The sequence below is a fragment of the Triticum aestivum genome, chromosome 6B (genome assembly GCF_018294505.1).
Source record: "Triticum aestivum cultivar Chinese Spring chromosome 6B, IWGSC CS RefSeq v2.1, whole genome shotgun sequence".
NCBI lineage: Eukaryota > Viridiplantae > Streptophyta > Magnoliopsida > Poales > Poaceae > Triticum > Triticum aestivum.
The window spans coordinates 270,486,882-270,558,970 of NC_057810.1; positions in this window are offsets into that span (position 1 = coordinate 270,486,882).

Consider the following 72,089-nt stretch of genomic DNA (forward strand, 5'->3'; position numbering starts at 1 on the left):
AAGGAATCGAGTAAAAGGGGATAACATAGCAAATACTGCCCAAGATAAAGTTATATTACAAAGGTAACTTGTCGCAGCACTGACTGAATTGTTCTCGTAACATAAATGGCAGCGGCAAGGAAATGAGAAAACGCGCGACCTAATCTACGCGACCGCCATCTACCCTCTTGACTTCATTCACCTTGTCCACAGTCGGTGCGACAAGGGCCCTGAGCTCTTCAAGATCAGCATCCGCTGGCAGCTTCTTGAGGACGTTGGTGAGGTTGAGGCCTGGGTTGCGGAAGACCACCTTCACCAACACCTTCTCCAGAACTCTGACGCAGATCGTGCGCGACTCGTCAGCCAGCTACTTTGGGATCCTTTCCCGGAGTTGCTGGAGGGCCGTCGCCACGCCCTTGAAGAACAGAGTGAGCTTGGCGCTGGGCTGGAGGTTCTCGTCAGAGGAGTACCCGAAGCCCTCCAATTCCAGCTGCGCCAGCTCCTTGTCGATGACTGCGGCAATGTTGACGAGGCCCTCCGGCTAGAGCTCCACAGTATCCCTGAAGGTGTTCTGGGTTTCGGCGGCCCTTGTCAGTAGCGCCTCGTTGGCCTTGATCTCCTCCTTCAAGTCCTCCTCCCGTTTCTTGGCGCCGTCCAGCGTCTCAGTCAGCGTGGCCAGCTTCAGCTCCAGATCAGCATTTGAATCTTTGGCGGCGCTCAGCTCTTTGCCCCTCTCAAGGAGACGACCCTGCAGCTCACCATGGGCAAGGGCGTCCTTCTCACGCTCGCGCTGGAGCACGGCAAGCTCTTCGTTCTTCGCCTTGAGAGTGGCTTCTAGCTCCGTCACCTTCACCTCCAGCCCCTTCTTGGCGGCCTCAGCAGCTGCAGTAGCATCCTTCGCTTCCTTGAGGGCCGCGCCAAGTGTCTCCTCGCGCGCGGCAAGCTCCTCCTCATAGCTGTCCAAGTTGACCTTCCGCTGTGTCAGCTCGCCTTCTCGCACGGACATCTCCTCGGCGGCAAGCCGTTGCTGCTCTTCGGCTTCAGCCTTCTCGAGGAGGAAGGCCTTCCGCGCCTCGGCAAGCTGCGCCCTCTCCTCTGCAATGGACCGGAGGGCCTCTTGGTTGCGGCTCTGGAGCTCCTCCGCATGCTTCTCAATGCCCACTCCCGCCTGCGCGACAAGCGCTTCCCGGGACTCCAGTTTGGCTTGTCGGGCGCGGTAGAGCAACACCAGCTTCCGGAGCAGCTGCTCCTCCTCAGACTCGCCGCCGCTGCTGCTTGGCGCGTCAACCACTGTCAGCCCAGCGGAGGCGAGCACTTCTCTGTCAAAAGCTTCTCCCTCGACCGGCGCCCTGGAGCTTGACGCCCAGGGGAGCTTAATGAAGACACCGTCGCCGGCCTTCAAGTAGACGCCGGGCTGGGGCTCTTCGGAGCCTGGCGCTGCGTCAGCGGTGGAGGGATCGGTGGTCGGCGTAGCGCCTTGCGCTCCTGCGGCCCCCGGGTCGTCAGTGCGATCGCCACACCCCTCCCCAGCTCCTGGGCCAACAGCCTTGGCGGCCTCTTCGTCAGCAGGATCATCAGCGCCGGCCTCTTCTTCGGTGGCAACGGCTTCGTCAGTATTGCCGTGCATGTTCTCCTCGCCGGTGGCCTCGTTTTCCATCGGCTCCGCGGAGGGAGGATCTGAAGACAGGAAGAGGGAGAAAAAGTCAAGCAAATATCCAAAAAAGAAGATCAGAAGAAGAAGAACCCAAGGGAAGTTTTCTGACAAGAGGATTACCTGTGCTGGGCTCTGTAATCATGGGCTCCACCACCGGGGGATCACTGGTCCCGTCCCTTGCCGGAGAACTGCCCCTTGCCGGGGACCTCTCCCTTGCCGGAGAGTGCTCCCTTGCCGGGGAGTCATCCCTTGGCGGCGTAGTGGAAGCAGATAGCACCTCAAGGGCGGCTTCTGGTTGTTCCTGGTGGGCCTGTTCTGCTCCTACACAAGCAAACCAACAATCAAGATATCAGCAAGGAAAGAACACCCATGCGCGCCTGACAGTGGGAAGTAAAATTATGTACTTACGCTGGGGGCTGCGTTGGGGGTTGCTTCGGGGAGAGGTTGCCGGGTCCGACAAGGTGGTCTCGGACGTGCCCTCTGTCATCATAGCAGGATCGTCCTCGATGACAACCACGGGGACCTTGGACCTCTTCGCCGCTCTCTGGGCCAGAGTCCTGGAAAGGAACAAGGTTCAGAAGAAAGCAGATCAGATACAAGACAAGAAACAACAAGAATTGAAGAAAAATAAGTACAACAGAGAAACTTACTCCTCTTCTTCCTCCTCGTCGGAGCTGAGCGCGGAGAGAGCGAAGTCGGGTACCCTTTCGGCGCGACGAGGCGGAGGAGTAGGCTCCCTTGGCCGCTTGGCGGGAGCTGCGGCAGGATCAGAAGCGGCGGCCCGAGAGGACCCCGCTCCAGTTGCCGGCGCGGCGTGAGATGCTCCCGCGGCAATGGTGCTTGTCGCGGTGGAGCGTGTCCCGCGGCGCGGCGACTGTTGGCCCGTCTGCCGCCCTGCTATGTCTCCGGTTCTGCGGAGGCGCCTTCTTGGTGGAGCTGGGGGCTGCACTGGGGGCTCCGCTTGCGGCAAGTTGCTTGAAGAAGGCTGGCCGCTTGCACCCTCGGTGGGCTCCCTCGATTCGGCTTCGGGCTCTCCCTCGCCGACTACCTCCCCTACAAGCTCCTCCCGCTCGGCAAGGCTTGCCGCCTCGGCTGCCTCTGCCTCCTCCACAGTAAACCTGAACTCGCCCGCGGCAGCGGCCGCTGCCGCCTCTTCCGCCCTGGTGGCAATGCGCCGCATCTCATCGTCGGTGGTGTCGCGGGTGAGGCTCCTCTGCTCATTGGCGCGGACCGCCACCTCCACCAAGTCGTCGAAGAATTGCTGCACGACATCATCGGCGGGCTCCTGCCAAGTTGAGATAATCCCATGCGAGTCGCACTCCGGCATCATTGCGCGGATGCGATCGAGCGAGGAGTTGTTGCACAATGGGACGACGCCCTGCGGCAGCCTGAACCACTCGGGATGATTGGGGTCGTGCTTGAACAGCTCCTTGAGCGTCCCATCCAACTCCAAGACAGTAAAATTGAAGTTGAGGCCCGGCCGCAGCCTCTTGATATCCGCCGGACCCCCAAAGATCCAGGCGGGTCTCCCCCTCTCCTGCAGAGGGGCGATGCGGCAGCGAAGAAAGTCCGCGCCAACAGAACCTACAGTGAGCCCGGCATGCCTCAGCCGCAAGATCTGGGTGGTGGCGATCTTCAGTCTAGCATCGTCCGCCGCCAGGGCACTCCAATCGCCGCCGCGCACTACTCGGGCTTGGCGCAAGTTGGTGAATGGATGCGGGTTCTCATCAACAATCCAACACCATTCTGCTCTCCACTCCTCCCATTTGCTACGGAGCTCCCCCTCCAGATAGACCTCCTTCATGCCGGCTCTCGAGATCCAGGCGATCCTGCCAGCTAAGGGCTCTCCTTTCTGGACCCGGGGCATGAAGTAGTGGCGGAAAAGGGCTACGTTTGGGTGGATTCCGACGAAGTTCTCGCAGAGATATGCGAAAACCGCGATGGTCAGGACAGCATTGGGGGTGAAATCAAGGAGATGAAACCCATAGGTGTTGATGATGTCACAGAAGAAATCGGAAAAGGGCGGGCAGAGCCCACAATAGAAGAACAGTGCGAAGAAGGGGTATCCTTTTGGACACCGTTTCGAAGTGGAAGCGGCGGTGGAAAGTACCTGCGTGCACGGATGCGCCCGCGTCTCCGTTGACCAGAAGAGATAGAACCATTCCCTCAGCTCCTTTGCGGAGAGCTCAGGGGGGAAGAGTGCCTGCTCCTTCCGCAGCGCCTCAAGCCGCAGCGCCTCGGTCGACTTCGCACCCTTCCCGGTCTTCGGAGCCATGGCGGAGGCGGTGGGGGGAGCGAGGGCGTTGGCGGCGACGGCAGCGACGGTGGGCGGAGCACTGCTTTCTTTCGGCTTTGGGAAGCGGAGGGGAGCGGCGGAGATTTCTGAGGTTGGAACCGCAAGTGGCGAAGGTGGGGGAACTGCCCCTGTTTCCCCTGCCTATAAAGAGGAGGTGGCGAATGTTACGCTTTATCCGAATAAAGAATCACCCACGATCTCACCCACGACGCCGCGTTCGACGCGTGCCGTTACGGGAGGGCGTGGTGGATACGGAGTTAGATACGGTGTGGACCCAGGCCGCGCGTGCCCGTGCCCTGTTTTGGACCTGGCCCAACAGCGCTCGGCACCGTGTATGGCCCAGGCCCGGCGGCTCCTTTCGGTGTACTAAAGTAGGGGTACCTTAGTATCCCGAACTTGTGCACGGGCAGTCGCAGCGCCCCGCGGCAAGGCTTGCCGGGTGCCCGCCAAGATCCTCCATAGCTCCTATTGGAGCCATTCAAGAACAAAGTGTTTTAACTGAGAAGACAAGACCCCGGCAAGAGGAGCTTGCCGGGAAGGACAAGGCCCGGCAAGAGGAGCTTGCCGGGAAGGCCAACCAAGGCATTTCAAGAAACTTGCCGCGACGCGCCGCGCGTCCCGGCAATACCCGACGAGCGACAAGCTTCCGGGCGCGACAAGACAATGACCGCGGCAAGGCGCTTGCCGCGGCGAAGCCACCGCTCTGTGCCCACGCTCCAGCGCATCCGTCGACGTGTCGCCACAGGACCGTTCCAGGCGCACGTGGCGGGAAGCTGTGCAGCCAAGCGGTGCGAGGTGGCGAGTGGAGATGACGAGGTGGCCATCGTGGCGAACGGTGGAGCCCCTAACGGTTGCTTTTCTGCACTGTTTAGGCGACGCGGACGGGCATTAAAAGCTCTTCTCCCCTGCCATCAGAGTTAGGTAGGGTGCACTGTAGAGGCAGTTGTACCAACCACTCTTTTTACATTTGTACCCTTGTCTACGTTGCCACCTGTCGATGACCCCTTTAGCCTATAAAAGGAGGCCCATGCGCAACGTAGAAGGGGTTCGACTCATTCGAAACCAGAACACTCCCACGCTCTCGAGTAAGAACATAATACAACTACAAAGCAGCAGTAGGAGTATTATCTCTCCGGAGAGCTCTCAAGCTGGGTAAAATCGTTCGCGTGCTCCGCCTCGATCCGCTCTTCGTGCGACCCCCGCTCCCTGCCGGACCAAAAGGGGCCCTGCCCCATAGGTGTTTGTTTCCCACGACAATGTGTGGTGTTTTTACCATGTTGTGTGCTTCTTCTCGATAGTTCCCATTTCGTTGCGATCGTGAGGATTCGTTCGTCTACGCTTGGTTCAGCTTCATCCGTTCGTCTTCTTCATGGACTCGTTCTTCTTCCTAGCGGGATTTCAGGCAAGATGACCGCTACCCTGGATCTCACTACTATCATTGTTATGCTAGTTGCTTCGTTCTATCGCTTTGCTGCGCTACCTATCTTTTGCTCTTCAAGCGTCCCCAATTTGCCATGTCAGCCTCTAACCTTTTGCACCCTTCCTAGCAAACCATTGCTTGGCTATGTTACCGCTTTGCTCAGCCCCTCTTATAGCGTTATTAGTTGTCACTCTGTGCATTTTAAAACCGAACCGAAAAGCCATACCGAAAATAAACCAAACCGAACCGATTTTTTTGTTTTTACGGTTTCTGGTTTCGGTATGGTATGAACTTTTCATACCGATTTGAACTTTGGTTTTTACGGTATATACCGGAAAACCGAATGGTTAACCGAATAAACCAAAGTAAAAGATAAATTTATATTTCTTGAGATGAACAACCGTACAAGTTGTCATTTTTCTTGTACATGAGTCAAATTCACTACTAAGCACCTACATTTTTCTTGTAACATTGTCATTTTTCTCTTTTTAAAATGCTAAGCACGTCCATAACCATCAACAGATGAATCAATGCATGCATATATACTTATATATATAGTCATATACTATTTGTGTAAAATAGAATGTGTTTTGAGTCATAAATTTGCAAATTATTATTACGTCATTTTCAAATTCGCGTCAACTTTGGTTTTTATGGTATATATCGAAACCATACCGAAATAATTTGGTATATACCGAAACCGAACCATATTTAATTTCATACCATATTTACCGAAGTATTAATACCGTACATACCCAAAAACCGTATAAACCGAACCATGTAAACCGAATAAACCGAACGCACAGGGCTAGTTAGTTGCAGGTGAAGTTGAAGATTGATCCATGGTGGACAGGATTTTGTTGGGATATCACAATATCTCTTATTTAATTAATGCATCTATATATTTGGTAAAGGGTGGAAGGCTCGGCCTTATGCCTGGTGTTTTGTTCCACTCTTGACGCCCTAGTTTCCGTCATACCGGTGTTATGTTCCCGGATTTTGCGTTGCTAACGCGGTCGGGTGATTTATGGGACCCCCTTGACAGTTCGCTTTGAATAAAACTCCTCCAGCAAGGCCCAACCTTGGTTTTGCCATTTGCCTCACCACCACCTACTTTTCCCTTGGGAGTAATTAACCCAAGGGTCATCTTTATTATAGCCCCCTTGGGCCAATGCTTGTCTAAGTGTTGGTCCAAACTAGAGCACCGTGCGGGACCATCCGTTGGCAACTTGGGTTACGTCGGTACCTGTATGCTTCGCTTATTCGGTGTTGCCCTGAGAATGAGATATGTGCATCTCCTATCGGGATTGTCTGCGCATCTGCGGCTTTGCTGGTTTTGTTTTACCATAGTCAAAATGTCTTGTAAACCGGGATTCCGAGACTGATCGGGTCTTCCTGGGAGAAGGAATATCCTTCGTTGATCGCGAGAGCTTATCATGGGCTAAGTTGGGACACCCCTGCAGGGTATAAACTTTCGAGAGCCGTGCCCGTGGTTATGTGGCAGATGGGAATTTGTTAATGTCCGATTGTAGATAACTTACACCAGATCTGAATTAAAACGCATCAACCGCGTGTGTAGCCGTGATGGTGTCTTCTCGGCGGAGTCCAGGAAGTGAACACGGTTTCTGGGTTATGTTTAACGTAAGTAGGAGTTCAGGATCACCTCTTGATCATTGCTAGATTCACAACCGTTCCTTTGCTTCTCTTCTCGCCACTCATTTTCGTATGTTAGCCACCATATCATGCTTAGTCGCTGCTGCAACCTCACCACTTTACCCCTTCCTTTCCCATTTAAGCTTTGCTAGTCTTGATACCCATGGTAATGGGATAGCTGAGTCCTCGTGGCTCACAGATTACTACAACAACAGTTGCAGGTACAGGTTATGCGATGATCATGGCGCGAGAGCAATGTTTGCTTGTTTGGAGTTCTTCTTCTGCTTCTGCTTCGATCCGGGGATAGGTTCCAGGTCGACAGCCTGGGCTAGCAGGGTGGATGTCGTTCGAGTTTCTGTTTGTGTTTCATCCGTAGTCGGATGGTGCTCTTATGTAAGATGATGTTGTATTCGTGTGGCATTGTATGCCTTATCTATGTATCCCTACCTATTATGTAATGTTGATGTAATGATTTCCACCTTGCAAAAGCATTTCAATATGCGGGTCTATCCTTGGTGGGACCTTTGAGTTCCTTTTAGATAGGGTCGCATATTGGGCATGACAGGCATCCACCATGGAGGGCTTCTACATCAACACCATAGCCCCTCCGATGAAGTGTGAGTAGTTTACTTCAGGCCTTCGGGTCCATAGCTAGTAGCTAGATGGCTTCTTCTCTCTTTTTGGATCTCAATACAATGTTCTCCCCCTCTCTCGTGGAGATCTATTCGATGTAATCTTCTTTTTGCTGTGTGTTTGTTGAGACTGATGAATTGTGGGTTTATGATCCAACTTATCTATGGAAAATATTTGAATCTTCTCTGAATTCTTTTATGTATGATTGAGTTATCTTTGCAAGTCTCTTCGAATTATCATTTTTGGTTTGCCAACTAAATTGGTAGTTCTTGCAATGGGAGAAGTGCTTAGCTTTGGGTTCAATCTTGCAGTGTCCTTTCCCAGTGATAGCAGGGGCAGCAAGGCACATATTGTATTGTTGCCATCGAGGATAACAAGATGTTTTTTTTTCATGTTGCATGAATTTATCCCTCTACATCATGTCATCTTGCTTAAGGCGTTACTCTATTTTTAACTTAATACTGTAGATGCATGCTAGATAGCGGTCGATGAGTGGAGTAATAGTAGTAGATGCAGAATCGTTTCGATCTACTTGTGTTGGACGTGATGCCTATATACATGATCATTACCTAGATATGCTCATAACTATGCTCAATTCTGTCAATTGCTCAACAGTAATTTGTTCACCCACCATAGAATATCTATGCTCTTGAGAGAAGCCAGTAGTGAAACCTATGGCCCCCGGGTCTATTCTCATCATATCAATCTCCATTACTTTATTACTTGCTTTGCTTTTACTTTGCCTTTTACTTTTCACTTTGCATCTATCTATCAAAAATACCAAAAATATTATTTATCATCTCTATCTGATCTCACTCTCGTAAGTGACCGTGAAGGGGTTGACAACCCCTAATCGCGTTGGTTGCGAGTAGCTATCGTTTTGTGTAGGTACGAGGGACTTGTGCGTGGTCTCCTACTGGATTGATACCTTGGTTCTCAAAAATTGAGGGAAATACTTATGCTACTTTGCTGCATCATCCTCTCCTCTTCGGGGAAATCCAACGCAGTGCTCAAGAGGTAGCAAGAAGAATTTCTGGCGCCGTTGCCGGGGAGGCTCACGCAAGCAAGTCAACTATACTAAGTACCCATCGCAATCCCTATCTCTCGCATTACATTATTTGCCATTTTCCTCTCGTTTTCCTCTCCCCCACTTCACCCTTGCCGTTTTATTTGCCCTCTCTTTCCCAATCTCCTCATCTCTTTCCCGTTTGCCATTTTCCCGTTGCCTTTCTGTTTGCTCGTGTGTTGGATTACTTGTTGCCATGGCGCAAGATAATACAAAATTGGGTGACTTCTCGAATACCAATAATAATGATTTCCTTAGTACTCCGATTGCTCCTCTTAATAATGATGAGTCTTGTGAAATCAATACCGCTTTGTTGAATCTTGTTATGAAAGATCAATTCGCCGGCCTTCCTAGTGAAGATGCCGCTACTCATCTAAACAATTTTGTTGATTTGTGTGAAATGCAAAAGAAGAAAGATACTGATAACAATATTGTCAAAATGAAGTTATTTCCATTTTCACTTAGAGATTGTGCTAAAGTTTGGTTTTCGTCTTTGCCTAAAAATAGTATTGATTCTTGGAACAAGTGCAAAGATGCTTTTATCTCTAAGTATTTTCCTCCCGCTAAGGTCATCACTCTTAGGAACGATATTATGAATTTTAAACAACTTGATCATGAGCATGTTGCCCAATCTTGGGAAAGAATGAAATTGATGCTTCGCAATTGCCCTACTCATGGTTTGAATTTATGGATGATCATACAAAAATTTTATGCCGGATTGAATTTTGCTTCTAGAAATCTTTTAGAGTCGGTCGCGGGAGGCACGTTTATGGAAATTACTTTAGGAGATACTACAAAATTACTTGATAATATTATGGCTAATTATTCTCAATGGCACACCGAAAGATCTTCTAGTAAAAAAGTGCATGCTATAGAAGAAATCAATGTTTTGAGTGAAAAGATGGATGAACTTATGAAGATGTTTGCTCCTAAAAATACTCCTCTTGATCCCAAAGATATGCCTTTATCTACTTTGCTTGAGAATAATAATGAATCTATGGATGTGAATTTTGTTGGTAGGAATAGTTTTGGAAACAACGCGTATAGAGGGAATTTTAATCCTAGGCCCTATCCTAGTAATCCTTCTAATAATTATGGAAATTCCTACAACAACTCTTATGGAAATTTTAATAAGATGCCCTCTGAATTTGAGAGTAGTGTTAAAGAGTTTATGAATTCACAAAAGAATTTTAATGCTTTGCTTGAAGAGAAATTGCTTAAAGTTGATGATTTGGCTAGGAACGTCGATAGAATTTCTCTTGAATATGATTCTTAAAAGCTTAGATCTATTCCTCCTAAGCATGATATCAATGAGTCTCTCAAAGCCATGAGAATTTCCATTGATGAGTGCAAGGAAAGAACCGCTAGGATGCGTGCTTCCAAAGATGCCTTTATTAAAGCGTGTTCTTCCAATTCCTATGAAAATCAAGATGAAGATCTAAAAGTTATTGATGTGTCCCCCATTAAATCTTTGTTTTGCAATGTGAATCTTGATGAAACTGAATATGATCTTCCTTTACCTAGAAGGCGTTCTAAGAATTCAGAGTTTCTAGATCTTGATGAATTGATGGAAGTGGGATTGAAAGAAATAAAAACCTAGATGTTGCTAAACCCACTATTTTGGATCTCAAGGAATTTAATTATGAAAATTGCTCTTTGGTTAGTTGTATTTCCTTGTTACAATCCGTGCTAGATTCTCCTCATGCTTATAGTCAAAATAAGGCCTTTACCGAACACATTGTTGATGCCTTGATGCAATCTTATGAAGAAAAACTTGAGTTGAAAGTTTCTATCCCTAGAAAACTCTCTGATGAGTGGGAACCTACTATTAAAATTAAAATTAAAGATTATTAGTTTCATGCTTTGTGTGATTTGGGTGCTAGTGTCTCTTCTATTCCCAAAACTTTATGTGATTTGCTAGATTTCCGTGATTTTGATGATTGCTCTCTAAACTTGCATCTGGCGGATTCCACTATTAAAAAGACTATGGGAAGAATTAATGATGTTCTTATTGTTGCAAATAGGAATTATGTGCCCGTAGATTTTATCGTTCTTGATATAGATTGCAATCCTTCATGTCCTATTATTCTTGGTAGACCTTTCCTTAGAACGATTGGTGCAATTATTGATATGAAGGAAGGGAATATTAGGTTCCAATTTCCCTTAAAGAAGGGAATGGAACACTTCCATAGAAAGAAAAGAAAATTACCATATGAATCTATCATGAGAGCCACTTATGGATTGCCTACCAAAGATGGCAATACCTAGATCTATCCTTGCTTTTATGCCTAGCTAGGGGCGTTAAACAATAGCGCTTGTTGGGAGGCAACCCAATTTTATTTTATGTTTTTTGTTTTTGCTTCTGTTTAGGAATAAATAATCCATCTAGCCTCTGTTTGGATGTGGTTTTATCTTTTAATTAGTGTTTGTGCCAAGTAGAACCTATAGGATAACCTACGATGATAGTTGATTTGATTCTGCTGAAAAACAGAAACTTTGCGCGCACGAATATAATTTTGTTAAATCACAGGAACGTGTTTTTGCGTTGATTCCTTTTGCTGATGTTAAATAAACAAATTGTACAGGACTTCCTACTTTGGTAGAATTTGTAGAGTTCCAGAAGTTTGCGTTAGTTACAGATTGCTACAGACTGTTCTGTTTTTGACAGATTCTGTTTTGCGTGTGTTGTTTGCTTATTTTGATGAATCTATGGCTAGTAAAATAGTTTATAATCCATAGAGAAGTTGGAATACAGTAGGTTTAACACCAATATAAATAAAGAATGAGTTCATTACAGTACCTTGAAGTAGTCCTTTGTTTTCTTTCTCTAACGGAGCTCACGAGATTTCTGTTGAGTTTTGTGTTGTGAAGTTTTCAATTTTTGGGTGAATTCTTTTGATGGATTATGGAACAAGGAGTGGCAAGAGACTAAGCTTGGGGATGCCCATGGAACCCCCATGATAATCCAAGGACACCAAAAAGTCAAAGATTGGGGATGCCCCGGAAGGCATCCCCCTTTCGTCCACTTCCATCGGTAATTTACTTGGAGCTATATTTTTATTCACCACATGATATGTGTTTTGCTTGGAGTGTCTTGTATTATTTGCGTCTTTGCTTGTTAGTTTACCACAATCATCCTTTCTGTACACACCTTTTGAGAAAGCCATACATGAATTGAAATTTGTTAGAATACTCTATGTGCTTCACTTGTATCTTTTGAGCTTGATAGTTTTGCTCATATTGCTTCACTTATATCTTTTGAGCATGATAATTTTTCTCTAGTGCTTCACTTAGATCTTTTAGAGCACGGTGGTGGATTTGTTTTAAAGAAACTATTGATCTCTCATGCTTCGCTTAGATTATTTTGAGAGTTATTAATAGCATGGTAATTTGTTTAATGTTAATATACTTGGTATTCAAGATATGTGAAACTTTCTTTTGAGTGAATTGAATACTAAGATAAGTTTGATGCTTGATAATTATTTTGAGATTTGGAGGTGATAATATCAAAGTCGTGATAGTTGGGTGATTATGAATTTGAGAAATCCTTGTGTTGAAGTTTGCAAGTCTCGTAGCATGCACATATGGTTAAAGTTGTGTAATAAATTTGAAACATGAAGTGTACCTGGCTTGTGCATCCTTATGAGTGGCGGTCGGGGACGAGCGATGGTCTTTTCCTACCAATCTATCCCCCTTAGGAGCATGTGCGTAGTACTTGATTTTTGATGGCTTCTAAATTTTTGAAATAAGTATATGAGTTCTTTTGACTAATGTTGAGTCCATGGATTATACGCACTCTCACCTTTCCGCCTTTGCTAGCCTCTTCGATACCGTGCATTGCCCATTCTCACCTTGAGAGTTAGTGCAAACTTCGCTGGTGCATCCAAAACCCGTGATACAATACGCTCTATCACACATAAACCTCCTTATATCTTCCTCAAAACAGCCACCATACCTGCCTATTATGGCATTTCCATAGCCATTCCGAGATATATTGCCATGCAACTTCCATCATCTTCATCATGACATACATTACTTTTGTCATATTTCCATTGCATGATCATGTAGTTGACATCGTATTTGTGGCACGGCAACCATGCATTATTTTTCATACATGTCACTCTTGATTCATTGCACCATCCCGGTACACCGCCGGAGGCATTCATGTAGAGTCATATCTTGTTCTAAGTTTTGAGTTGTAATCCTTATGTTGTAATCAATAGAAGTGTGATGATCATCATTGTTAGAGCATTGCCCCAAAAAAAGAAAGGCCAAAAGAAAAAAAAAGAAAGGCCAAAAAAAAGAAAGGCCAAAAGAAAAAAAATAAAGGCCCAAAAAAAGGGAAAAGAAAAAAGGGCAATGCTATTATCTCTTTTTCCACACTTGTGCTTCAAAGTAGCACCTTGTCCTTCATATAGTGAGTCTCATATATTGTGCTTCAAAGTAGCACCTTGTCCTTCATGTAGTGAGTCTCATAAGTTGTCTTTTTATACTAGTGGGAATTTTTCATTATAAAACTTGGCATGTATATTCCTATGATGAGCTTCCTCAAATGCCCTAGGTCTTCATGAGTAAGCGAGTTGGATGCACACCCACTAGTTTTCTTTTGTTGAGCATTCATATCTCTAATGCATCCATTGCATGGCAATCCCTACTCCTCATGTTGACATCAATTGATGGGCATCTCCATAGCCCGTTGATTATCCACGTCAATGTGAGACTTTTTCCTTTTTTGTCTTCTCCACACAATCCCCATCATCATATTCTATTCCACCCATAGTGCTATATCCATGGCTCATGCTCATGTATTGCGTGAGGGTTGAAAAAGTTTGAGATTATTTAAGTATGAAACAATTGCTTGGCTTGTCATCGGGGGTATAGAAGTTGGGAACATCTTTGTGTGACGAAAATGAAGCATAGCCTAACTATAAGATTTTGTAGGGATGAACTTTCTTTTGGCATGCTATTTTGAGAAGACATGATTGCTTTGATTAGTATGCTAGAAGTATTATTATTTATGTGTCAATATGAACTTTTGTCTTGAACTTTCGGATCTGAATATTCATATCACAATTAAGAAGATTTACATTGAAATTATGCCAAAGTATCACTCTGCATCAAAAATTCTTTTTTATCATTTACCTACTCGAGGGCGAGCAGGAATTAAGCTTGGGGATGCCTGATACGTCTCCAACGTATCTATAATTTTTGATTGCTCCATGCTACCTTATCTACTGTTTTGGACTATACTGGGATTTACTTTCCACTTTTATATTATTTTTGGGACTAACCTATTAACCGGAGGCCCAGCCCAGAATTGTTGTTTTTTTGCCAATTTCAGTGTTTCGAAGAAACGAAATATCAAACGGAGTCCAAACGGAATGAAACCTTCGGGAACGTGATTTTGTCACCGAACGTGATCCAGGAGACTTGGACACTGCTCCAAGGAACAAAAGAGGCGGTCACGAGGGTGGAGGGCGCCCCCTGGGTGTGCCCCCTACCTCGTGGGCTCCATGTTGCTCCACTGACGTACTCCTTCCTCCTATATATACCTATGTATCCCCAAACGATCAGAACAGGAGCCAAAAACCTAATTCAACCACCGCAACCTTCTGTATCCACGAGATCCCATCTTGGGGCCTGTTCCGGAGCTCCGCCGGAGGGGGTATCCACCATGGAGGGCTTCTACATCAACACCATAGCCCCTCCGATGAAGTGTGAGTATTTTACTTCAGACCTTCAGGTCCATAGCTAGTAGCTAGATGGCTTCTTCTCTCTTTTTGGATCTCAATACAATGTTCTCCCCCTCTCTCGTGGAGATCTATTCTATGTAATCTTCTTTTTGCGGTGTGTTTTTTGAGACCGATGAATTGTGGGTTTATGATCCAACTTATCCATGGAAAATATTTGAATCTTCTCTGAATTCTTTTATGTATGATTGAATTATCTTTGCAAGTCTCTTTGAATTATCCTTTTTGGTTTGGCCAACTATATTGGTAGTTCTTGCAATGGGAGAAGTGCTTAGCTTTGGGTTCAATCTTGCGGTGTCCTTTCCCAGTGACAGCAGGGGCAGCAAGGCACGTATTGTATTGTTGCCAGCAAGGCACTTAATACTCTAGATGCATGCTGGATAGCGGTCGATGAGTGGAGTAATAGTAGTAGATGCAGAATCGTTTCGATCTACTTGTCTTGGACGTGATGCCTATATACACGATCATTACCTAGATATGCTCATAACTATGCTCAATTCTGTCAATTGCTCAACAGTAATTTGTTCACACACCGTAGAATATCTATGCTCTTGAGAGAAGCCACTAGTGAAACCTATGGCCCCCGGGTCTATTCTCATAATATCAATCTCCATTACTTTATTACTTGCTTTGCTTTTACTTTGCCTTTTACTTTTCACTTTGCATCTATCTATCAAAAATACCAAAAATAATATTTATCATCTCTATCAGATCTCACTCTCGTAAGTGACCGTGAAGGGGTTGACAACCCCTAATCGCGTTGGTTGCGAGTAGCTATCATTTTGTGTAGGTACGAGGGACTTGTGCGTGGTCTCCTACTAGATTGATACCTTGGTTCTCAAAAACTGAGGGAAATACTTATGCTACTTTGCTGCATCACCCTCTCCTCTTCGGGGAAATCCAACGCAGTGCTCAAGAGGTAGCAGGCCACTTTCGGCCTGTTGTCATTTTCGGCCTGTTAACGGCGGACATATACCATGGGCCATATGTGGCCCAACGTCATATCGGGCCCATTAAAGGCCCATATAAAAATGACGATAATCTAGCCCGACCGAAGTTCCGGCCTATGAAAGGCCCCGTGTATTAGGTCGGCGCATTTACGGCCCGTCCGAATTTCGGCCTGTCAAATATCCACATCGTAAATGGGCCACCATTTCTGCCTGCTAAGTCCAGTGGGTTATTTGGCACAAGCAGGGCCCAATCTCACATTCGGTCTATTAAAGGCCCATGTTTTTTATGAGCTCGAGATTTTTATTGAGGGCCCAAATTATGTTTAGGCCTGTTAAAGGCCCACTATGGGCATATGCCTACCAAAAAAATTGGAAAGCTTATGCTAATTTAAGCCCAGATATTTTTAGTGGGCTACATGCCAATTTTGGCCCGTAATCGTTTTTAGCCCAATTGGAATGGGCCCGACGAATGTTGGCATGTTGGGCTCCTATGAAGCTTTCGGCCGAATACATTACTAAGATAAACCTACACTATACAAAAACAGCGTTGTAATTACTGCAGCATGTGGCAGCATCATAAATGTTGTATCACAACAAAATAAATTCCAATCATACAACAAAAGGCTTGTTGGCATAAAGTTTACAGTCCTTCCAGAGAAAAGCACCATAAAATAGCACAGATCATTTGACCTGAGTGCTAATGTTTCAGGCTGTAGAATCTGATGGAGCAGCACGATCTCCACCTTTTTTCTGCCATTGCTCTTCAACAACGAGGCGAATGTCTGATAGTCTGGTTTCAAAACCATTCATATCTTGACGACATTTCTCAACCACTATTCTTGTTTCCGAAACAACGTCCATTAGGGATTGGACTTGTGTCTGGAGCACAGATATATCACTCTGTCTAGCAGGAAGATTTTGTTCAGTAGGCGATTTGGACGAGGTTACCTTGACAACCAATCCAGAATTATGCAGGAAGGTGCTCTTTGCACTGTTAGTGGAGAGATACTGACACACTGCAACAAGAGGTGACATTGTTCCTGTAGTAGCCTCATCACCTTCAGGTGGTTGTGGCTATTCAATCATTTGTTCCATAGCTTCTTGAAAGTTTGAACTTGTAGATCAGTGTACCAGATAAGTTACTAATGAGACAAAAACAAACAAAGTAGGTTAAACGTTTATACATAACTTATTTTGGTGAACTACTGTAATACATTAGCATGTATTGTAGTGCCAACTACATAATAAATCACTTTCAGAACATATGTCCATGTAGCATGCCTAATGTATTGTCTATTTCCTCACATGCGTTAACATGTAAGGATAAAGAGACATGGTTTAAAGTAGGATGAACATAGTATGGCATCATTCATATCATGGGCAAACAGATATAAAACAAACAGGCTATTTTATCATTGTGTGCGCATGTGAACATAACAACTAGATTATAGATCAAGACCAAAAGAATATCCTTCATCTCTTTTAAACCATGTAAGGTGAAATGATACGTTAAGAAAACTATGTACAAAAGTGAACAGAGTAACTGACATTGGCTGCAAACCAAGTAGTTAAATGAACACATCACAGTACCAATTAGTGCAAGGCAGGAGGAGTAAGGACTTACAACAGCGGCTTCAACTGGTGTGCTCATGCCCTTCATCTTTCTGGTGTGACAATCCTTGAAGATTTGCACTACATTCGGTTCAGGTTCTTTTTGGTCCGCACGGGCTTTCCTCTGTATTTGGAACAAGTATATATACGATAATATGGCACAAAAAGAAGAAGAAAGTAGCAGCTATTTACAAGAGCCTCGCAGTGTGCAATATAGCTACGAGATCCTGTTGTCTGTTGGAATTTCACTTTAGAACGGTTGGTTTTGTTCTTCAAACAGTTAGCCTAGAAGAAGATACACTTGTAAGGCACATACATAAATACAAGTTCAATATGTGGTCTGATCAAATACATATAGCCTACCTGATACTTTGGATCAAACCAGTATTTAACGAGGGTTGTCCAGTCTTCATCTGTAATATATTCCACTGGACATGTTTGGGCGATTTCATTGTTAGCCTTGCCTTCAAAGTGAGATTTTCTAAGGTGGTATCGATATTGTCGTAGAGTAGACTGAAAAACATGAGTGCATGCTTGTTTAGTTGCATCATCTTTCGGATCCAACTTGAACCTCATCTGTTGAAAAAAAATGTGAGACTTATTAGGAGGAAGCTAGAAAGTATGGGACAGAGCAAGACAATATTACTAATTGCGATGAATAACATTACTTACGGATAAATGGTCAAGGAAGGTGTTAAACTGGGTATTGTCTTTCTCATTCCTGTACTGGATCCACGTTCGGAGGATACGCACATGACACCTAAAGATAACGGATGCCTCTGATACTAACTTGGCTGACTCTGTAGCATCACGTGGCCTTTTTAAACCTGCCTCAAAATGTATATCCATTCTTCCTCCTTTAGATTTTGTTAATCTGTCAAGCATTATCCCTGATGTCTGTTTCCGCTTGCGCCATGGTGCTAGTTCAACAATGAATATGGAAAGTGTTAGTGTACACCGATGCGCACCGGCTTGGAGACGGCATCATCCTCACCTCTCACAAAGGTGAAAAGCTAAGATACACATTGCAGATCCATTTCGCCGCCTCCAACAATGTGGCCGAGTACGAGGCACTCATACACGGGCTTCGGCTAGCCAAAGAACTCGGCATCCGCCGGATCCTATGCTATGGTGACTCGGACTTGGTAGTTCAGCAATCGTCCGGCGACTGGGACGCCAAGGACGCAAACATGGCGAGCTACCGCTTCCTCGTTCAGCAAATCAGCGGATATTTTGAAGGATGCGAGTTCCTCCACGTGCCACGGGCCGACAACGAGCAAGCAGATGCCCTGGCACGAATAGGCTCCACCCAACTAGCTATACCAACCGGCGTCTCTCTCCAACGCCTCCTCAAGCCGTCTGTCAAGCCATCTCCAGAATCAGATTCCATCTTCATGCCGCCTGACCCCGAGGCAGTCGGATCTGGTTTGGGGAACCAAGAAGGCGGCTCGGGGACTTTGACAGGCGGATCGGCGACTGCTTTGGACGATGCCAAGGAATTAGTCAAACATTGCAAAGGGTGCTGAGGGAGTCCTGGATTAGGGGGTGTCCCGATGGCCGGACTATAGCCTTTGGCCGGACTCCTGGACTATGAAGATACAAGATTGAAGACTTTGTCCCGTGTCTGGATGGGACTTTCCTTGGCGTGGAAGGCAAGCTTGGCGATACGGATATGTAGATCTCCTACCATTGTAACCGACACTGTGTAACCCTAACCCTCTTTGGTGCCTATATAGACCAGAGGGTTTTAGTCCATAGGACGAACAACAATCATACCTTAGGCTAGCTTCTAGGGTTTAGCCTCTCTGATCTCGTGGTAGATCTACTCTTGTACCACCCATATCATCAATATCAATCAAGCAGGAGTAGGGTTTTACCTCCATCGAGAGGGCCCGAACCTAGGTAAAAACATCGTGTAACTTGTCTCCTGTTACCATCCGCCTAGACGCACAGTTTGGGACCCCCTACCCAAGATCCGCCGGTTTTGACACTGACATTGGTGCTTTCATTGAGAGTTCCTCTGTGTCGTCATCTTTAGGCCCGATGGCTCCTCCGATGATCAACAACGATGCGGTCTAGGGTGAGACTTTTCTCCCTGGACAGATCTTCGTATTCGGCGGCTTTGCACTACGGGCCAATTTGCTTGGCCATCTGGAGCAGATTGAAAGCTACGCCCCTGGCCATCAGGTTAGGTTAGGAAGTTTGAACTACACGGCTGACGTCCGCGGAGACATGATCTTCGACGGGTTCGAGCCATCGCCAAGCGCGCCGCACTATCACGATGGGCATGATCTAGCTCTGCAGCCGAATAGTGCCCTGGAGGCCGCACCAGTGTCCGCTCTGACCCTTAGCTCGGAGCCGACTGCGACAATCGAGGACGGGTGGCTGGACACCGCCTCGGGGGCTGCGATCTCTACGGCGATTGAGCCGAACACCATCCCTGTCCTTTGCAAGGCTCGTAAATCCAAGGTGCCGGACTCCTCTCCGGACTCTGAACCTTCCGCGCCCCTGCCAATCAAATCCGATTGGGCGCTGGTCATGGAATTCACCGCCGAGGACATCTTTCAACACTCGCCCTTTGGTGACATCTTGAATTCAGTAAAGTCTCTCTCTTTATCAGGAGAGCCCTGGCCGGTCTATGGTCAGGAAGGTTGGGATGCGGACGACGAAGAAATTCAAAGCCCACCCACCACCCACCTCTTAGCTACTGTCGATGATTCAACCGACATGCTCGACTTCGACTCCGAAGAGATCGACGATATGGACGACGATGTAGGAGACGACCAAGAACCAGCGCCTACAGGGCACTGGAAGGCCACCTCGTCATACGAGATTTACATGGTGGACATCCCAAAAGATGGGAATGGCGATGGAACAACGGAGGATGACCCCTCCAAGAAGCAGCCTAAGCGCCGGCGTTAGCGGCGCCGCACTAAATCCCGCCATAGCTAAAACGGTGATTCTGGCACGGGAGACAATAACACCCCGGACAGTGCCGAAGACAATCCCCTCCAGCAAGATTCAGTGCAGGAGGATGGAGAAGCCAGCCCTCATGAGAGAGCGGTAGGCCGAGAGGTAGAGGACGATAATTACATGCCTCCCTCCGAAGACGAGGCAAGCCTCGACGACGACGAATTTGTCGTACCTGAGGATCCCGTCAAACAAGAGCGTTTCAAACGCAGGCTTATGGCCACGGAAAGCAGCCTCAAGAAAAAGAAACAACAGCTTAGAGCTGACCAAGACTTGCTAGCCGACAGATGGACTGAAGTCCTTGCGGCCGAAGAGTATGAACTCGAACGCCCCTCCAAGAGCTACCCAAAACGCAGGCTGCTACCCCGATTAGAGGAGGAAGAACCTAAACCTACATCACCAGCGCATGATACGGCCGACCGTCCACCTCGTGGCCGCGACAGAGAGGCCTCTCGGCCCTCCACTCATGCCGCACCCCGACGCCGCTCAAAAAATACCAAGGCACGGGAAAATGCGCCAGACCTGCAGGACAAACTAGAGGACAAGGCAAGGCAAACAAGATCGATTTATGGATCGCGTGGGCGCCCCACGATACGTGATGATAACCGTCACGTCGGATATAGCAACTCTGGCCGGGCCGAACACAGTAGACAAAGCTCATTTGAGCTGCGTCGTGATATAGCCCAATACAGAGGCGCCGCACACCCACTATGCTTCACAAACGAAGTGATGGATCATCAAATCCCTGAGGGTTTCAAACCCGTAAACATTGAATCATACGATGGCACAATAGATCCTGCAGTCTGGATCGAGGACTATCTCCTTCATATCCACATGGCCCGCGGTGATGATCTACACGCCATCAAATACCTCCCACTCAAGCTTAAAGGACTAGCTCGGCATTGGCTTAACAGCTTGCCAGCGGAGTCAATCGGTTGTTGGGAAGACTTGGAAGCCGCATTCCTCGACAACTTCCAGGGCACCTATGTGCGACCACCAGACGCCGATGACCTAAGCCACATAATTCAACAGCCTGAGGAATAAGCCAGACAATTCTGGACACGGTTCCTAACCAAGAAAAATCAAATCATTGACTATCCGGATGCAGAGGCCCTTGCAGCCTTCAAACATAACATCCGCGACGAGTGGCTTGCCCGGCACCTAGGACAGGAAAAGCCGGAATCCATGGCAGCCTTCACAACACTCATGACCCGCTTCTGCGTAGGATAGGATAGCTGGCTAGCTCATAGTAACAACATGACCAAGAGCCCTAGTAATTCAGATACCAAGGACAGCAACGGCAGGTCGCATCGCAACAAGCACAAGCGCCGCATTAACGGCGATAATGTTGAGGATACGGCAGTCAATGCCGGATTCAGAGGCTCTAAACCCGGTCAGCGGAAAAAGGCATTCAAAAGAAATACCCCGGCCTGTCCAATTTGGACCAAATACTCGATCGCTCGTGCCAGATACACGGCACCCCCGAAAAACCAGCCAACCACACCAACAGGGATTGTTGGGTGTTCAAGCAGGCAGGCAAATTAAATGCCGAAAACAATGACAATGGGCTGCATAGCGACGACAAGGAGGAGCCCCGGCCGCCGAACAATAGATGACAGAAGGGCTTCCCCCTACAAGTGCGGACGGTGAACATGATATACGCAACCCACATACCCAAAAGGGAGCGGAAGCGTGCACTAAGGGACGTATATGTGATGGAGCCAGTCGCCCCAAAGTTCAATCCGTGGTCCTCCTGCCCGATCACTTTTGATCGAAGGGACCACCCTACTAGCATCCGCCATGGCAGATTCGCTGCATTGGTTCTAGACCCAATCATTGACGGATTTCACCTCACTAGAGTCCTAATGGACGGCGGCAGCAGCCAGAACCTGCTTTATCAGGATACAATGCGCAAAATGGGCATAGACCCCTCAAGGATTAAACCCAAAAAGACGACCTTTAAAGGCATCATACCAGGTGTAGAGGCCAACTGTACAGGCTCAGTTACACTTGAAGTGGTCTTCGGATCCCCGGATAACTTCCGAAGCGAGGAGTTAATCTTCGACATAGTCTCGTTCCGCAGCGGCTATCACGCCCTGCTCGGACGACCCGCATTTGCAAAGTTCAATTCGGTGCCGCACTACGCTTACCTCAAGCTCAAGATGCCAGGCCCTCGAGGAGTCATTACAGTCAACGGAAAAATCGAACGCTCTCTCCGAACGGAGGAGTATACGGCGGCTCTCGCGGCGGAAGTACAAAGCAGCCTCTCAAGGAAATTCTCGAGTCCGACTATTAAACGTCCGAACACCGTCAAGCGCGCCCGGAGTAACCTACAACAAGACCGCCTGGCACGTCCCGAGCACGCATAGCAATGCGGCCCCAACCACAGCCCTCGCAAAATTGTGAAACCAGTACTACGCGTACATAATTACGCTCTGGAAATACCATGGGCATAGGGGGAGGGGCACGACCACGGCACGCCCAGAATGCGGCTCAACTGCACCAGGGGCTCCCAATTGTGTAATTCTTTTTTCTTACTTTCAGGACTCCTTTATCAAGAAGCCCTATCCGGTAGTAGAATCGTCGAACACACGATGCAACGGCCAGGGAAGCAGAAAGCTACGTCGAGTGTCTAGGTGGTCTCTATAACGAGCAGTATACTTGTTTTACATATTATCCCGTAGCTCGCTCCTAGAGGGGGACATGCCAAATAGTCCCGTCCCTTGCTTATCGCACTATTTGTATCGTTCTGCTTTTACCGCAGCTTTTTTAATAAACAATGCACAGCTTTTGCATATTATTGCATTCCTTTTTCTTATCTATATATGTTCACTTATGACATGTTGCATCCGTATGCTCTGGTACGGCCAAATACACCAGGGGCTTAAGTACCCCAAAATATGGTGTGATAAGTCCGAACACTTTCACAAGTGCGGCACCCCGAACTTATAGCATCGGCTCCGAATCATGTCTTGGGTCAATAGTTGGGTTTGCCCGGCTGCCATGTTTTGGTACCTTACATTCTGTTATATCGGCTAAGGTAGCGCTGGGGGAACCACTGCGATTGTGCCCCGGTTGAGCTGGGTTAAGCACCTCAGTGGAGAAAGCTAAAACTGACCGTCATGATAGGGCGAGAGCTGGTCGCTGTTTGAGAGGTTTTCGAGTCCCTAAAGACTTATGCCGCTTAGAGCGAGGAGTCGGCTTTGTCCGGCCCAGGCGTCGATAGCGCCACGAACTCGGTCTTGCGAATACTAGGGGCTTCGTCGAAATTTAAAATTATAGAATTCTATGGCTAAGTGAGAGTGTTCAAGCATTGTAGTCCGGTTGCCTCGTTCGTTGCGTTGAGCGCCTCCCTCGAAGGACCCAAGAATGGGAAAAAGAGCGCTCAAGTTTATCCCGAACACCCCAGCACTCGCGGCATGGGGGCAGAAGCCGACGACTCGCCATCTCTCAAATTTAATAAACGGCCGCACAGAAGGTAATATTTTAAATTCACAAGCGTTGCTTAGCGCATATAAACAAGTTTTCAGCGCACAGGATAACAAATGCGAGTTTACTCAAAAATTACATCTTTGGAGCATTCACCCGCTATAAGACGGGCACCCTTCAGGACGCTCTCATAATACATCTCGGGCTTGCGATACTCCCTGCCCAGCGGTGGTCTGTCCGTCACAAGCTTCTCAGCGTCCATCTTGCCCCAGTGCACTTTAGCACGGGCAAGGGCCCTACGGGCACCTTCGATGCAGACGGAGCGCTTGACGACTTCAATCCATGGACAGGCGTCCACCAGCCGCCTCACCAGCCCGAAGTAGCTCCCAGGCATGGCTTCCTCAGGCCACAGCCGAACTATGAGGCCCTTCATGGCCTGTTCGGCCACCTTATGGAGCTCGACCAGCTGCTTCAGCTGGTCGCTCAAGGGCACCGGGTGTCCGGCCTCAGCATACTGAGACCAGAACACCTTCTCCGTCGAGCTCCCCTCCTCGGCCCGGTAGAATGCGGCAGCGTCGGACACACTGCGGTGCAGATCTGCGAATGCTCCTGGAGAGCTCTGGATTCGGGTAAGTAACAAGTAATTCACTTTCACCTGCTTGCTTTGCATGAAGAATGCCTTACCCGCCGCTATCTTCTTCATTGCCTCAATTTCCTAGAGGGCTTTCTAGGATTTGTCCTTGGCGGCTTTGGCGCTCTCAAGAGCCGAGGCGAGCTCGGACTCTCGAGTCTTTGAGTCATGCTCCAAACTCTCGTGTTTTTCCACGAGAGCCTGGAGCTCTTGCCGTACCTCCGCCACCCGCGCCTCCTGCTTCTCTCGCTCGGTGCGCTCCGCGGCCGCATTGATTTCGGCCTTGGACACCACCTCCTTCAGGGTCGCCACCTCGTTCGTGGCCCCTGCAATTCTCACATTATTCCTATCATTTTTTACAACCACATCTTATATTTCCATAAGGTATTACTTACCTTCCTTGTCTTCGAGCTGCTTTTTGGCAAGGCCGAGCTCGTTCTCGGACCGCTCGAGGCTCTGCTTCAATGTATTGACCTCCACAGTCAGTGCGGTAGAGGTCAGCAGCGCAGCCTGCATTCCCCATATTGACATACTTATGTTAGACTCCTGCGTACATCTTTTTAGATCCTCAGTTCGGCTTTTCTTTCCGAACACCAAACCGAGCATCAGGGGATACTGTCTATGCGGTAATATTTTTACATGTCTTAAATACATACCTCAAATCCTGTTAGAAGGCTGGCACAGGCTTCAGTCAGCCCGCTCTTGGTGGACTGAACTTTATGGACCACCACACTCATAACAGTGCGGTGCTCCTCGTCGATGGAGGCGCCGTTAAGTTCCTCCAGCAAATTATCTGGTGCCTCCAGTTGGACGGAGGTCACCGGTGTCGCAGTCTCGCCCTTCTTACGAAGGGGCCGCCTGCTGGACTTCGGAACCACGGAAGGTTTCGGTGCGGAGTCCGGCCCAGGGCCGGACTTAGAGCCCTTTGGGGTTTGAGCCCCCTTGTGCCCAGTGTCCGGGAGGTTGCCTTGCGGCGCCTCCGGGACCCCCTCCTCCTAGCTGGGCCCCTTTTGGGACCCCACCTCGGTGTCATCAGCAACGCGAGGAGAGGAGGCGGCCGGAAGTGAAGTGCTATTAACGTCCGACGAAGCCAGGGAGCCGCTCGTTGAAGTGTCGATCCCGTCCTTGGGCGGGCTGCAGGGTTATATTCGGCGTTAGGAGATTCTATGCGACAAATGAAACGCCATGAGTTATTCTGGTATCCGGACACTTACGATTTCGCCAGGGGCTTAACCCTCGGTGGCCACTCCTCTTCGCCGTTGTTGGCGTTGGTGGAGTAGTCCGGAGGAAGGGTTCTTCCCTTCTTGGACCCTCTGGCCTCCCCAGTTGGGGCGGCCTTCCTTTTCTTCTCTTCCCCCACTGGGGGAGAAGCCTCTTTTTCCTCCTCGTCTTCGCGGGAGGAGTCCGCCTCGGAGTCATCGGACGATGAGTCCGATAACACCTGACACCGGGAACTCTTTCGGATTCCCGTGGCCTTCTTCTTGCCCTTCTTCTCCGGCACCACGTGAGGTGCCGAAACTAGCAGCCCCGTCAATCGGACATCCGCTGGGTCTTCTGGGAAGGGAGCCGGACAGTCAACCTGGCCGGACGTCTTTTGCCAGGCCTGTCAAAGGTAGGGGAGTTTAGATCCCGCATAGAGTCAAACTATGGAAAACAAGTGTCCTGTAAAGGGTAAAATAGTTTACCTCGCTGGCTTGACGCTGCGAGCTGAATCCGCGATCTTTGGTAGCGGATGCGGGAGCCTCGGCGCCCTTGAACAGCACCTTCTAGGCATCTTCGTACGTAGTGTCGAAGAGCCTTCTCAAGGTTTGGTGTTGTGCCGGATCAAACTCCCACAAGTTGAAGGCCCGTTGTTGGCACGGGAGGATCCGGCGGATGAGCATGACCTGGACTACATTGACGAGCTTGAGCTTCTTGTTCACCAAAGTTTTGACGCAGGATTGGAGTCCGGTCAGCTCTTCCGAATTACCCCATGTCAGGCCCGTCTATTTCCAAGAGGTGAGCCGTGTAGGGACGCCAAATTGGAATTCGGGGGCCGCCACCCATTTAGGTTCACGGGGCTCGGTGATGTAGAACCACCCTGATTGCCACCCCTTTATGGTCTCCACGAAGGATCCCTCGAGCCATAAGACGTTGGGCATCTTGCCCACCATGGCGCCTCCGCACTCCGCTTTGCGGCCGCCCACTACCTTCGGCTTGACATTGAAGGTCTTCAGCCATAAGCCGTAGTGGGGCTGGATGCAGAGGAAGGCCTCGCACACGACGATGAACGCCAAGATGTTAAGGACGAAATTCGGGGCCAGATTGTGGAAATCCAGGCCGTAGTAGAACATGAGCCCCCGGACAAAATGGGTGAAGTGGAAAACCTAGTCCGCGGAGGAAGTGGGTGAGGAACACCACCCTCTCATGGGGCCCGGGGGTGGGGATGAGCTGCCCCTTGTCGGGGAGCCGATGTGCGATGTCGCTGGACAAGTATCCAGCCTTCTGCAGCCTCTTGATGTGCCCCTCCATGACGGAGGAGGCCATCCACTTGCCTCCCTCTCTGTACATGGCTGGGGAAGGTTGAGGTGAGATGTGCAGACTTGGGCGCTGGAGCTCAAGTGCGTGGAAATGGATATGCAAAGGAGGAAGAAGGCGTAGGTAAAAAGGTGGATCCTTATCCCCTCATATGGACGGATGAAGCTATGCGTCCCCACTAGCCTGGTAAAACTCGCTTATCTCCCAAGCGCCATAATCAATGGCGCGGTTGGGTTACCCACGCCCGTATTGATGAGAATCCCGGAATAAGGGGACACGATCTCTGCTTTGACAAGACGTGCCAAGGAAACTGCCTCGCTAAACACGCTAAGGAGGGACAGTAAAAACGATTTGAATAAAGGCTTGGCCGTGGTGTGATGTCACGCCACGAAATACGTCAGCAGATTGAATTTGTGTAAATATTATTCTCTCTACGGTGGTATGTGGAACTTATTTTGCAGAGCCGGACACTATCTTTGTGTTCAAAATCTTCTATGAAGTATTCGGAGGAGGAACCCGCCTTGCAATGCCGAAGACAATATGCGTGTCGGACTCGTCGTAATTGAAGCCTGGTTCAGGGGCTACTGAGGGAGTCCTGGATTAGGGGGTGTCCGGATGGCCAGACTATAGCCTTTGGCCCTACTCCTGGACTATGAAGATACAAGATTGAAGACTTCGTCCCGTGTCCGGATGGGACTTTCCTTGGCGTGGAAGGCAAGCTTGGCGATACGGATATGTAGATCTCCTACCATTGTAACCGACTCTGTGTAACCCCAACCCTCTTTGGTGCCTATATAAACCGGAGGGTTTTAGTCCATAGGACGAACAACAATCATACCATAGGCTAGCTTCTAGGGTTTAGCCTCTCTGATCTCGTGGTAGATCTACTCTTGTACCACCCATATCATCAATATCAAGCAAGCAGGAGTAGGGTTTTACCTCCATCGAGAGGGCCCAAACCTTGGTAAAAGCATCGTGTCCCTTGTCTCCTATTACCATCCGCCTAGACGCACAGTTCGAGACCCCCTACCCGAGATCCGCCGGTTTTGACACCGACAGGTGCCAAGTCTTCAGCTCCAAGCAACACCTACCGGCTTCTGCACTCAAGACCATTCCCCTCACTTGGCCCTTTGCCGTCTGGGGATTGGACATGGTGGGCCCCTTCAAGACGGCGCGCGCTGGCATGACATATCTTCTTGTCGTCGTGGACAAATTTACCAAGTGGATTGAAGCAAAGACGATCAAGAAGCTGAATGGGCCGACTGCCTCGACATTCATTGCAGATATTACAACCCGGTATGGCATACCACACAGCATCATCACCGACAACGGCACAAATTTTGCCAAGGGAGCACTGGCACGTTTCTGCGCAACACAGGGCATCCGACTGGACTTAGCGTCCGTCGCCCACCCGCAGTCAAACGGCCAAGTCGAGCGAGCAAACAGCCTCATCCTCTCCGGGATCAAGCCTTGATTGATCGTGCCACTGGAGCATTCGGCCGACTATTGGCTCGACGAGCGGCCGACCATCCTTTGGAGCTTGCACACTACCCCGAACAAGTCAACCGGCTTCACCCCTTTCTTCCTTGTATATGGTGCCGGGGCTGTCATCCCAACTGACATTGAGTTCAACTCACCTCGGGTCACCATGTACAAGGAGGCGGAGGCCAAGGAAGCGCGAGAAGACGGCATCGATCTGCTGGAAGAGGGCCGGCTGTTAGCCCTCAGCCGGTCCGCCATCTACGAACAGGGTCTACGCCGTTACCATAGCCGGAAGGTCAAGCCAAGATCCTTCCAAGAGGGAGATCTTGTGCTCCGGCTGATCCAGTGAACAGCCGGCCAGCACAAGCTCTCGGCCCCTTGGGAAGGCCGATTCGTCAACAACCGGGCTTTAGGAAATGACTCCTACTACCTGATCGACACGCAGAAGCCGAAGGCACGCAAGAGGGATGATTCCGGCAAGGAGTCGGAACGACCATGGAACGCCAATCTCCTCTGAAGATTTTACAGTTAAAATGCAGTATGTACCACACTACCTTTTGTATTAAGTATGAGACAACGGCCCCCCCGAGGAGTACTCGGGGACTACCCTCTTTTATCTATGAATGATGAGTATCATGCCCATGGTTATGTTATTACATTCGTTTTCTCGTTTGGCACCGGGTTCGATCAGTCAGCCCGGGAACTTGCCACCTTGGGTTATATTTAAGCTCTACCTGCAGTCAGACAAGTAGTGTGCCGGCACCCAAGCCCTCTCTTGTTGAAAGTCGCAGCTCGAACAATCGACTGTGCGACTGACAAGAGCCAAAGGCAGGAAAGGATGCCCAAACGAAAAAACGGCTAACTACTAACGAACTTATATAACACAAGCCGGCTTCCCCTCCCCCCCCCCCGCCAATCGGCAGTCAGAGCAGTCGGCTAGTCGGCTTCCCGTCTTACTTTGCTACAATCTAAGAAAGCTCGAGTACTTGTCCTCCCAGACGGCCAAGCCCTTACCCGGCCATAGACTGCAGAGCAGCTGTCCGGCTGGGAAGGCGGCGACCAAGGGAGGGCAGCAAAGGAAAACAGCCAAAAGATGAAAAGCAAGTAGGAACGGAAGCCAAGCACATGCATAATTATATTTACACAAAATACCTTTGAAAGGCCAGTATTCAACATAGTTTGAATACACCCCCAGTGGGTGGAACTGCGCAAAATTAACAAAAATTGTTCAAAGAGTAACGGGCAGGAAAGCAAGGACGGCGAGTCAGGCCAGGGGAGCAATAGGCGAGCCAGGCTGGTTGGTGGAGACGGCAGTGTTGGCTGGAGGAGTGGCCGGCAGGCGAGTCTCGGCTTGATCACCGCCTGCTGCAGGCGGCGTGCTCGCACGCGCCTTGTTCCTAGAGGCACGATCAGGCTGAGGCTGGCCGGTCGCTCCACCGTCCGGCACGCCGTCCTCACATTCCTCCTCCTCCTCCTATTCACCCTCGTCACTGGAGTTGATCTCCTCCGCCGAGTCTTCTCCTTCTGCCGGGTTCAGCCCGAACCACACCTCCGGCTGAGCGACGCTGTCTTCATTCACCTTAGGGGCAAAGGCGCTGGTGTCAGTGAAGTCGGTGATCACCGAGGCGCGCTGGATGATAGTCGGCCGCAGCGCCTCCAGCTCCTCGTCAGCCTCCTACCGCCAGGTGTGCAGCTGGGCCAAACTCAGCCCATGATACCAAGCCAGGACGAACTCTAGCACCCGCCGAGCCCCGCACCGAGCTGCAGAAGCTTTCCAGGCCTCGAAGCGGCCGACTGCTACCTCCTGCCAGTCGGCAGTCCGATTGGGGGTGCAGGGAATCACCTCGCCAGGCCAGAGGGCGGCCAGCACCTGCGCTCCGGCACGCTGAAGACGGCGGAGCATGCGTAAGCCGGCTGGAGGCAGGCTTGAATCACCAGAAGCTGCTCTTCAAGCGTCCGGTTGGCACCCGGTGCGATCTCAACCCCAGCCTGCCGTCGGGCCTCGCGGTGAGCTTCGATGGCTTGGTTGGAGGCAACGGAGTAGCCAGGGAAGTATTCTGCACAAAGAAGACAGAAGTAGAACAAGTCAGAAGATAGATCAGATGACAGGGGCTAGCAAAGGAACGAAGAAGAGGGCGGCCTACCATCAATCAAATCTTCAACCCGGTCGTAGCCTTCGCTCAGCGTCTGCCTCGCCTCGTCCCAGCTCGCCGCCTCGGTCTCATACTCGGCTTTGAGGGCGGCCTCGCTGTCCCGCGCCGTCTTCAGGGCCACCTTGTGGCTCTCCTCTTGGTCGGCTAGTTTCTTGGCCAGGCGATCACTTTCCTGAGCCAAGGCGTTGCACTCGGTTTCCTTGGCGCGAAGGGTGGTCTGGGCCACACCGAGCTGCTCCCTCAAGTCGGCATTGGCCCCTGCAGATATGAAGAAAAAGAAAAAAGCAATAAGAAAGAAGTCATCAGGAAAGATCCGGCCCGACTGCTCAGCAGTCGGCCCGAATCTCGGGGACTACACCCAGTGGGTGCACTGATGCGCCCCCACATGAGATAAAAAATAAAGCACTTACTCCGGCTCTCCGTCAGATCGGCGGTCTTCTGATTCATCTCCCGGGCCTGGGAGTTGAAGGTAGCCGCATGGAGGTTGTGATAGTCCTGCAAATAGGACAAAAGGTGCGAGTAAGAACAAGACGTCAATCAAAGACTACTAAAAAGTTCCAAGTCGCCTGCTTAGCATCCGACTCGGAACTCGGGGACTACACCCAGTGGGTGCGCTGACGCGCCCCGACGGAAGAAATCAAGAGCAAGAAGACTCACCCGAATGGCCGACCGTGTTGCAAGAAATTCTTGGGTATACTGCTTCAGCGCGGCGGCCTGCGACTGAAGCCGGGTCCGGATGTCCTGTGCCGCCACATTCAGCACGGCCGTCCCACCACCCGGTGTCCACCCCGGCGAGCTGACATTGGCCGTCTCCAGGTCATGGGACCACGAGCTGGAGCCCGCGGCCCTCTGCGGGTCCAGCTCGGAAATCTCCTTCCCTGCCCGCCGACGAGTCGGCGACAGGACCACGAGATCCGCCCCCACAGCCGGCTCGCCTCCAGCTGGCTGCTCAGGCTGGCCGCCTTGGCCCGTCCCGGCCGACGGTGGCGGTACCGCCTCTCCCATCGGGACGACTGTCTCGCCCCTTTCCCTCTCCATTGCCGGCTGATCGTAGCCGGCTTCCTCTGACAGCGGCACCGGTATATCGGGGGCCACGGAGTGGAGGGGGATGACGAGTTGTTGAGGCTGGCTGCGCAGGGCCTCCGCCGCCTTCTCTGCCGCCGCGGCCTCCGCCTGAGCCTTGGTCGCCGCGTCGGCCTGCACCTCTGCCGACTCCGCCGTCATCTCCTGAGCCGCCTTGGCGGCGGCCGCCCTCTGCTCCTCCGCCTCCCGCTCCTCCCGTGCCTCCCGCACATTCCGCTCCGTTGCCGCTTGGAGCTCGGCACGGGGGTCCACGCGGCGGGAGCTGGAAGATCCTCCTGCCCCTCCGACTATGGAGGCGGCTGTAGTCCGCTCGAGAGAGAGCGGATCCCTGTTTAGTAAGTCAAGAAAAGGCTTAGAAGAATGCCGAACGAAGAGAAAAAAGAAAGGTGTGAGAGAATTAATACTTATGCCGAAACCGCCTGCGGCTGCTTCACCACCTTGCGGAAGCGGGCTGCCTTCGCGGCCGCCTCGTCCCGCTTGGTCACTGCTGCAGTACCCTTGGGCTTCTTCGGCCGACTGCCGAAGAGGGTTGGCGCCGCCCGGCGCTTCCGTGCGCCGCCCCGAGCAGCCGCCCCGGCAGATGAGCCCGCACCCTGATGGTCGGATGCCAGCTGGCGGTGCGGAATAGGCTCGGCCTCGTTGTCAGCCGGCCAGTCCTCAAAAGTGTCGGAGAGCCCGGAGTCGCCTGCCTTGCCGCCTCCCCCTACGGTGTCGTCGTCTAAGGCGCCCCCCCCAAGTCGGGGTCGTCCAAGTCATCCGCCGCGCGGTCGGGAGCGAACTCGTGTTCCACCCCCGCAGTTCTGGCCGAGGGATGAAGGAGGGGGTTCTGATTGAAAACAAGCCGACTGGTCAGGAGCCGGCACACCCGCGACGACGGTGTCGAGCTTGGACTGGAAGAATTCCCCCCAAAGTTCGAGGGTGGAGAGGATGCCGAGGAAGCCTTCGCACAGAGTGACGAAGGCCGACAACAGCACCACCGTGTTTGGAGTGAGGTGGTGCGGCTGGAGATGGTAGAACTCGAGGAACAAGCAGAAAAGCCGCTCGCGGGCAGGCCGATGCCGCGCAGGCGGTGCGAGCGGAATATTACCCGCTCGCCCTCCTCCGGCGCCGGCGAGAACTCCCTCTCCGGCGCAAGATGGACTCGCACGTAGTCCTTGCCCGGCAACCGCCGCGTCTTGCGGAGGAAGTCGATGTGGTCTTCATGGATGTTGGAGCCGTCCCAGGAGATCGACGTTGGAGCCATGAGGACGGAGAAGCGACGGGGAAGGCGCGGCGGTGGAGCGTGCGCGATTTAGTTGCGGCAAGACTGCGGTGCGCCAAGAAGATTGGCAGAGCGGTGGCACGGTGGAGAGTAGCTACGGCGACGGAGAGAAGGAAGAAGAAGAAAGTGGTGGGGCGAGGGCAAGCGTGCGAGCGACTACCGCTCCCCCTCCTCCCCCTACTTATAGCCTCGCGCGGAGAAGCCGAGGAGGCGAGGCGTCAGGGGCGCGGGATTAACTGTTCCGACTCCCGCACGTCCCGCGATTATTGCGCCTTAACGACAAGCGGAAACCACCGTCGGAAGACGTGCAGCAAGTTTGGGCCGCAAAAGATCCGCGCTCAGGCCGAGGCGCGGAAGTGGCGGGCCCTGGTCTGCAGCGGCGTCCCGTCGCGTGCGTGGGCTGGCAGGCCCTTCTAGCCGAAGGGTGTCGCGTGGCGCACAGGCGGCGGGCGGCCAGCCCGCAGTCTGGCTAACGCGCCAGCTGGTTCCCGCCTTCAAATTTCGAAGAAACTTCACCGAGAAGGCATGCATGAGTAAAGCAGGCTCCTAGCTGCCAGCTCTTCGGGATAGGAAGCTGATTGAGCTTCTCGTTCCCCTTTCAGCCATGAAGCCCAACCAGCTTATTGAGTAAAGCTGACTACTATCGAAGTAAATGACCACGGGTAGCCTAGCCGGCTCCCTGTGGCTCTTCAAAAAAATAATAGGCCGATCAAGCCTTCAAGCACCCAAGACACAGGGCCGCCTTCCCCGAGCCGGCTACCCTGCAAGCAGACTACCGGAAGGCGGCCTGGCCCTAGAATTCTCATGAAGGAAGCCATGGGAGGGCCGACTCCAAGAAGCCGGCCACGATACGACCGACTCCAAGAAGCTGGCCCCCGATAGGCGGCCCAGATTGTGCCCTCAAAGTCTGCACCCACATAACGGAGATGGGACGGGGCGTGGCAACAGTGAAGCCTGCCACCCCCGAATCACGGAGTACGCAAGGCTACAGTACGCCTTACGGGGCAGCCATCACCCGTCCGGCATGGCACTGTTTCATGCTGACCATGACATCACCCACGACAGGCCATCAGTAAGGACCACGGGTGGCAGGCCCCTTCGGTCAGAGAGACACCCGAAGGCGTCCATGCTTCCCCTAGTCGGCCTGGGACGTAGCCGGCTCTCACTAGCCGGCTCACTCCCTCCCTCAGAATAAGCACACCATTAAGGGGACAAGACTAGGTAAGGCTACAGTGAGAGGCCGCCAGGAGGCGGCACTGTAGCCATGCATACCTTGACAAAGCCCTCGTCATCAAGAGTGAGGCAACAGTAACCAGCCCTAGACAAGACCGAGCGGTGGGGCCTACCTGTCGACCAGGAGGCTGGCGGCCGGCGGGACCCACCAGTCGGAGGAGAAGACGGCGAGTGTAGACACTGATGGATGGGCTCGCGCCCAGCCAGATTACCATTGTACCCCTGTGGGGTAGGCCTATATAAACCCCCCAGGGCACCCATGCAAAGAGTTGGACTTTGATAGTTTTAGACAAAACTTTGAGAGGAGAAGAGAGCTAGACTTGCCCTTTCTTCCTCCTCTCGCCAAACAACTCAAGGAGCCTCTTGTAGCCACTTGTTCATCTAGTGATCATGCGGAGCCCCGCAGAGCAGGACTAGGCATGTTATCTCCATGGAGAGCCCCGAACCTGGGTAAGATTCGTTGGCGTGCATGTCTTCGCCTTATCCCGTTTCCAGGCACCGGCGATGTCTTATTGGCTCCCACAATGATAACCCACCCGTTGGCATATGTCGCACCTACCACCCGACATCTATGGCCTCAAGTAAGCACCGCGGGCGTGGTATCATACATTGAAGGAATTCCTCATGAAGAAATGCTTCAAACCCGGTTCACTTGACCCAACTCGTTTCACCAAAGCATATGATGATGAATTATTCGTGTGCTAAATATATGTTGATGATATTATCTTCGGATGTACTAACCAACATTTCAGTGATGAATTTGCCTATATGATGAGTGAGGAATATCAAATGTCCATGATGGGAGAGTTGAAATTCTTCTTAGGTCTTCAAATTCATCAACAACACAATGGCATATTCATATCTCAGGAGAAATACCTCAAGGATGTGTTGAGGAAATTCGGGATGCTAGATTGCAAAGGCATCAAAATCCCTATGCCCACAAATGGCCATCTATGCATCGATGAAAATGGTAAAGACTTTGATCAAAAGGTATACCGCTCCTTGATTGAATCTTTATTGTACCTATGTGCATCTAGGCCGGATATTCTGCTCAGTGTTTGCATGTGTGCCTGATTTCAAGCTACACAGAAGGAATCACACCATAAGGCTGTGAAGCATGTTCTTTGATATCGAGCCCACACACCAACACTTGGATTATGGTATCCCAAGGGCTCTACTTTTGAGATCATTGGATATTCAGAGTCTGACTATGCTGGTGATCGAGTGGACCGCAAGTCAACATCAGGCACATGTCATTTCCTTGGACGATCCTTCATATGTTGGTCCTCGAAGAAACAGAACTGAGTATCACTCTCTACTGCTGAAGCTAAGTACATTGCTGCTCGATCTTGTTGTGCTCAATTGCTATGGATGAAGCAAACCTTCAAGGACTATGGCATCAATGTGAAGAATGTGCCACTCTACTGCGACAATGAGAGTGCTATCAAGATTGCTCGCAACCCAATTCAGCACTCGAAGACAAAGCACATCCAGATTCCTCATCATTTTCTTCATGACCATGTGCTGAAGGGCGACATCTCCATCGACCATGCAAATACAGAAGATCAGATGGCCGATATCTTCACAAAGCCCTTGGATGAGAAGAGATTTAGCAAGTTGCGGTGTGAGCTAAATATCTTAGAATCTTCGAATGTTCTTTGAAAAGGACACATATCCTAACACTTATGCAAATTTGATGACTTAGATGTGCAACACACGAAGTAACGTTTTTCTTAAATCAATGAAGACTAACCCTCTAAATGTGAAGAAATTAATGAAGAATTTGATTCTCGGAACCCTACGACAATTGTACACGGTGTCTGAAATCATCATTCTTATATGGTGGGTTACGCCACCAACCAAAGTTGAAAATCCTCAATTTGTGTTTATACACACACACACACACACACACACACACAGAGAGACTAGGAAAGGTGCCCGTGCGTTGCAACGGGAGAAAAAAATCTTTGCATGTCTGCAATGGCGACCCATCCATATTACGGCCTCTCATCCTCGCCATTGTCGCTGATGATAGCCACATTGTCCATTTATTCATGATAAACATGGTCAATCCTAAGGCAATGACTTTGGTCATCATATTTATAACCCTGCTTTCATGAGCTCCTCCTTTCTCCGAATTGTAATTCTACGGATTTTAAATAATGGTGGACACCATCCTTATCTCATCTTTACTTGATGTTTGCGCCATCTTGCATTGTATATAATCGCTCTTTTCTCATGACGTGCAATATATGATACAAAAAGTTATAGTTGGATAAATTCGTATATATCAAATAACAAAGGTCCTACGCGATGAAGCTCAATGACAACGGCTGGGAAGTCCTTAAATTTTCATGGATGATTTCCTATGCCTTCTCCATCCTATCTAGGTCTTTAGATATCCCAATCTGTCTGCGTGTGCATTGTAACGGTATAAATAAATTTGATAGTTTGTGTCCTATTCGAGAATTTATCTAGTGCACTACTGCATTGTAAGTCCCAATCCATTGTCCTTTATCGAGTTATTATCGATTTGTTCCTTTTGTTCTTGGTTCTCGAGGCTTGCTATAGGAAACTCTGTAAACGTATATAAATCAGTAGAATTTAATGTAAAGAACCGACGTGGGACTATTAGGAAACCAACCCAATTTTTGGCATGAATAAATTGTATCTTAGTTGGTTGTAGTCTTCACTATCAAACGTGATAGCAAGGGTTCGAACCCCACCCCTGAGGTTTATTTTTATTTTTTGCTAGTCGGTTGTGCAGCAGGCCTAGATCGGCCCACTGGAGCGTGCAGGCCGCCGACTATTTTTTGTGTTATTTTGGGCTATTGAGGGCTCCTTTCTGTTTTTATTACTCAGGTGCGATGTGGCCTGGTTTTTTTTACTGTCTGGACGAACGGGACGAACGAAATTTTGACGTACGAAACGGACCAAATATCCAGAGGAAGAAGCAGTACATCTTTTAATAGTACGTCTATGCCCGTGCATTGCAACGGGAGAAAAAACTATCAAATTATGCAGGAGTGGTAGATAATGGCTATTAAAATGCCAAGGTGAGATAAGGGCTTTTAAAATGTCATTTCAAAAACTATGTCTAAGTGATGTCATGATGAGATAAGAGACTTTTGAAAAGTCATTTCAAAAAACAAAAAATGTGATGGTTTGACCACGATTTGATTTCCTAAGGCGCCAGAATGAATTATTTTTGGCTGAGCAAACTGCATTGATGGACCCTGCCTAAGCTAGACTGATGAATGATGTATATCATCTTGACCTAGCGTAGCAGTGGTTATCATAACAATTACTGTGGTACCAGAATAAATATAGCTGTGTATGGAGGCAAAATAGACATTTAGTCATTTTTATATAGTTTACAAAAACTAACCGATAGAAAGTTGTGTAAATATTTTTTGGGTTCAGCATTGTATGAAACACAGAAGCCTTTTTTTACCCGATATGAGGGACTAAATAAAATCATAAATCGACCTCTAGAGATCCCCTGTTAAAACTTCTACGTAGGCGATGTTTCGTTTTGTTCATCATTTACGGGCCTGTTTTAATTTTGGAAACATTTCAAAAAAATCATGTATATTTTTTTGCTAATTCCAGAATGTGTTTTGAATATTGGATTTTTTTTAAATCATGTTTTTTTCATGAACATCTATTTGATATTGTGATTTTTTTCTATGATATGCGAACAATTTTTTGAAATCATGAACAATTTATGATTTCTCGATAAAACTCACAGCTTTTTAAAATTTGGTTCTTTTGAAAATCCCGAATGAATTTAAAGAATGAAAAAAGTAAAAAGAAAAAACGAAATAGAAAACAGGGCGCCACCAGCTGCATATGGGCCGGCCCATTAGCGCGTGGAGGAGGAGGAAAAACTGTAGGAACCAGGGATCGAACGCTGCTCTCCCGCGTGCTAGGCGAACGCCTTGGCCAATGGGCTAGCTGTAGTCTTGTGTTATATTAGTGTATCACTCTATAAGAACTAAGCCGGCGGTGATTTTGAAATAAATCTGAATCGTTTTACTCATGGATGGCATAGTGGGTAATTTATGCCAACTTCGAGGGCTATTTCTATGACGGACGACCAGAAACACTATTTGCTTTATTAGTAGGTAAAGATATATATATAGGGTGGGTCTATTATGATAACACCTCTTGAGACCTTATTCTGCACACCCGAACCTTATTCTGCTAACACGTCCTCCTCGTCCCGCAGCTACAAACTAACCACGCGAAAACACACGACCGAACTGCACGAAAAAAAACCACCCACCATACCCTATCTTCTCACGACCTCCCACCTCATCCCCCTCCATCCACTCCGCTCGACCTCCACCACCCACCACTCCGCCGCACCACCTCCCTCCCCCACTTCGCCGGACCCTCTCCCTTCCCGCAGTGCCGGACCCCCTCCCTCCCTGCGGCGCCGCACCACCTCCCTTTCCCACGGCGCCGCACCGCCTCCCACGCGCGACATCCCACCGCGTCGCGACCTCCCTGTGCCGTCGGACCACCTTCCCCCATGTCGCCGGACCACCTCCCTGCCCGCACCGCCGCACCACCTAGCCGCCATCTTCGTCCGTGCCACCGTGGCGCCCTCCCGACGACCTCCCACCAGCGCAGCCCCAACCCCTTCTCCCCTACTTCCTTCCTCGCCGGTCCGTCCCACCAACGAAGAAGCAGAGCCACGACCACCAAGGTATTCTTCCCTCCTAGTTCCACCCGGCTGCGCCATGGCCATGCCACGTGCGTCACCGGCACCACAACAACGCCGTCGCCTAGCAGCCGCCTCCATGGCCGAGGTGGATCCACTTTCTTCCCCATTGGTTCGTCCTTCCGCACTCCCTATCCAGTTTCCCCTGCTCGTCATGTTCAGAGATTCAGTGCTCGGGGCTGTCTCTTCTTCCACGGCGAGGATTCAGGTAGCGATGCCTTGTCCCTTGTGGGGGTGACGCTGACGCCCTCCGTGCTCGCCACCAAAGCCTCCTTCCTCCACACATCTGGTCACCCCTGCTACCCCCCATCCAACACAGGGTAGGACGAGCCCCGGCTGCCACGCTCCCTTGTCCTCCGACCTCTCTCCGCCGCTGTTTTTGACTGGATGCCTATCACACCTAGAGCTGAGCTACTGTGGCTTCCGGCTCTGGTGTGTGGCCACATCGCCGATGCATAGCATGCTCCCCATTCCTCCGCTCGGGGATGAGCAATGCAAGGTCATCGCTAGAGCAGTCCGCTTACCTCCTCTCTGGCGAACCACTGCATCCTTGCCAGCAGTTTGCTATGTTTCTCTCTTCAGTTCTTTGTGTATGAAAAATGGACTAACTTTTCTTTTGTAGTTTGACCTTTGGTGTTTCAGATTTTTGCTGTGCGCCCGGATGTGTAGTGCAGTGCACTCGGATCCCGTGGGCAGTGCGCCGTGCGCCCTGGTGTGGTTCATGCACGGCCACCGCCAACAAAATTGTAGTTTATGCACCTTGTTGACACTTTGCTTGTGCTTTTTGTGTGCGGGTCGCATGCATGCCAAGTCGAGCTGAATGTGTTGTGTTGGATGAGATGCAGTACGGTTGGTGCCGACGCGGTACGGTTGGTGCCGCCGTGCAGCTCATTGGTGGCTTACGTGTGGTTCGGCAGCTCTTTGGGGTTCACTTTTTTGGGGTTCTTTGGGGTTCACTTTTTTGTTGGAAAACAACAAAAGTAATGCAGTGCACTTCGGTATAGGTCACGACTCACTTGTACTCATCTTTGTGGTCCACTATCATTTGTGCTCTATGTGAAGTGCAAAAATAATAGGGAAGCAAAAACAGAGTAATGAGGTTCACTTTGAAGAGTGTTGAGGTTCGCTTGTGCTCTATGTGAAATGCAAAAATGTTAGCGAAGCAAAAACAGTAATGTGGTTCACATTGTGATTCACTTTCGCTCAATGTTAAGTGCAAAAAAATGCTAAAAGAAATCAAAAAATAATGCGGTCCACTTAAACTTATGTCGAGGTTCACTTTTTTTTCAATGTGCACTGCACTCGCCTCATATCACAAAAAAAAGTAACAAAAAAACTCATGCAATACTCTATCGGACATTGCAGTGTGGTTTTGTTTCTGATGTAGTGCGGTAAAAATATGCTAAAAGAAATGAAAAAATAATTCGGTCCACTTAAACTTATGTCGAGGTTCACTTTTTCTTCGGTGTGCACTGTACTCGCCTCATATCACAAAAAACAGTAACAGAAAAACTGATGCAAGAATAAAAGAAACCATGCAGTTCTCTTACCCGTGTGATGCAATGCGGTTTTCGTCCGTTGTAGTGCGGTTTTCAGTCGGATGAGGTACCCACGTCGATTTGGGTGTCGCGAAAAATAAAGTGTCCGCATTTAGGTAAATTCGAAATTCCTCTTAAACCGTATAGAATTAGATTGAGTGTTCTACATGAAAGAGTTGTGTATCGTTGATATCTTTCCAACAGCGTATCATTTGAATCATTGCAACCAGCGGTTTGCAAAAATTTCGCCAAAAACGGCCGCTGCCACTCATCGTCCGCCGCACGATTTTCAAAATTAACTTATAACCCTAAGGAATTTCAAAACTATTTCAACATATGAAACTTGCGCCTCCTTCGTAGATCTCCAACGGCGTATCACACGCCACGTTTCGACAAACGGTTCAAAAACTGGAGCGAAAACAGTACCGAAAATTTGAAAAAATTTGAAAAACAGAATCCCGCGATTCAGTAAATTCGAAACTTCTCTTAAACCGTAAGGAATTAGAGAAAAACTAATATATGAAAAAGATGCGCCTCGACGATATCTATCCAATGGTGTATCATTTGCTTCATTCCGACTAGCGGTTTCGAAGAAATCGCGAAAAAAACGCTTCCTGCCACTCGTCATCCGCCGCACCATTTTCAAAACTGCTCTTAAACCGTGTGGAATCTCGAAGTGTTCAACATGTCGAAGTTGCGCCTAATCCATAGCTTTTCAACGGTGTATTACACGCCTCATTCCGATAAATGGTTAAAAATTAGAGCAAAAACAGTACCGAAAAAATAACGCGTGCAGTTTTTTTCGACGAGAAGTTCACTCGTGTGAGTACTGCAGCTTACTTGGTTCAAAGAATGACGTGCACTTGCATTCAGCGTGCAGTGCGGAACTGGTGTGCAGAATAGACCGTCTGTATATATATATATATATATATATATATATATATATATATATACCATGCACTTTCATGTCCTTTATAGCATTCATTTATAGCTAATTCTTCAAGTTACTTTTTCATCTAAGTGAATGTGATCAGACCCGTTCCCCCTCTTTGCTATACTCAATCCAGTGTGTTCACAAATTCTTCATGTGCGTTCTATTTGAGACCTGTTCAAAATCTTCACTGTGTCCTTGACAGCTAAAGAATTTGCGAATGAAACGTTAAAATTTTCATATCTAATTTTCGTCTTTTGCCGCTCAAATCCTTCCGCATCCCACGACTGGATTAAACAACTCACCCATGATCTCGCACGATCTCCACCTCTCTGTAGTGGGTGACACATGTCTCTAGGATGGCAAGGGTCAGGGGCATGTTTGTCCAAATTCTTCGGATGAATAGTTTTTCACTGCCTTATAAATACCCCACCCCTTGCACCTCAGTTCATTTACTCCGCTCGCTCTCTCCCTCTCCCGCTCGAGCTCTCTGACCTAGCACCACCGCTAATATCCATCGTCACCGGTGAGGAAGAGCTTAGCTGCCTCGACCTCGTCACCATCATACTCGCGCCGGCCGCGGAAATCTTCATCTCCTCCGCCGCCGTAGCTGTCTTCCTCCGCCAAGTTAGGGTGTGGAAGATCTAAACGTACGAGCTTCTCCAGTTCATCTATGTTCGTTGTGTTCTTCGTCAAGGGTAAATAAAACTTGATTTTACTACACTTGTTGATTCTGATGATTCACACAAAATTTTCAGAAGGTGTTTATTCTTCAATCTTCACATTCTTAAACACCACAGCTGCATCTGTTCTTGACCTTTCTCCCTAAGATGTACTTTTCTTCAAGATTCCTCAATTATGTGGATTTCCAATCTATACAACTCTGGAACCTAAGACAAGAACTCTTCGTGAAATTCTTTAAGAATCCATTGTCAAATTCCTCAAACTTGATTCCTTAAAAAAATAAATTCTGAGAACGCATATGACCTCTTCAAATTCTTCTCACCTATACTCCGTTCACAGGTACACATGTCTGCTGCTGGATCACTAGGTTCTCATCCACTTAACTCATTTGCAGCATTCCTCGAAGAAAAACTGCACACTTCCTCAGAGACATCTATTGTTCAGAATCCTCAGCTGAAGAAAATGGCAGAAGAAAAGCATCCTAAGAAGGGAGGCAAGAGGCCTGAGATGAACACAACATTCGAAATCCCTGAAGACATCTATGCAGATTACTGCACTCCTGATGAGGCCACTCATGGCAAGGAGAATAAAAACCAACGCAAAGTGCGCATTCAGCGGATTGAAGGAAGATGGGCACGGGAATGGAGGGATTGTCGCTATGTAACTCCAAAATACATGAAGAAATTCGCAGTAAATCGTCCATGGCAAGACCTCCATTGGCAAGACCTCTAGCATCAGAAGAGGTGAGAAATTTCCTAAAGAATGGGCCAAGTGCTAAAGGAAATTGGCTAAAGTATCAAAGGAGGCAGTGAAGAAATTCAATGAAGATTCTGCTGCTGATGATGAAGCATCTGCTAGTCAGCCCAAAAAGGCTATGAAAAAGAAATCTGTAGTAAAACCAACTTCCTCTGCAATGCCCTCACGGCCGAGCTCCTCAATGCCCTCACGACCCAGCTCATCAAAACCCTCAGGGTCTGCTGCTCAAGCAAAGCCCGCAGCTGCACCTTCAAAGTCCTCAGCACCAGTGCATCTTGCCACGTGCCAACGGACGACAGGCTTTTCAACTGCTTCAGGAGCTTCAACAAGTTCCTCAGCACAGCCGCAGCTGCTGAAGAAAAAGGTCACTGCTGGACATGGCACAAGGCCAAGTCCTCACAATAAGTAGGTCGCCTTTGAAGTTTCATCATCTGAAGACGAAGCTGATGATGAAGAGCTAGCTCAAATCATCAGAGACCGACAAAGTCGGGCCGATAGTGCCAAAGGCAGTCCTATGCCGCTCCTGCTGGATCCAAAGAAGATCCTCGACTACATTGATCTTTGGCATAAAGATCCCAACGCACCCCTTCCTGATCTAATCCTCACACCAGGCCAAAGTCACGTGTTGACTACTTTCATAGCTGAAGAAAAAATGAAATTTGAGAAGGCCAGATCAGTGAAGAAAGCTCAGTACAGAAAGGAGCATTATTTGAAGAAGAATGTGTTGAAAATGACAACTGAACAACTTGTGACTATACACTCAGAAATCAAGGCTCTCAGTGACAAATCTGACTCCTACAAAGCTAATTGTCTAGGAGCCAAAGTTAGATTCGTCATACTGGCTAAAGGCCTCAAACCCAATGTTGCTGTTGAAGCGCAACAAGAAGTTCCTCAGGGTGAAGCATCTGCACAGCCCATTGAAGAACATGCCAGCATCGCTGATGAAAATTAGGCTGCTGAAGAAACTGAAAGTACCAGGGCTGCTGAAGAAATTCCAGCTCCTGATGAAACTGCCAGGGCAACCACTAGTGTTGCGCCTGAAGAACAAGACGGGCTAGCTAAAGCATCTGACGCCGCGCCTGAAGAATCTGAACAAGTCAGGACAACTGCATCAGTTGTGCCTGAAGAAACTGCACCAAATTCCTCCGCTCCTCCTGCACCAACCCCAAGTCCTATTCTTCCTTCTACATCAAAAGCGAAGAAAACCAAGGCTGCCGAGCGAGCAGCTATGAAGAAAAGGAAAGCATCTGCCTCCCCAGAGTCTTCAGTCCCGAAGAAAATGAAGACTTTGAAAAGCTCTTATGAAAATCCAATAGATGATGTACCTGTTTCAAGCATGCCATCAAAGGAGATGTTCCCTTTGGTGAGGATTATGAAATTCCTAATGACTCAGATGAGGATGATCCTTCTGCTACTTCGACAAAGCAGTTGGAAGAGGAAATTGAAGTTGGCCATGCCATTTCAACTCCACTGGTATCATCGCCCATGCCTCAGTTCATAGCTGAAGAGGCAGGCATTGAGGAAGTTGATGAAGATGATGAAGACGTGGATATTGGGTGTTCCACTCTTATTATGAATGATGACTTTTGGGAAAGTCATCACCCCGATTCACCACTATTCACTCCTCTACACCAAATTCCTCAGTCCCCGGTTCAGACAGGAGAAATTCATACGGGCTCTGAAGAACATCAAGCCTCACTTCACCCCATCCCCTAAGAAATTCCAGCCGCTAGTGCTGATGAAACTGAGAAGAAGACTACTCTAGAGATTCCACAGCCTGCTGTTCCAGAGGCTGCACTTGAAATGGTTGTGAAGACTTCAACTATAAATCTTCAGCCCAAGCCACAGGATCCTCACACCAAGAAGCAGAAGTTCAAGGCTGATGACTTCTTTACTAAGCATCGTTTCTTCTCTGACTTCAATCCTTATGACACTGCTCGTCTTCGCCGCAAGTGCTTCTGGACAACTTCTCAGATGAACGTCTATTCCTCGCTGCTGTTTGACAACGAAAAAGTGTTTGACCATGAGCATCTTCCTCATGTCGACATGGAGTCACTTCCGTGCTTTACTCTAGTCCTCAGTGTTCTTCATGATGCAGGGCTGCTCAACTTTTGCATCGACATCTGCGATTGGAATGAAGAGCTAATTCTTCAGTTCTATGCCACTCTGCATCTGATAGGCAATGTTGACGATGTAAACTCATGGGTCTTGGACTAGATGACTGACAATATGCATCGCAAAGTTCCGGCCTCTGAATTGTTTCATGCCCTCCTAGTCAGTCTGCCCCCTGAAGGAGCCCTGAAGCTTTATGAGGAACCTGAACTTTCAAATCACCTAATGCAAGTGCTAATGAATCCTTTGAAGGATGGCCAAGCACCAAGGAAAAATTTCCTCGTTAAGGAATTGTTGTATGTGCCAAGTGTCGTGGTTCTAAGTCTGACAGTAGAGTGGGGGTAGGTATGGAGAGGCAAGGTTCTAGCTATGGAGAGGTTGTAAACACAAGAGATGTACGAGTTCAGGCCCTTCTCGGAGGAAGTAAAAGCCCTACGTCTCGGAGCCCGGAGGCGGTCGAGTGGATTATGTGTATATGAGTTACAAGATGCCGAACCCTTCTGCCTGTGGAGGGGGGTGGCTTATATAGAGTGCGCCAGGACCCCAGCCAGCCCACGTAATGAAGGGTTTAAGGGACATTAAGTCCGGGGCGTTACTGGTAACGTCCCACATAAAGTGTCTTAACTGCCATAAAGTCTACTTAACTACAGGCCGTTGCAGTGCGGAGTGCCTTTTGACCTCCTGGTAGTCGAGTGGGTCTTCGTGGTCGAGTCCTTCAAGTCAGTCGAGTGAGTCCCCCGTTGGTCGACTGGAAGGTGACCTCTTCTAAGGGTGTCTTGGGCAGGGTACATAGATCAGGTCTGTGACCCTACCCTAGGTACATGACCCCATCATTAGCCCCCGAATGGATTGAGGCTTCGAGTGAGGAAGGAGTTGATGTTGTTTCCGATTAACCTTTGCACACTGGTCGTGCGTTGTTCTGGTCCAAAGAATCTCTTCGTTGATAGTGAGCAACTTGTCTTCAGTCGACTCGATCCATTCTTTTCTTTCGTCGAGTGATCTTTCGGGCTTCGACGATTTCCGAGCGACGAATCGCAGGAAATCCCGCGCCTGACAGACCGATCTGCCGTTCGCGGATTCCGCGGGATGCGAAATTTGGGGAAACGCGCGAAGCGGAGCGGACCGCAGCGTTCGGATGGGACGGGACATAGACGCCTCGATCCCCGCGCCGCTTTCTTCACCACGTATCCCGCCTGCATAACTGTTCCAGGATATGATTAGATCGACCGGGCCCACCTGTCATCCACTCGGAAGGGACCTTATAAATGCGCCCGGCGAGGGTTTTTTGAACAGTGCCTCAGCATTCTCTTTCTCTGCTCCCTTTGTCTCCGCCCAACGCGCTCGCTCTCGCCTCCGCACAACTTCCCCTCGCGCATCTCACCGGCAACCATGGCCAAGGAGAAGACGGCAGCGCTGGAACGCGCGAAGAAGGCGTCGGCGACGGAGAAGGCGAAGGGGAGACCCACCAGCCGCGGCAGGTCTTCGTCTAGATCCCGCCTGCCGAAGGGCTGGGTCCAGGGAGATTGGATCCAGTCAACCATCACGGAGAAGGACCTCCTCGACATGGCCAACGAGGGCCTGATCCCTCATGGAGCTGCAAGGCTCCCGGGGAAAGAATGGCAGCCCCAGCCGGAGGAGGGTGAGTGCGTGCTTCTGGCTACCCATGTCGACCGCGGATTTTCTTTGCCGCCGAGTATTTTCTTCCGTGGCTTCTTGAACTTCTTTGGAGCGCACCTCCACCACTTTACGCCGAATTCTATCGCCTATCTTGCCGCGTTCGTGTCCATGTGTGAGGGTTTTCTGCGCTGTCGACCGCACTGGGGCTTGTTCAAGCATATATTCACGTGTCGCTCTCAGACCGTGAAGAAGGCGAGCCCAGGCGACGAAAGAACCCGAGTTGTCCAAATGTGTGGAGGCCTGGGGATCCAGGTGAGGAACAAGAGCACCTTCCCAGCCATGACATTTCCCGAGTCAGTCAGAGGCTGGCAGTCGACCTGGTTCTACTGCCAGCATCAGTCGACGCCGGGACATTCGAGTGGACTCCCTCAGTTTACCATGGACCGAGTGAACAAGCCCTCCTCTCTGAAGTTGATTCCGGAGGAGAAAGCTGACGTGAAGATGTTGATGGAGCGCGTAGTACAGTTGGTTCGGGAGGGAGTGACGGGCATGGATCTCCTGGAGGTTTTCCTTAGGCGTCATATCCAGCCCCTTCAGTTCCGGAGCCACTGCATGTGGTTGTACTGTGGGACTGAGGATGAGACTCGGGTCCATCCAGAAGCAGTCAACGATGCCACTCTGGAAAGGTGGATGGCCGCCATTACCGGAAACAAGGATAACCCACGCAGAGCCAGAAGGATTCCTCCACTCGACCACCACAGTGATCCGAACAAGGTATGCCTGCTCTCCTCCCCACTATGTTCTTGTCATATTCATTTCTGTTTATTCCTGCCAATCGGTCGATTGATCTTTGTCTTGATGTCTATCAGGCCCTCACCGAGCTGTACTCAATGCCCAATGGAGCACAGGCTCCAACTGAGGAGGGTGAAGCGAGTGGGGGCGAGTGCCAAGAGGAGGAGTGGGACTCGGACGTTGCTGAGGATGATGATGACGATGACGACGATGACGGTGATGAAGATGATGCTGAAGACGAGGAAGAAGAGGAGGAGGAGGTCGTACCACCGCGCTCGGAAAGGCGGTCGAAGCTTGTCCACGACCCTGCGACTGAACGTGGCAAGGGGGTTGCGACCGTTGCACAGTCGACCAAGCGCCCTCGGACCACCTCTCCGGCGCCGACTGAAAAGGCGTCGAAGCAGCCCAGGGTGGCTCCGTCAAAGCCGACCAAGCTCCTGCCGAAGATGAAGGTGTCCATCCCCACCATATCAGGGTAATCATGCTGCTCAAGTCTTCTTATTTTGTACGAACTTTATCTCTGGCTGGCGCTGGGGTTAGTCGACTGATTCTTTGGAGTTGTAGTGCTGCTACTTCCGAGACCTCAGCCCGGGCTGATGACCATGAGATGGAGGACGCAGCAACCTCAAAACCAGGTACTATACTCTTAACGCCACTTTTAGTCGACTGACTCATGATCTCTAACTCTGATTATTTTCTGTAGCTCCATCCAATGTTGTTATCACTCTCCAAGATGATGATGAAGATGAGGAACCACTGAAGAGCAGAATGAGAAGGAAGGCGTCTGCCAGTAGGGCGACCCAGGATGTGACGGTGCCTGAGACTCAGGTCGCGGAAGAGGAGAACACCACTCGACACACCGTGTCCTTCGCAGATCCACTGACAAGTGCTCCGCAGCCCTCCCTCTTCACGATGCACCACGTCCCAGAGGACCAAGCTGGCGCGGCGAAGGAGGCGATACGCCAGGCAGGAATCATGATGGAGCAGTTGAAGACCATCCGGGATGCGAGCCAGGCAGCTTACGACGCCAGTTCTGCCCTCCAAAGCAATGTTCAGGTCAGTCGACCACCGTTTGTTCTGTTAGGATATGCTACAAAAAACTTTTCCTCTCCAGAATTTATAGTAGTCACCCACAGGGTGTGTCGATTTAAACTTCGTGATAGCGGGGGCACGCTGAGTGCACCCGTTGGGTGTAGTCCCCAAGGCTAAGGTCAACTGCTGGCAGTCGGCCTTAGGCTTTATAATTTCAGTCTTTCTGTCATTCGACCATGTCGACTGGATTTCGCAAACCGATCGACTGGTCGACTCTGTCTTCAATAGGATTAGTGGGGGCACGCTGAGTGCACCCACTGGGTGTAGTCCCCAAGGCTAAGGTCGACTGCTGGCAGTCGGCCTTAGGCTTTATAATTTCGATCTTTCCGTCATTCGACTATGTCGACTGGATTTCGCAAACCGGTGGGGGCACGCTGAGTGCATTCACTGGGTGTAGTCCCCGAGACTGTGGTCGACTGCTTGCAGTCAATTACAGTCTTAAAGAATATATCTCTCTTCTTCTTTTTTTTAAGGTAGACTGGTCGACTCTATCTTCAATAGGATTAGTGGGGGCACGCTGAGTGCACCCACTGGGTGTAGTCCCCGAGACTACAGTCAAATGCTTGTATTCGGCTGTAGTCTTAGAAACGTGTGATTTTTCCTTTTTCACTCGGAAGTGAATTATACTTGACATTTAGTCGATTGGTTCTTCGCAGAACTCCTGTGATCTTGTGGCTCACTACTCTGAGCTGGAAAACAAGCACATTCAGCTCGAGCTGAATTTGAAGCTGGTTCAGGAGAATCTGACGAAGGCAAAGGAGGAGACCGAAGGTATGTTTGGTGAGACCTTGACGACTGCTTTTTCCCTTCGTTTGTTTCAAAATCTGATCTTGTTGTAACTTGCAGGTAAGGTAAGGGAGGCCCAACAGAAAAAAGACCTTGAACTAGCTGAGAAGATCAAGCTTGCTGACGAGAAGTTAGCTTCAGTCACCAAGCTTGAACAAGACAATACCAATCTGAAAGCTGCTCTTGGGATCGCCAACAAGGAGGTCAGTCGACTGAAAACTGATAAAGCTGCCCTGACCGACCAAGTCAGTAAGTTGACTGGGAAGAAAAATGATCTGGAGGCCTTCCTGAGTGGTCTTGCCAAGAAGCTGTTCCTTATGCTTGAAGGTAAGCCTCTATGCTCAGCAATCATTTCCAATCGTGGTTTTTCCATTCGACCATCGCCTTGACTCGGTGATCGTCCTTGCAGAATTTTGTCAAAACTTTGAAGAAGAAACTAGGCAGCTGGAACCAAACCTCGACCCCGTCAATTCTCCGGTGAATGACGAAGTTGCCATGAATGTTTTCCGACTAGAGTCCCGTGTTGCAGCTGTCGTGGACTATCTTGCAAGGCTGAAGGTCGCCACATCTCGCATCGACTCGACGCTCTGGCCCGGGGAGACACTTCAGAATGACCTCGAGTCGCTGATGGCTCGCTTGAACACGATCCCTGGTCGAGTGCAGGAGTGGAAAAAGTCCTCGGCTCGGTGCGGTGCAGATGTTGCTCTGTGTCTGGCCCAAGTTCACTGCAAAGATGCGCGAGAAGAGAAGCTGGCGGCCCTCCGGGTGGCCAACACCAAGAAACACGACTTCAGGTCCTTTATGGAAACTTTCCTTGCGGCTGCCACTCGGATCGAAGATGGAATCGATCTTGATGAGTTTGTTTCACCTTCCAGCCCTCCACAGGAGGGGTAAAAAACTTCTTCTAAGCTCGACGCTTTAAATTTGCCTCGGTATGCCGAGTGGAGTTGTAACCAATAAACTTTAATCAGGTCTAGTGCCTGAGCACTTTCGGTTCCTTTTGGTATCGATCCCAACTTGAATTTGGTGTTTGAATAAGATTGCTTTTGGCTCGAAAATGTCTTTTGCAGGCCCGAAGCAAGACGCTTATTGCAGTCGACTTATTCCTTAGTCCACTTAGGCGAGCACTGGGCTGCAGCTAAGCCCCCGAGTGAGAGGTTTGCTCTTCACTCGGTAGGATTTTGATAACTTAGGTGAGCGTTGGGCTGCAGCTAAGCCCCCGAGTGAGAGGTTTGCTCTTCACTCGGTAGGATTTTTATATCTTAGGCGAGCACTGGGCTGCAGCTAAGCCCCCGAGTGAGAGGTTTGCTCTTCACTCGGTAGGATTTTGATAACTTAGGCGAGCGCTGGGCTGCAGCTAAGCCTCCGAGTGAGAGGTTTGCTCTTCACTCGGTAGGATTTCGATAACTTAGGCGAGTACTTGGACTGTAGCTAAGCCTCCGAGTGGAAGTCTGGCTTACCACTCGGTAGGATTTTCATAACTTAGGCGAGTACTTGGACTGCAACTAAGCCCCCGAGTGAGAGGTTTGCTCTTCACTCGGTAGGATTTTCATAACTTAGGCGAGTACTTGGACTGCAGCTAAGCCCCCGAGTGAGAGGTTTGCTCTTCACTCGGTAGGATTTTCATAACTTAGGCGAGTACTTGGACTGCAGCTAAGCCTCCGAGTGGAAGTCTGTCTTACCACTCGGTAGGATTTTTTTTAACTTAGGCGAGTACTTGGACTGCAGCTAAGCCCCTGAGTGAGAGGTTTGCTCTCACCCGGTAGGATTTTCATAACTTAGGCGAGTACTTGGACTGCAGCTAAGCCCCCGAGTGGAAGTCTGGCTTACCACTCGGTAGGATTTTGTTTAACTTAGGCGAGTACTTGGACTGCAGCTAAGCCTCCGAGTGGAAGTTTGGCTTACCACTCGGTAGGATTTTGTTTAACTTAGGCGAGTACTTGGACTGCAGCTAAGCCCCCGAGTGAGAGGTTTGCTCTTCACTCGGTAGGATTTTCATAACTTAGGCGAGTACTTGGACTGCAGCTAATCCCCCGAGTGGAAGTCTGGCTTACCACTCGGTAGGATTTTCATAAGTTAGGCGAGTACTTGGACTGCAGCTAAGCCTCTGAGTGGAAGTCTGGCTTACCACTCGGTAGGATTTTGTTTAACTTAGGCGAAAACGGATTCGCAGCTAAGCCTCCGAGTGGGAGTCTGGCTCACCACTCGGTAGGATTTTTTACAAACTTAGGCGAAACGGATTCGCGGCTAAGTCACCCACTGAGGGGAATTTTATTGGACAAAATAAAAAGTGACAAAAATTATGGAGGAACTATGACACTATTATTTTGAGGTCCATGAACTACAGAAGTACTTTATTGCAACTCATCCGAGTGATAAAACTTAAGTGTAAAATGGGCGGAGTAGTTCCGCGTTCCAAGCTCGGGGCTCGTCGATATTATGCTCGACGTTGTAAAGACGGTACGCCCCGTTGTGGAGAACCTTGGTGACGATGAAGGGACCTTCCCAAGAAGGAGCAAGCTTGTGTGGTTTGTGCTGATCCACTCGGAGAACCAAATCTCCTTCCTGGAAGGCTCGACCTCTCACATTTCTGGCGTGGAAACGACGCAAATCTTGTTGGTAGATGGTCGACCGGATCAGAGCCATCTCCCTTTCTTCCTCTAAAAGGTCGACTGCGTCCTGCCGCGCTTGTTCAGCTTCTGCTTCGTTGTAGATTTCAACTCGAGGAGCATTGTGGAGAAGATCACTCGGCAAGACTGCTTCAGCTCCGTAGACCAAGAAGAATGGAGTTCTTCCGGTCGACCGATTAGGTGTGGTCCGCAGTCCCCAAAGCACTGAGGGAAGTTCGTCGACCCAAGCTCCAGCTGCATGCTTGAGATCACGCATCAGTCGGGGTTTCAATCCCTTGAGAATCAGGCCATTGGCTCGCTCTGCTTGTCCATTCGACTGCGGATGGGCGACTGAAGCGTAGTCGACCCGTGTGCCTTGAGAGTTACAGAAATCTCTGAATTCCTCCGAGTCAAAGTTCGACCCATTATCCGTAATGATGCTGTGCGGGACTCCATATCTGAATATTAGTTCCCTGATGAAGCTAACAGCAGTACCGGCGTCAAGGTTCTTGATTGGTTTAGCCTCGATCCACTTGGTGAACTTGTCGACTGCCACCAGTACATGCGTGAAGCCGCTTCGCCCTGTTCTCAAAGGACCGACCATGTCCAACCCCCATACTGCGAAAGGCCAGACGAGTGGGATGGTCTTCAGAGCCGATGCAGGCTTGTGCGACATATTCGAGTAGAACTGACATCCCTCGCACTTATCCACTATCTCCTTTGCCATCTCATTCGCCTTTGGCCAGTAAAATCCGGCTCGGTATGCTTTGGCCACGATGGTCCGAGAGGACGCATGATGACCACAGGTCCCCGAGTGGATATCATTGAGGATGAGTCGACCTTCTTCTGGTGTTATGCACTTCTGACCAACTCCAGTCGCGCTTTCTCTGTATAATTGTCCTTTGATTACGGTAAAGGCCTTAGATCGACGGACGATCTGTCGAGCCTCTTCCTCATCCTCCGGAAGCTCTTTTCTCAGGATATACGCGATATATGGAACTGTCCAGTCGGGAATGACCACCAAGACCTCCATGATCAAGTCGACCACCGCTGGGACTTCAACCTCAGTCGGATCTGTGGCACTCTTGGGCTGTGGAGCTTCTTCGGTGAAAGGATCTTCTTTGACTGACGGAGTGTGTATATGCTCCAAGAACACACCACTCGGAATGGCTTCTCTCTTGGAACCTATCTTTGCTAGATCATCAGCTGCTTGATTTTTCAGTCGGGGTATATGATGGAGCTCCAACCCCTCGAACTTCTTTTCCAGCTTCCTCACTGCACTGCAGTATCCAGTCATGGCTGGGCTTCTCACGTCCCACTCCTTCATCACTTGGTTGACCACTAAATCCGAGTCGCCATAGACCATCAGGCGACGGACGCCGAGTGAAATGGCCATGCGCAACCCATATAAGAGGGCCTCATATTCTGCCTCATTGTTGGAGGAATCAAAGTGAATCTGGAGCACATATCTGAGCTTATCTCCTCTGGGGGAAACCAGGACAACCCCAGCACCGGAACCATTCAACATCTTAGAGCCATCAAAGAACATGGTCCAATGCTCCGAGTGAACTTCAGTCGGCTGCTGCTGTTCAATCCACTCGGCGAGGAAATCTGCTATTGCCTGGGACTTAATGGCTTTCTTTGCCTCAAACTTGATATCAAGGGGAAGAAGTTCAATCGCCCATTTAGCCACTCGACCAGTTGCATCTCTGTTGTGCAAAATCTCTGATAGTGGAGCGTCGCTGACGACTGTGATGGAATGATCAGAGAAATAATGAGCAACCTTCTTTGTGGTCATGTATATTCCATACACAAGCTTCTGATAATGAGGATATCTCTGCTTGGATGGAGTCAAGACTTCAGACAAATAATACACTGGGCGCTGAACTTTGAGAGCTTTTCCTTCTTCTTCCCGCTCGACCGTAAGCACAGTACTGACGACTTGTCCTGTGGCTGCGATATAGAGCAACAGAGGCTCTTTGCTGATTGGAGCAGCAAGCACCGGCTGGGTGGAGAGCAGAGCTTTTAGCTCGGCAAACGCTGCATCAGCTTCTGGAGTCCACTCGAACTTGTCTGCCTTCTTCATCAGTCGGTAAAGAGGCAATGCCTTTTCACCGAGTCGTGAGATGAATCGACTTAATGCGGCCAAGCATCCAGTAAGCTTCTGGACATCGTGCACTCGCACAGGGCGTTTCATTCGGAGAATAGTGCCAATCTTCTCTGGATTAGCGTCGATTCCTCGTTCGGAAACGAGAAAACCGAGTAACTTGCCACCAGGAACTCCGAATGTGCACTTTGATGGATTGAGCTTGATATCATACCTTCTGAGGTTGGCAAATGTTTCGGCGAGGTCAGCGAGCAGGTCGGAACCTTTTCGTGACTTGACGACGATATCATCCATATACGCTTCCACATTCCGACTGATTTGAGTGAGTAGACACTTCTGAATCATTCGCATAAATGTGGCTCCGGCATTCTTGAGGCCGAATGGCATGGTGATATAGCAGAAGCACCCGAATGGAGTGATGAAAGCTGTTTTTACCTCGTCGGGTCCGTACAGACGGATCTGGTGGTACCCGGAGTAGGCGTCTAGAAAAGACAATCTCTCGCATCCCGCGGTCGAGTCAACAATTTGATCTATGCGAGGGAGAGGAAAATGATCTTTCGGGCAGGCCCGGTTGATGTGCTTGAAATCAATGCACATTCGGAGTGATTTGTCCTTCTTAGGAACCATGACGACATTAGCGAGCCACTCGGAGTGGTATATCTCTCGGATAAATCCTGCCGCCAACAGTCGAGCCACTTCCTCACCAATGGCTTTTCTCTTCTGGACGGCGGACCGCCGAAGATGCTCTTTGACTGGTTTTGCAGATGAGTCGACTCTTAGGCGATGCTCAGCCAGTCCCCTGGGAACACCTGGCATGTCAGCGGGCTTCCATGCAAAAATGTCCCAGTTCTCACGGAGGAACTGGATGAGCGCTTCTTCCTATTTCGGGTCGAGTGTTGTGGAGATGTGGGTCGGAGCTGCATCGGGGTCGGTCGGGTGAATGTGAACAGGCTTCGTCTCACCGGACGACTGAAATGCAGACTCTGTGGCGGGTTTCTTGGATCGCAGCAAGTCACTCGGATCTGCATTTTGCTTGTATTCTTCGAATTCGACCGCTGTCACCTGGGAATCGGCAATCTTTGAGCCCTTCTGAAAGCACTCTTCTGCCTTTTTCCGATCACCGGTGACAGTGATCACTCCTTTGGGGCCGGGCATCTTCAATTTGAGGTACACGTAACATGGTCGAGCCATGAACCGTGCGTAAGCTGGTCTCCCCAAAATGGCATGATATGCACTCTGAAAATCCACGACCTCAAACGTCAACTTTTCTTTGCGAAAATGTTTCGAATCACCAAACACCACGTCCAGAGCTATTTGGCCGAGTGACTCGGCTTTCTTCCCTGGTATAACTCCATGAAAGCTCATGTTACTGGTGCTCAGTCGGGACATCGGAATGCCCATTCCTTTCAGTGTGTCTGCATACAACAAATTCAGCCCGCTACCACCGTCCATCAGCACTTTTGTCAGTCGAGTGCCTCCCAGGGGTGGCAATATGAGTCGGGTGATCAGATTGGTCGAATGTGATGGGTATTTGGGACCATTTCAGATAATTTGCTTTTGCTGGGGCAACCATGTTCACCTCTCGGTTAATGACTTTCAATCGACTCTTGCTTTCCACATCTGCAAAGATCATCAGAGTGGAGTTGATATGCGGATATCCTTCCTCACTGTCCTCCTTGTCTTCGGCCTTGTCCGACTCCTTCTCCTTGTCCTTAGACTGTTTTCCCTGAAACTGCTGGATCAGGAGTCGACATTGGCGAGTGGTATGCTTCGGGTAGATGATATTCCCCTCTTCGTCTTTCTTCGTGTGGATGTGACACGGCATATCCATCACGTCGTTCCCTTCTTTATCCTTCACCTTCTTAGGGTTCCAGGATCCTTTTGGTTTCCCTTTAAACTTTCCCTGAGTCACGGCCAGAGCCTCTCCAGGAGCTGCCGGTTCAGCCTTCCGCTTCTGTTTCCGACTGGTGTTTCCCTTTTCCGACTGACTCGGCTTGTGCTTGCCGCTTCGGAGTCGGTCTTCTTCTTCGCCGTTGGCGTACTTGGTAGCAATCTCCATCATCCGACTCAAGGTCATGTCACCGGTTCGACCAAATTTCAAACTTAATTCTCTGTTCTTGACACCATCCTTAAAGGCGCAGACTGCCTGATGATCAGACACATTCTCCACAGTATGGTGCAAAGTGATCCATCTCTGAATATACTCTCTGAGAGTCTCATTGGTCTTCTGCACGCAGACTTGCAACTCCGTCAGTCCAGCTGGTCGCTTGCAAGTTCCTTCAAACGTTCTGATGAACACTCGGGACAGATCTTCCCAAGTGTAAATGCTGCTAGGAGGTAATTGAGTCAACCATGCCCTGGCAGAACCTTCCAGCATGAGGGGCAAATGCTTCATGGCCACCTCGTCGTTCCCACCACCAATCTGAACTGCCACTCGGTAGTCCTCAAGCCAAGTTTCAGGCTTAGACTCACCAGTGAACTTGCTGACTCCTGTTGCCAACCTGAAATTGGGAGGGATAACTGCGGCTCTGATAGCTCTGCTGAAACATTCAGGACCAGAAACATGCACTCGACTGCTTGTGGGCGCATCTCTGTCGAGTCCACCTCGATGGGCTCTGTTCCGGTCGACCAAACCTTGCACGATAATAGATCGCGCGTCGAAGCCTGGTTCTCGGGGGTCGACTAGAACTCTTCGCCCTGTACTGAGCTGACGCCTGTCATCTTGCTGCCGAGGAGCGTAAGACCCACCCCTCGGAGGGGAATTGGGCACTCGACGCCTATCATCTCGGTCGAGTCGGTCACCATATTGGTCTCGCCGATTCTCGCGCCCTTCACGCCGCGGAGGCGATCTGGGACTGTGAGCCGACTGAACCGTATTCGCAGCAACGGATCGACTGTGAATTCTGTTGCGCGACTGCGACACAGCCGAATTCTGATCTCCTGCTGCCCGGAGCAGATCCCTGATCTGCATCAAGCCTCTGCCAGCTTCCGACTGAGAAGGCTGGATGGACTCTGCTATACGGGTCGCAGCTGCTAAATTCTGGATTGGGGTTCGATATACCTGAGTCGGCGGGAAGAGTTGACGTCGACTGGTGTCGGGAACTCGTTGCCGCGCGCGCTCGTCGAGTGCTCGCTGAAGATTCTCCAGTCGAGTGCATTCGGCCAAATTGGCCAAACGTGCCTCCTCCAAGGCGCGAGCCTCGGGGGTTTCTCCTGCGATGGGGGTACGCAGGACATCCATGTTCCTGCGGCGAAGTTCCTCTCTTTGCAGAGAGTCGAGTGGCTCGGGCTGGTACTCTTCGTGGTCTCGCGGGGGGTCGCCTCCGTCACCTGCTCCACCATCACGGGCGAAGCCAGGTGGGCTGCGAGGCCCGTCGACCATCAGGATTTCCGTCGCTGGATCACTGCTATCGCACTTGGATGCAGTCTCCACGGAGCCAGTCGACAGATCGAACAGGCCGTAGAGAGATTCGTCGGGCTCGATTGCCGCAACTTGAGTGGTGGCCGTCTGACGAGCCACCGCGTGCTTCATCCACTGCTGAAGCCTCGACCGGCCCGAGCGCTTGCGCTGGCGGAAGACCGGGAGGGTGGCCGATGGGGGAGTCGACCGATACGGGGTCGACGGTTGCCGCAGCAGAACGCCGCGGACACATGCGCAAAAATGCGTCGCACCGCGGACGGGGAGCGCATCAACGTCGAGTGGAGCCTCCTGGAGCCAGGCGGAGTCGTCGGCGATGAAGGTGAGGGCGCCGAGACGGATCTCTTGACCCTCGACCAAAACTCCAGCAGCCACCATGATGAAAGTACTCGAAAGAATCGCAACTTCTCCACAAAATTGCTAAAACACCGGCCCCACGGTGGGCGCCAACTGTCGTGGTTCTAAGTCTGACAGTAGAGTGGGGGGTAGGTACGGAGAGGCAAGGTTCTAGCTATGGAGAGGTTGTAAACACAAGAGATGTATGAGTTCAGGCCCTTCTCAGAGGAAGTAAAAGCCCTACGTCTCGGAGCCCGGAGGCGGTCGAGTGGATTATGTGTATATGAGTTACAGGATGCCGAACCCTTCTGCCTATGGAGGGGGTGGCTTATATAGAGTGCGCCAGGACCCCAGCCAGCCCACGTAGTGAAGGGTTTAAGGGACATTAAGTCTGGGGCATTACTGGTAACGTCCCACATAAAGTGTCTTAACTGCCATAAAGTCTACTTAACTACAGGCTGTTGCAGTGCGGAGTGCCTTTTGACCTCCTGGTAGTCGAGTGGGTCTTCGTGGTCGAGTCCTTCAAGTCAGTCGAGTGAGTCCCCCGTTGGTCGACTGGAAGGTGACCTCTTCTAAGGGTGTCCTTGGGCAGGGTACTTAGATCAGGTCTGTGACCCTACCCTAGGTACATGACCCCATCACCAAGGACTGTCTATCGCATCTTGGCCAAAACCCTCAGTCTGATCAAGGCCACAACTCTGAAGAAGAAGAGGTTGTTGGCATCATGAAGAATCTCCTGTTCAACATCATGCATTGTATTCCAATAAACTATCACGATTTCTTCATGAGGACTTTGGCCAATGCTGCTTTGTCACCGTTTGAATTGAAGCCTTATGCTCCCTGGATCATGAAATTCATTAGATCAAGGACTTCAATTCACTACAAGGCTGATTTTTAAAATCATCTCAGCCATTTGCCCCTGATCAGAGTCCTCAAATGGACTATTTCCTCAGCTGATGAGAAGGGCAAGGCTGCAGTTATTGATGAAGGCACTCGTCCTTTGGACGGACAGTTTCAGAAGGCAGCTTCCTACTCCACCAATGATGACTCTGCCACTCATGATACTGCTGCAAATCCTTCAAAGCATAATCCTCAGGCAACAGCTCACGTGTGATGACTCATCGTGAGTTGCTCCTAAGTCTTCATCAGAAGGTGGATAGAAATGTGACAGTCTAGTTTTTGCCCTCTTTTTTTTTGCCTGGTTTTCAGTTGAGTTGGTTTTGAATTTGGAGTTTTTGAATCACTTCATTTGGACTTAACCACTTGGGTACTCCTTGACTTTCACCCAAGTGCTCCCTCTCCTCCTCAAAACCATCATTTCACCTCTTGATCATCTCAAAATATTGCATGGAATATTTTTCTTAAATGAAAAATATTCATTTTGCCATCCAAAACCCTAGCTAGCCCTTTGTGCTCCAAAGCAACCCTAATTTTTCTTGCCCCAAAAATCCAGAGAAAAATCCCAATTATTCTTTGAACCCTAGGGCATCTTTCTGAGCAAAAATATTTCGTCACTCTTTGGAATATTTTGGCTACAGAAAATAAATTCATTTCTGGACAGAAATGGTAGTTTCTATAGCAACTACCATTTTACTAGCTCCATTGTAGCTGGTTTTTCTTGTGCCTCCAAAGCTCAAGCCTTAACTCCGAGTGGTTTGACCTCAGTAAACCTCCAAAGTTACTGTCCAAAAACTTGCTAGCAGTACAAATCCATTTCTACTGCACCTGGATCCAAGCCCAACCATGGTAACACTTCAAACCACCAAGGACTACACACCAGACATCAAGTTAGCGCTTAGGGTGGCCTGATGTCATGGTTCACGCGGTGACCGCATTCGTCCGGGCGTGCTGGCATGCAAAACACGCGCTGTGCGTTTCGCCTAGCGCTGTGTTGAGCGCGTGGTCGCTGCTCAGCCTGCCCGAGCATGCCAAGACTCGCCACCATCCCCGTCGCCACTCCCTTAACTCCCCCCTGGCACTCGCCGACGCCGGAGCTCGCCGCAGCGGGCACGGGCATGGTCTTCTGTCGTCTTCCCCCTCTCTCACTGGCGCCGTTCGTCGCCGGGCGCCGTGGACATGAGTCCTCCGGTGGAGCCTGAACCTCTCTCGCCGCCCGCCTATAAATGCCGCCACCCCAGCCCTCCTTGTGCACCTGCAGCTACTCCCACACCATCCACAAACTTGTAGAAGCTGCAGCCCGGCCAGGCAGGCCACGGGCTGCCGTCACGAAGCCCGAGCTCACCGGCGATCCCCTTCGGATCGTCCCCGCAGGTCCGACCCGTCCCAGGCTAGGGCAACCCTGCCAGGGCCTTCGCCACTCTTTGGTGAAGCCGTTCTGCCCCGCTGGAGCCCCTGGAGCCGCCCCGAGCCACCATCGTCTTCGTCTCCGGTGACCTCTGCCCTCTGCCTCCGCTGGAGAGGTCGTTTCCGACATCGTCCGGTCACCTCTAGCCATTCTACGGGTACGGGCAGGTGCGCCATCCTCTTCTCCTTCGGTCCCCCTCTCGTTTGACCCAAAGAACCCTCGTCGCCGCCCCAGTCTGTTTAGTTTTATTTTCAAATTCATTTAAATCTAGGAAACTTCAAACATCCATAACTTTTTATCTAAAAGTCCAAATGCATTGATTCTTTTTGCATTGTGTTCTTTGTCCAAAAATCTAACAGCACCCAAAAGATGGGATTTTTCCTTGCTGTATAGATTTTCTAGTAATTTTCAGAAGGTTTCTTGATGTTTTCTTTTTGTGGTTTTATTTATTTTCAGAAGAGCAAGCTTGTCTTGAGGATCACCAGGAGATTTGTGAACATCATCAGCACTAAGGAAAGCCATAACAACATTTTCATAGTGCCACTTCAATATTTGTGATTTTCCCACTTGAACTTATGATTATTCATGCATTTAAATAATTATTATAATTATATTTTGTTAGATGCTTATCATGTTAAATATGCTTGATTTACAGAAAGTTTGAAATGAATCTTGCTGATAAGCTAACAAGAACTTAGATATGAGTAATGATAAAATGATATGGTCATGGAGGTTAATAATTAGTTTAATTATTATTCTTGCATGATGAAAAATGATGAGATTGCTAGAAATGGTTCTGGTTTAAGTGAGGTTTGATCTTAACCAGAGAAGTATCTTGAGATGATGATGGCTCCGTGGGAGCGTAGTTCACTTGGTTATTTTCATGGATATGTGATGCATATGTTGGTGATGCATGGCATGGCATTATGACACCGGTTACTTTCACCCAAAGTTGAACCTGATAAGTAACTCAACTTGAATATGTTGTTGACCGGGTCATGGTGCCGCTGAAACGAGTTTTTCCCAGTGCAACCACATTAGCCGGTATGGGACGGCCTTAATGTGTTTCATTCTCGTGCCTCTGGTCGGTGCCTCCATCTAGGGAAGGTTATGGGTGTGATGTACCCTAGCCCGGTAAGCAGGCATTACCTTGTGAGTCCGTTGTTAAGTTAAGTTTTTGATACCGGGTCCCAGAGTGGATCATGGCCACGACGGTGGTCGAGGTGTCTTGAGGTAGACACGGGGCCACCCAGGACTAGCCCGATGGGGATTGAGTCCGAGTGGCCGGGAGAGTGTCATGACAATGAAGTGGTTTCATCGGAATGCCATTGGTCCACTCGAATGGGAGTGTGAGGCCATGGGTTCCGTAATGTGGGTCCAGTGCGCTACCTCTGAAGAGTGTATTAATCTATCGATAGCCGAGTCCACAGTTATGGACACGCTCGAAAGTAGGGTACACAATGGGTCAACACATAATAAAGTTGCACACTAAGTTTGCACTGAGGATGACACTAAGGCCATCGTGTTGAGTTGGACCAGGTGTGGTCGGGTTGTGATCGCTGTAAGGATCACGGGCCATGTATTAGTTGGGTTGTGATCGCCGTAAGGATCACAGGCCATGTATTGGTCGGGTTGTGATCACCGTAAGGATCACGGGCCATTTATTGGTCGGGTTGTGATCGCCGTAAGGATCACGGGCCATGTATTGGCTAGGTTGTGATCGTCGTAAGGATCACGAGTTTGTTTTTGAGATCATCACGTTTGTGGTTTAGAAATGATCACGTTCGATAAGCCAGTCCATGGGACGAGTACCAGTTGAGCATATTCACAGCATGTTGGATATATTGTTGCATTGTTATAAATTGGTTAAGTATTATGATATTGTTTGTCATTATGTTTATGCTTGTTGTGAGCTTGCAAGTACATTCAATGTACTGACCTGGCATGTCATGCCAGATTTTAGGAAAGTCTCGTTGGAAAGGAGTGTGGTCTGAGTCTAGATCGTGTCCACATCAGTGTCCCTATGCTATGGAGGCCCGCTACGACGTTGTTCCGCTGCTGCGTAGTTCTCATGATCGAGGCCCCTTTATGTTCACTAAATAATGTACATATTGTTCAGCCGCACCGTGTGTGCCGCTTGGCCTCGCTAACTGTTGTAATATGAACTATGCTCCGCTAGCATAAATAAAGCGGTTGTTTTTCTGTACCAAGTTGTTGTGTGTTGTCAGAAGACAAGGTCTCTGGGCTGGCAATGCAAGGTAAACCGGTTGCTCTGAGACGGGGTGCCACAATGCTTATTATCAGAGCCGAGCTGACTGTAGGCCATGCTAGACTATGCCGAGTTAACTGGACGTTAGTTACGAGTTGTAGTTGAGTGCCGGTAGCCTATTGTAGCTGGTTGTTGCATTGCATGCACTGATTTTTATTTTTATGCTAACATGCTAATGGTTGTGAGTGTAGATGGCTCCGGTGTTGTATCCGTGCTAGTTGCAGCTGATGCCGTACACGTCGCCGCATCTCCTTCATAATGTGTGCCATCAGCTGTACCCTCACGGTGACGATCCAGTCTATCATGTGTACCGGGAGCGTCTAGCTGACTTAGTGTATGAGTATCATGCTGTGGTTACTCTGCACACCAGTTCTGATTCCAGCACTTACACTCGTACTTCTCGAAGCGGCCATGCTTCTACCGCTTCTCAGGCTGTCCAGTTTGCTGCATTCGAGGTATGATACGTCCATTTTGCATCATGCTTTTATATTAATATTTATTGCATCATGGGCTGTTATTACACATTATATCTCAATACTTATGGCTATTCTCTCTTATTTTACAAGGTTTACCATGAAGAGGGGGAATGCCGGCAGCTGGAATCCTGGCTGGAAATGGAACAAACATTGGAAACCTATTCTGCACTGCTCCAACAATCCTGAAACTCCATGAAACTTGTTTTTGGAATTAATAAGAACTATTGAGTGAAAGAAATACATCAAGGGGCCCACACCCTGCCCAGGAGGGTGGGGGCGCGCGCCCCTTGTCTCCTAGGCCCCCTGGTGGCCCCCCGGTGTCCATCTTCTGCTATATGAGGGCTTTTACCATGGAAAAAATCGTGGGCAAGCTTATGGGACGAAACTCCGCCGCCACGAGGCGAAACCTTGGCGGAACCAATCTAGGGCTCCGTCGGAGCTGTTCTACCAGGAACACTTCCCTTCGGGAGGGGGAAATCATCACCATCGTCATCACCAACGATCCTCTCATCGGGAGGGGGTCAATATCCATCAACATCTTCACCAGCACCATCTCCTCTCAAAACGCTAGTTCATCTCTTGTATCCAATCTTGTATCCAAAACACAAATTGGTACCTGTGGGTTGCTAGTAGTGTTGATTACTCCTTGTAGTTGATGCTAATTGGTTTACTTGGTGGAACATCATATGTTCAGATCCTTAATGCATATTATTATTCCTATGATTATGAACATGAATATGCTTTGTGAGTAGTTATGTTTGTTCCTGAGGACATGGGTGAAGTCTTGCTATTAGTTGTCATGTGAATTTGGTATTCGTTCGATATTTTGATGAGATGTATGTTGTCTTTACCTCTAGTAGTGTTATGTGAACGTCGACTACATGACACTTCAGCATTATTTGGGCCTAGAGGAAGGCATTGGGAAGTAATAAGTAGATGATGGGTTGCTAGAGTGACAGAAGCTTAAACCCTAGTTTATGTGTTGCTTCGTTAGAGGCTGATTTGGACCCATATGTTTAATGTTGTGGTTAGGTTTACCTTAATACTTCTTTTCTAGTTGCGGATGCTTGCAATAGGGGTTAATCGTAAGTTTGATGCTTGTCCAAGTAAGGGCAGTACCCAAGCACCGGTCTAGCCACATATCAAATTATCAAAGTACCAAACAAGAATCATATGAACGTGATGAAAACTAGCTTGGCGATAATTCCGATGTGTCCTTGGGAGCTCCTTTCTCATTATAAGAAATTGTCCAGGCTTATCCTTTGCTACATAAGGGATTGGGCCACCTTGCTGCACTTTACTTAGTTTATTTACTTTTTACTCGTTACAATTTATCTTATCACAAAACTATCTATTACATACAATTTCAGTGCTTGCAGAGAAAACCTTACTGAAAACTGCTTATCATTTCCTTCTACTCCTCGTTGGGTTCAACACTCTTACTTATTGAAAGGACTACGATAGATCCCCTACACTTGTGGGTCATCAAGAGTCTTTTCTGGCACCGTTGCCGGGGAGTGTAGAGCTTTTTGTGAGTGGAACTTGGTAAGGAAACATTTATACAGTGTGCTGAAATTTTCTGTTATTTGTCACTATGGAAACTAATCCTTTGAGGGGCTTGTTCGGGGTATCTTCACCCCGGCCAGAAGAGCAAAGAGTTGCTCCTCAACCTACTGAACTTTTTGAAAATATTTACTTTGAGATTCCTTCAGGTATGATAAAGAAACTGCTAGCTAATCCATTTGCAGGAGATGGAACATTGCATCCCGATTTACACCTTATCTTTGTGGATGAAGTTTGTGGATTATTTAAGCTTGCAGGTATTCCCGATGATGTTGTCAAAAGGAAGGTCTTCCCTTTATCTTTGAAGGGAGATGCATTGACATGGTATAGGCTATGTGATGATACGAGATCTTGGAATTATAAATGATTGAAGTTGGAATTTCACCAGAAGTTCTATCCTATGAAGCTTCTTCATCGTGATCGTAATTACATATATAATTTCTGGCCTCGCGAAGGAGAAAGCATCGCTCAAGCTTGGGGGAGGCTTAAATCAATGTTATATTCATGCCCCGATCATGAGCTCTCCCGGGAAATGATTATTCAAAAAAATTATGCTCGGCTTTCTCTCAATGATCGCAACCTGCTCGATACTTCCTATGCTGATTCTTATATGCTGAAGACTATTGATTTCAAATGGGACTTATTGGAAAGAATTAAACGCAACTCTGAAGATTGGGGTTCCAACGATGCTAAGGAGTCAGGTATGACACCTAAGTTCGATTGTGTTAAATCTTTTATGGATACCAATGTTTTTCGTGGATTTAGCACTAAGTATGGATTTGACTCTTAGATAGTAGCTTCTTGCTGTGAATCCTTTGCTACTCACGTTGATCTCCCTAAAGAGAAGTGGTTTAAATATAATCCTCCCGTTGAAGTAAAAGTAGTTGCACCTATTACAGTTGAAGAAAAGACTATCACCTATAGTGATCCTATTGTTCCTACTACTTATGTTGAGAAACCTCCTTTTCCTGTTAGGATGAAGGATCATGCTAAAACTTCGACTGTTGTTCGTAAGAGTAATACTAGAACTTATACACCTCCTGAGCAAATCAAAGTTGAAACCTAGTATTTCTATGGTCAAAGATCTCTTGGATGATGATTTAGATGGGCATGTTATTTATTTATGTGATGAGACTGCTAATATTTCTAGACCAGATACTAAGATACATAGACCTATCGTAGGCATGCCTGTTATTTCTGTTAAAATAGGAGATCATTGTTATCATGGCTTATGTGATATGGGTGCTAGTGCAAGTGCAATACCCTATGACTTATATAAAGAGATTATGCACGACATTGCACCCGTTGAATTGGAAGACATTGATGTTACCATTAAGTTTGCTAATAGGGATACCATTAAACCAGTTGGGATAGTTAGAGATGTTGAAGTCTTGTGTGGGAAGGTTAAATATCCTGCTGATTTTCTTGTTCTTGGTTCCCCACAAGATGACTTCTGTCCCTTCTTAAATACTGCTAGTGCTAGAATTGATTGTGAAAAAGATACTGTCACCATCGGCTTAGATGGTGTGTCTCATGATTTTAATTTTGCTAAGTTTCGTAGACAACCTCGTGATAGAGAATCACCTAGTAAGGATGAGATTATTGGTCTTGCTTCCATTGTTATGCCTCCTACTGATCCGTTAGAACAATATTTGCTTGACCATGAAAATGATATGTTTATGAAGGAAAGAAGGGAAATAGATGAAGTGTTCCTTAAACAGGAACCTGTGCTGAAACATGACCTTCCTGTTGAAATTCTTGGGGATCCCCCTCCACCCAAGGGTCATCCTGTGATTGAACTCAAACCATTACCTGATAATCTTAAGTATGCTTATCTTGATGAAAAGAAAATATATCCTGTTATTATTAGTGCTAACCTTTCAGAGCAAGAAGAAAGATTATTGAAAACTCTGAAGAAGCACGGAGCAGCTATTGGATATACTTTGGATGATCTTAAGGGCATTAGTCCCACATTATGCCAACACAAAATTTCAGTGGAGAAAGATGCCAAACCAATTAGAGATCCTGAAGGATGACTAAATCCCAAGATGAAAGAAGTGGTAACAAAGGAGATACTAAAGCTCCTTGAGGCAGGTATAATTTATCCCGTTGCTGATAGTGATTGGGTAAGCCTTGTCCATTTTGTTCCTAAAAAGGGAGGTATTACCGTTGTTCCTAATGATAAAGATGAATTGATCCCGCAAAGAATTATTACAGGTTATAGGATGGTAATTGATTTCCGTAAATTAAATAAGGCTACTAAGAAACATCATTACCCTTTACCTTTTATTGATCAAATGCTAGAAAGACTATCCAAACACACTCATTTCTGCTTTCTAGATGGTTATTCTGGTTTCTCTCAAATACCTGTGTCAGCGGGGGATCAATCAAAAACTACTTTTACTTTCCCTTTCGGTACTTTTGCTTATAGACGTATGCCTTTTGGTTTATGTAATGCACCTGCTACCTTTCAAAGATGCATGATGGCTATATTCTCTGATTTTTGTGAAAAGATTTGTGAGGTATTCATGGATGACTTCTCCGTTTATGGATCCTCTTTTGATGATTGTTTGAGCAACCTTGATCGAGTTTTGCAGATATGCGAAGACACTAGTCTCGTCCTGAATTGGGAAAAAAGTGTCACTTTATGGTTAAGGAAGGCATTGTCTTGGGGCATAAGATTTCCGAGAGAGGTATTGAAGTTGACAAAGCCAAAGTTGATGCTATTGAAAAGATGCCATGTCCAAAGGACATAAAAGGTATAAGAAGTTTCCTTGGTCATGCCGGTTTTTATAGGAGGTTCATTAAGGACTTTTCTAAAATCTCTAGGTCTCTGACTAATTTATTGCAAAAAGATATTCCTTTTGTCTTTGATGATGATTGTGTAGAAGCATTTGAAATACTTAAGAAATCTTTGATTACTGCACCTATTGTTCATCCACCTGATTGGAATTTACCTTTTGAAATTATGTGTGATGCTAGTGATTATGCTGTATGTGCTATTCTAGGGCAAAAAGTTGATAAGAAATTGAATGTCATCCAGTATGCTAGTTAGACCCTTGATACTGCCCAGAGAAATTATGCTACTACTGGAAAAGAGTTCTTAGCAGTTGTGTTTGCATGTGATAAGTTTAGACCTTATATTGTTGATTCCAAAGTTACTATTCACACTGATCATGCTGCTATTAAATATCTTATGGAAAAGAAAGATGCTAAGCCTAGGATCATTACATGGGTTTTCCTGCTCCTAGAGTTTGATTTGCATATTATTGATAGAAAGGGAGCTGAGAATCCTGTTGCAGACAACTTGTCTAGGTTAGAGAATGTTCTTGATGACCCACTACCTATTGATGATAGCTTTCCTGAAGAACAATTAGCGGTCGTTAATGCTTCTCGTACTGCTCCTTGGTATGCTGATTATGCTAATTACATTGTTGCTAAATTTATACCGCCTAGTTTCACATACCAGCAAAAGAAAAAGTTCTTTTATGATTTGAGACATTACTTCTCGGATGACCCACGCCTTTATAAAGGAGTAGATGGTGTTATTAGACGTTGTGTACCTGAGCATGAACAGGAACAGATCCTATGCAAGTGTCACTCTGAATCCTATGGAGGACACCACGCTGGAGATAAAACTGCACACAAGGTACTACAATCTGGTTTTTATGGGCCTACTCTATTCAAAGATGCTCGTATGTTTGTCTTATCTTGTGATGAATGTCAAAGAATAGGTAACATTAGTAGACATCAGGAAATGCCTATGAATTACTCTCTTGTTATTGAACCGTTTGATGTTTAGGGCTTTAATTATATGGGACCTTTTCCTGCCTCCAATGGTTATACTCATATTTTAGTTGATGTTGATTATGTTACTAAGTGGGTAGAAGCTATTCCAACTAGCAGTGCTGATCATAACACTTCTATTAAAATGCTTAAAGAAGTTATTTTTTCGAGGTTTGGAGTCCCTAGATATCTTATGACTGATGGTGGTTCACATTTTATTCATGGTGCTTTTCATAAGATGCTTGCTAAGTGTGATGTTAATCATAGAATCGCATCTCCTTATCATCCGCAGTCTAATGGTCAAGTAGAGTTGAGCAATAGAGAGCTCAAATTAATTTTGCAAAAGACTGTCAATAGATCTAGAAAGAATTGGTCAAAGAAACTTGATGATGCATGATGGGCCTATAGAACTGCATACAAAAATCCTATGGGTATGTCTCCTTATAAGATGGTTTATGGAAAAGCTTGTCATTTACCTCTTGAACTTGAACATAAAGCAGATTGGGCTATTAAAGAGCTCAACTATGACTTCAAAGTTGCCGGTGAGAAGAGGTTGTTTGATATTAGCTCACTTGATGAATGGAGAACCCAAGCCTATGAGAATGCCAAGCTATTCAAAGAAAAAGTCAAACGTTGGCATGACAAAAGGGTACAAAAGAGTGAGTTTGACATATGAGATTATATGTTATTATTCAACTCTCGTTTAAGATTTTTTTGTAGGAAAACTTCTCTCTAAATGGGAAGGTCCTTACGTTATCGAGGAGGTCTATCGTTCTGGTGCCATAAAAATCAACAACATCGAAGGCACAAGTCCGAGGGTGGTGAACGGTCAAAGAATTAAACATTATATTTCAGGAAATCATATCAATGTTGACACTAATATTATTGAAACCGTAACCCCGGTGGAATACATAAGGGACACTTTCCAAAACGTTCTAGACTCCGAAAATGAATAGGTATGTGGTACGGTAAGTAACCCGACTCCAAAACAACTCCAATGGCAATTTTTATTAGTTTTGGAATATTTAAGAATTTTAGGAAGAAAGAAGTAGTCCGAAAGGGACACGAGGCCTCCACGAGAGTGGAGGGCGCCCCCACCCTTACTGGGCGTGCCCCCTTGTCTTGTGGGCTCCTCGTGTGCCTCCCGGACTCCATTTTCTTGCACGTTACGTATTTTTGTCGGTAAAAATTCATTATATATACTCCTGAAGGTTTTGACCACCATATCACGCAAATATCCTCTGTTTTCGTTTCGAGTTGTTTCTGTTTCAGATCTAGAGCAACATGTCGTCTCCAAGCGCTCCCAAGGACAAGTTTTTCAAGAGGGTTATCAACCCCTACCTTGTGGAGGTGCTGCAACATCCTCAAACCATTGAGATGTGTGAGGGGGTGCTGCACATCCGTGATGTGGAGGGACCAAGGCGTACCGGGAGCATGGAGACAAAGCTCGAAGCCGTGGAGCAGCAAGTTTTCAAGTGCCAAGGGATGGTGGAGCGTGGACTCAACGCCAACCAGATGATGATCACGAAGTTCACCAACAACTACAAGTTAGATGACAAGGTCATTGGGGAGACCATCTTCAAGCTTCAAGAGAAAATCGAGCACCTCCAAGCCCAGATCTATGACCTGCAAAACTAGAACTGTGAGTATGAATATAGATTCAAGTGGATGAGTTTGGCTGCAGATTTAAGGATCCCGGAGACTCGATCATCCTTCTATGATGGTGAGTCTATCCCTTGGAAGATGGACGACAAGCCTACATCATCAACAACACCTCCATCACCTCCGAGGACATAATCACATGGGTATGGGCACTCTCCTTGGCAACTGCCAGGCATGGGGGAGGTGCCCCTGTATCGTATCACCATCACACTCCTATCTTTACCATTTTATTTAGTTCGATCCTTTTAGTAGTATTTTCATCTAGTAGATTGAAGTTTTGATATCAAGTAGTTTCGAGTTTTTCTTTGTGATCTCTGTATGTAATCGAGTCCGTAAGCTATCTATAATAAAGATTAGCATTGATTCAAGGGCTTTGCTATGTTGCTTTGATCCTAAGAAAGTAGAAAGAATAAAAGAGTTCATATTGATATTATGGTTAGTCATGACTTCACACATAGAAAGTATGAGGCATAAAAGTTGTTGAGAGTTGATAAACGTAGTTTTGGTCATCGTTGCAATTAATAGGAAGTGATAAGGAAAGAGAGGCTCACATATAAATATATTATCTTGGACACCTTTTATGATTGGGAGCACTCATTAAGTATGACATTCTAAAAGAGTTGACGTTGGACAAGAAAGACAATGTAATGGTTTATGTTTTCGCACATCTCAGTTAAAGTATATTGTCATTGACCTTCCAAACATGTTGAGCTTGCCTTTCCCCCTCATGCTAGCAAAATTCCTTGCACTAAGTAGAGATACTACTTGTGCTTCCAAATATCCTTAAACCCAGTTTTCCCAAGAGTCCACCATACCTACCTATGGATCGAGTAAGATCCTTCAAGTAAGTTGTCATGTTGCAGGCAATACAATTTGCTATCTAAATATGTATGACTCAGTAGTGCAGACAAAATAAGCTTTATACGATCTTGTTGTGGAAGTAATAAAAGCGACGGACTGCATAATAAAGGTCCACATACAAGGGGCAATATAAAGTGACGTTCTTTTGCATTATGATTTTGTGCATCCAACCCTAAACGCACATGACAACCTCTGCTTCCCTCCGCGAAGGGCCTATCTTTTACTTTATGTTTTTACTTTATGCTTGAGTCAAGGTGATCTTCACCTTTCCCTTTTTCATTTTATCCTTTGGCAAGCTCCTCGTGTTTTAAAGATCATGATATATATATCCAATTGGATGTAAGTTAGCATGGGCTATTATTGTTGACATCACCTAAAGGTGAATACGTTGGGAGGCAACACAATAAGCCCCTATCTTTCTCAGTGTCCAGCTGAAACTCCATAACCACAAGTATTGCGTGAGTGTTAGCAATTGTAGAAGACTACAAGATAGTTGAGTATATGGACTTGCTGAAAAGCTCTATTGTTGACTCTTTCTGATGTTATGATAAATTGCAATTGCTTCGATGACTGAGATTATATTTTGTTAGTTGTCAGTGTAGTTTTTGAACCATACTTGACATTGTGAATTGATCATTACTTGAGCATAAGAAATCATATGGTAAAATCTATATATGTTGCTGTTACAAGAATGATCATGATGCCCTCGTGTCCGTATTTTATTTTTATCAACACCTCTATCTCTAAACATGTGGACATATTCTTCGATTTCGGCTTTCGCTTGAGGACAAGCAAGGTCTAACCTTGGGGGAGTTGATACGTCCATTTTGCATCATGCTTTTATATCAATATTTATTGCATTATGGGCTGTTATTACACATTATATCTCAATACTTATGGCTATTCTCTCTTATTTTACAAGGTTTACCATGAAGAGGGGGAATGCCGGCAGCTGGAATCCTGGCTGGAAACGGAACAAACATTGGAAACCTATTCTGCACTGCTCCAAAAATCCTGAAACTCCACGAAACTTGTTTTTGGAATTAATAAGAACTATTGAGCGAAAGAAATACATCAAGGGGCCCACACCCTGCCCAGGAGGGTGGGGGCGCGCGCCCCTTGTCTCCTAGGCCCCCTGGTGGCCCCCCGGTGTCCATCTTCTGCTATATGAGGGCTTTTACCATGGAAAAAATCATGGGCAAGCTTACGGGATGAAACTCCGCTGCCACGAGGCGAAACCTTGGCGGAACCAATCTAGGGCTCCGTCGGAGCTGTTCTACCAGGAACACTTCCCTCCGGGAGGGGGAAATCATCACCACCGTCATCACCAACGTTCCTCTCATCGGGAGGGGGTCAATATCCATCAACATCTTCACCAGCACCATCTCCTCTCAAAACGCTAGTTCATCTCTTGTATCCAATCTTGTATCCAAAACACAAATTGGTACCTGTGGGTTGCTAGTAGTGTTGATTACTCCTTGTAGTTGATGCTAATTGGTTTACTTGGTGGAAGATCATATGTTCAGATCCTTAATGCATATTATTATTCCTCTGATTATGAACATGAATATGCTTTGTGAGTAGTTATGTTTGTTCTTGAGGACATGGGTGAAGTCTTGCTATTAGCAGTCATGTGAATTTGGTATTCGTTCGATATTTTGATGAGATGTATGTTGTCTTTACCTCTAGTAGTGTTATGTGAACGTCGACTACATGACACTTCAGCATTATTTGGGCCTAGAGGAAGGCATTGGGAAGTAATAAGTAGATGATGGGTTGCTAGAGTGACAGAAGCTTAAACCCTAGTTTATGCTTTGCTTCTTTAGAGGCTGATTTGGACCCATATGTTTAATGTTGTGGTTAGGTTTACCTTAATACTTCTTTTGTAG